This window comes from Phacochoerus africanus, chromosome 3, assembly GCF_016906955.1.
Source record: "Phacochoerus africanus isolate WHEZ1 chromosome 3, ROS_Pafr_v1, whole genome shotgun sequence".
Taxonomy (NCBI): Eukaryota; Metazoa; Chordata; class Mammalia; order Artiodactyla; family Suidae; genus Phacochoerus; species Phacochoerus africanus.
In genome coordinates this window covers 172,638,120-172,710,208 of record NC_062546.1, presented here as the reverse complement: position 1 = coordinate 172,710,208, position 72,089 = coordinate 172,638,120, and the positions used below count along the sequence as shown (strand labels likewise).

Sequence of the window (72,089 nt, the reverse complement as noted above, 5' to 3'; positions counted from 1 at the left end):
TTCCCACTAATACTTAAACATCCTTTCCCTTGCTTCTCTTTGGGTTCCAATTTGTGGTTCCAGAGGTGCTTACAAATTAGCACACTGCTTGCAACCATCCCATGTAATATTTTGGAACATTTTGCAACATAATTTAAATAGCTTCAAAATGTGTATATTTCTAAACTAGACAACATGCATGAAGATTGATGCTGATTTTCTGCTATCATATGTTAGGTTACCTGGGACCAAACTCTGCCCCTCTGAAATTTATTAGAGTTTTTACAGGGAAAAAACACTCAGGGGGGAGGAGCCGCAGGGAAGCAGGATTGGCCATAAGGAGAAATTGAGTTGCAATGCAGTTGCTGTTAAAACAAAGCCTCAGTCGATACTATTGGAAGTTCCAGAGCAGAGATGCTTGGTCCTTCAGAATTTTTCCAACAGTGGCACCTCCAAAATGACCTGCCACTGAACAAAGATTGTTCCCAGGGAGAAGGCACAACCTCTGGTGAAGTGGATCCCTTCAGTAGAGAGCAATTCCTGGAGAGAGAACCATCAGAAGCAGAAACTGCAGCAGCTTAAGAAATGAGGCCTCCATCCTGCAGGGAATCTGGTTGACATATCTTTGTGTTCACCACATTTCATGGCCAACTAAGTGGACATTACATGATAGGAATGCAAATTTTAATATTTATTTAAATAATCATACTATTTATTTAAATCTTCAAAAACTTAAACCATTTTTGTTTTAGTTTGATTATTTTTTAATTGTCAAAAGAAAGCCTATGAGAGTGGGGAATTCCCAGTGTGGCTCAGCCAAAACAAACCCCACTAATATCCATGAGGATGTGGGTTCGATCCCTGGCCTCATTCAGTGAGCTAAGGATCCAGCATCGCTGCGAGCTGTGGTATAGGTCGCAGATGCAGCTCAGATCCCACCTTGCTGTCCTGTAGCTGTGGCTGGCAGCTGTAGCTCCGATTCTACCCATAGCCTGGGAATCTCCATGTGCTACAGGCACAGCCCTAAAAAGAAAAAAATTTAAAAAGCCTATGAGAATGACATTAACATGGTTTAAAAGAAAATGTATACAAGCCAGAATTTTGGCCAAAAATACAGAAGTCACATATGGCTTATTGTTTGTATTTGGCACTATAAGATGTGACTTCAAATGTGCTGAAAGGGATGACATTCTGTAGGAAAAGCTCAAAGATTATACACAATATTTTATGGATCTGCAAAAAGAAAGAAATCTTGATGAAACACAAAGCAAATCTGACCTTATAACCACTTTGAACCCATGATGAAAATGCCCACAAAATACTATTAAAGCAAAGTCTAAAATAGAGAATATATTAGAACTAAGTGAAACAACAGAAGATCCTCAAATAAAGAGCAGATTGTGATGTTTTTGTTAGAAAATGGAATTATTTCTGTACTTGTTCTGGTGAGTTAATTGGTATGAACTATTACTTATTGTTTATTATAAAATAAATATATCTAAATATGGATGTTTTATTTTTAAGGGAAATGTAAAGTATTTTCATTTTAGAGTAAATTATTTCTTAGATAAAAAGAAACTACATGTGAAAAGGCAACAAAAGCGGCATTTTAATAAAATATAAAGAAATTAGAACAAAACCCCAAAATGTTTACATGGATATGATAGAGAAGATTCACCTACAAATAATCCTGATTCTAATTTATCTAGAGACTATTTTCAAGCCTTTTGAGATCAAGGCACAATCTCAACTGAGATTAAGAACTATTATGAATATAGATAAGTTGTCGCATTTAACATTAAAGTCATCAATACACAAATTATGTTTAAAATCTTGATTATAGCACTTGTGCTGAAATAGAAGCAAGAGAAATATATGTTATGGCATAAGTATATAATAAATTTTGAAAACTTTCTGCTAACTTATAATAATACATCCAAATTGTATGTGTAGAGCTCAGTGAATTTTCAGAATCAAAAGTAACCAATACCCACTGCAAAAAACGGAGCATTATATCCATCTTAATTTTGTTGCTCATTTAATCATCTCAGCCCCTTAAAAGAAGACCCTGACTTGGGTTATAATAACTAAATTCAGCTGTTGTTGATAATTCAGTTGTTGACTTTACCATGAAGGTATATTAGTCAAGGTTGGGGAATAAATCATTTACTTTGTTGTTTTGATTTATCACGTGTAGATATTTAGTGGGTCTCCCTTGATTGTTACTTTAGCCTGAGCTCCACAAAGATTGGGGCTTGGCCTGCCTGTGACTTTAACTTCAAAAGGCCCCCCCACTCAAGGCTCTGCACCCTGAAGGTCTAGTAGAGAAGAGTTGCCTGCCTATATATCCCCCCACCACCCAATTCCCCAGTCTAAATTTGATTTACACTGTTATTCTAGCCCATAAACCTTATTCTTCTTTCATAGCACCTCCCTCAATTCATAATTATATTTATTGTTGTAAGTCTATGTGTCAATGTCTATCTCTTCCACCTGCCTGAAAACTACATGAGGTGAGGAAACTTGTTTCTCTCATCATTTTATACCCAGCATGTAGCTCATAGAAGGCACTCAGTAAATATTTGTGGAAGGAACAAATGAGAAAATGATCAACCTACAAGTTGATGGCTGACTCACAAATCTATGTTCCAGCCCACCTCTCACTCCTGAGGGCCGCAATTCCATGTCCAACTGCTTCCCTAGGCCTCTCTATCGGGGTTCCCACAAGGAAATCAAACTCAGCATGTCCACAGTGAAATTCACCACCTTTCCTCTGCACTAATATCACTGTCTCCTCCTGCATCCATGTCTCAGACAGTGTGAGTACTACCTGCTATAGAGTGCCAGTCACTATCCAAGAGCAACCCTCTACCTCCTAATAAATTCTAGTCAGCCTTCATCTTCATCTTTCTACCAACTAAGTACCAGCCCCAACCCCTCTCTCCACTCCACATTCTTGCTTGACTTACTATAACAGCTTCCAAACTACCCTTTACATGCTACGAAATTACCTTTCGAAAATGCAAATCTAATCATGTCCCTGTCATGCTTAAAACCCTTCCCCCAAAATTGAGAAGGTGGGAGTTAGTGGAATTAAACTAAATTCTTCAGTTTGCATTGTGGAGAGTTCATAAATACCATTAAATATTATAAATCAAGAAGTAGGAATATGGGAGTTCCCATTACGGCTCAGAGGAAATGAATCTGACTAGTATCCATGAGGAGGACGCAGGTTCAACCCCTGGCCTGGCTCAGTCGGTTAAAGATCCAGCCTTGCCATGAGCTGTGGTGTAGGTTGCAGACACGGCTTGGATCTGGCATTGCTGTGGCTGTGGCGTAGGCCAGTGGCTACAGCTCCAATTCAACCCCTAGCCTGGGAATGTCCATATGTCATGCATGTGGCCCTGAAAAGCCAAAAAAAAAAAAAAAAAAAAGAAGTAGGAATATAAACATATTCACTGTTATGGAGGTAAATAGAAACTGTAAAAAATGAGGACTAGAAATGCAGGGGAGGGGACAAGGAAGAGGAAGACATTTGGTTTTCATTTTGTAGCTTTCCATAATGCAATATGATAAATGATAGATTGTAACAATTTTAAATGCAAAATATATATACATGTAAAATGTGTGTGTGTGTGTGTGTGTGTATACGTCCTGCCATCTCCCACATTTCACCTGCTTTCCAGCCACTCTGAATCCCCATGCTGAGCTCCTCAAAGGCAGCAGACTTGTATTTTTGGACAAGCTGATCTCTCTACCTGAAATGTAATTATCTCTTCTATCATCTTGCTAAGTCTTCCTTCTCCTTTAGGATTCAGCTAGTGTCACCTACTCTGTGAATATTTTCCTGAGCATCCCTAATTCCTCCCATGGGTTATGTGATGCCCCACCTTTGAGCCCCTATAACCCCCTACGCCTAGCTTTATCACAAACTCCCAAAACATGGGGAACATACTGTATCTCCCATAGACTGGAAGCTTCCTAAAGACAAGGGTTATGTCTAACTCCTGTGTCAGGTTCAGTTCTTGGTATGAATGGGTACTTTAAAAATCCTGATGAATGAATGAACAGTAAAACAATGTTTACTTCTGCTCATCTCTAAAATGAAGGAGCTATAAGCAAAGGTCTAGTTTTCTTCAAAGAAGTCGTTCTTTAAAAATCGAGCAGTACAACTTAGAAAAAAAAATGGCAGAGAATATATGTTCACAGAAAAAGAGATACAAATGGGTCTTAACATATGAAAAGATAATGAATCTGATTCATAAAAAATTAATTGCAAATTAACTTGGTAATGAGTTATCAAATTTTACATTACCAAATTGGCAAAGATTGAAAGTGTTGATAACACTGTTATGAAGAATAAGTAGAATAACAGGCTCTCTCAGAGGTGACATGTATATCAGTATGACCTCTACACAAAACAAATTGACAACATTTCTAAAAATTAGAAATGCAAATACTCCTCCATGAAGCAGTTCTATTTCGCACATGTTGAAGAGATGTATGTACAAGTCTATTCATTCCAGTTCAGAGCCTTATCTGGAATTTCAGTCTACAATAAGCTTTCACCTCTGAACTTGAAGTATATATCATTTAATTAGAGCTTAGTATGTACTACTCTTATGACCAGTTATTTGCCCAAACAGATTGTAAGTTTATGAAGTCAGAACTATGTCTTAAACCCCTTTCTATTCTTTTTTTAATTTTTTATTATTATTATTATTATTATTATTATTATTATTATTATTATTGCTTTTTAAGGCTGCACCTTTAGCATGTGGAAGTTCCCAGATTAGAGGTCAAATCAGAGCTGCAGCAACCGGCCAGCCTACACCACTGCCACCCAAGCCACGTCTGTGACCTACACCACAGCTCACAGCAACATCGGATCCCTAACCCATGGAGCGAGAACAGGGATTGAACCTGCATCTTCATGGATACTAGTCAAGTTTGTTTCTGCTTAGCCACAATGGGAACTCCCCTTTCTGTCCTTCTAAGTGTCCATCACTATATGGAACACACATAGTGTGCTCTGTGTCCTTTTCACAGCACACAAGTCTTCCTCTGGGAAATCCCAAAGCCACTTTAAGTTAATGTGCCATCCCTGGAAGACCAGTGTTGCCTGAGGGGTCACTCTCAGAAGCCAAGAAAGACTGAAAGGATCAGGGGTCAGGCCCTGAATACCTACTTTGACCTTCTGATAAGATTTCTTTAGAAGGAAAATGGAAAAGTGTTCTGCCACTTAAAAATTTACATCACTGATCTAAATAAACAATATGATGTTTTAAATTTGTTTTTAAAATATATTTTGAATTTAAAATTTAATATACTTTTAAAATATGTATCATTTTATACCTAGTAAAACCCATCTCTCCTACTGGCCCCTGGAGTTTAGGGTAGCATTAAGGAACACAGGGGTAAAAGAGACCACTCAGCTAGAAGAATCTTGAAAGACTTTATTAATGTATGGTATCCTATACATATTGCAAGGATTAGTAATCCTTTGTTCCCATTGTTTCATATACATATTTTAATTCAAAATATGACTATAAATTCCCCCAGGCTCCTTCCAGGAGGTGCTCCTTCTCGTTAATTCATGCAGTAGAAGGAAGAGAAGGATAAAGTCTTAATAATATTTTGCAGGGCCCTTGAATCTTTTGCTATTTTGTGCTCTATATCACCCTCAAGAGGCAATGTGTTCAAAGAACAAATGGCCCAAATTGCATGCATCAATAAATATGGATAAGGTTTGAGTGTAGTAATGGCACTTAGTTACTCAGAGTTATCAGAGACATAATTAAGCATGTCAATAGGACAAGATACAACTGAGTCAAGTTCTTTGTATCTCCAAGTAATACAGCCTATGAGTATTTATACACATCAATAAAGATGAGGAAGGAGTTACCAGTTAGAATGCTTTAAGCTTCATGCAATGGAACATCCAAGTGGAAATGTTTTAAATAATAAAATGATTTATTGTCTCACATAACAAGTGGAAGTTTTAGTGTTAGTTCAATCTGCAGCTCACCAATGTCATCAAGACCCAGATTCCTTCCCTCTTTCTCTCTGCCTCTCTCAGCATGTTCTTCTCAGGCTAATTCCCTTCACGGTCCTAAGATGGTTGTTCCAGATGCTCCTTGCAGACACAGCACTCTGGAGCAGAAAAGAAACTGTTCATTTCCACAGAGGTCATTTTATTTTTTATTTATTTTTTTACTATATTTTATTTTTTCTATTATAGTTGGTTTACAGGGGTTCTGTCAATTTCTACTGTACAGCAAAATGACCCAGTCACACACACATATACATTCTTTTTCTCACATTATCCTCCATCCTGTTTCATCATAAGTGACTAGATATAGTTCCCCGTGCAGTACAGCAGACTCTCATTGCTGATCCACTCCAAAGGCAGCAGCTTGCATCCATTAACGCCAGACCCCCAGTCCATTTCACTCCCTCCCCTTTCTCCATGGCAAGTCTGTTCTCCAAGCCCATGAGTTTCTTTTCTGTGGAGGGGTTCATTTGTACCATATATTAGATTACAGATATAAGTGATACACAGATCTCATTTAAAAAGTAAGGAAACCTTTCTCCAAGGCCCCTCAGAACACACGATCATGGCTATTGGTCAGAATTTTGTAACATGTCCCTGCTTAAGATGATCATTTGTTCACGAGAAGACTGGGACCACTCTTCTGGCTTAAACCAGCCCTTATCCACTTCTTGGGACTCCCTAGAAGCACATGGAGGGTAGAGACACAATTAGAGTTCTGGCTGTTGCCAAGAAAAGAAAAACAGCTTTTGCTTCTGAATGTCTGAATGATGTCTTAAAATGTGTATTAATAGACTCCATCTCAAAAATTTAAGAAACGGCAAATCTTTATCAGGAGTCCTCCATTTTCCCAAGTCTTTTCATAGAACCTAGTTCATCTAATCTGTCAACGACCAAAACACCATGCAGATATATATCAAAAGAAAGATATAACTCACTCATCCATCCATTTATTTATTCAGTTAAGATGTTATGAACACCTATAACATTCCAGAGATAGTTCAATATGGAGGCCTCAATACTACAGTTTTTGTTATCATGAAGTTTATTATTTGTAAAATGCTAAACTTTTAAAATGATGTAATGAGAAATACTAATGGCATATTATACATGAAGGTGCCTTTCAAATTAACTCCATTAAAGTTCCACAAAATTTTCAAGACTTCTAGCCTAAACCTACAAATAAATTTTCTTAAGAGAAAGTGATGGAAATAATTTTGATAAGTTATTGGATTTTAAGGTTTTAGGAAATTGCAGATTTCTTCCAATAATCCTGATTGGCAAATATCAAACATAAGATATTTATATCTGTAAAACCTGGAAATGCGATGAAGAGAGAAAACCCAAAACAATGGCATTTCTTTTTTAATTTTTTTTTTTATTTTCCCACTGTACTACAAGGGGATCAAGTTATCCTTACACGTATATATTACATTTACATTTTTCCCCCCACCCTTTGTTCTGTTGCAACATGAGTATCTAGACAAAGTTCTCAATGCTATTCAGCAGGATCTCCTTGTAAATCTATTCTAAATTGTGTCTGATAAGCCCAAACTCCCAATCCCTCCCACTCCCTCCCCCTCCCATCAGGCAGCCACAAGTCTTTTCTCCAAGTCCATGATTTTCTTTTCTGAGGAGATGTTCATTTGTGCTGGATATTAGATTCCAGTTATAAGTGATATCATATGGTATTTGTCTTTGTCTTTCTGGCTCATTTCACTCAGTATGAGATTCTCTAGTTCCATCCATGTTGCTGCAAATGGCATTATGTCATTCTTTTTTATGGCTGAGTAGTATTCCATTGTGTATATATACCACCTCTTCCGAATCCAATCCTCTGTCGATGGACATTTGGGTTGTTTCCATGTCCTGGCTATTGTGAATAGTGCTGCAATGAACATGCGGGTGCATGTGTCTCTTTTAAGTAGAGTTTTGTCCGGATAGATGACCAAGAGTGGGATTGCGGGGTCATATGGAAGTTCTATGCATAGATTTCTAAGGTGTCTCCAAACTGTTCTCCATAGTGGCTGTACCAGTTTCCATTCCCACCAACAGTGTAGGAGGGTTCCCTTTTCTCCACAGCCCCTCCATCACTTGTTATTTGTGGATTTATTAATGATGGCCATTCTGACTGGTGTGAGGTGGTATCTCATGGTAGTTTTGATTTGCATTTCTCTTCTAATCAGCGATGTTGAGCATTTTTTCATGTGTTTGTTGGCCATCTGTATATCTTCCTTGGAGAAGAGTCTATTCAGGTCTTTTGCCCATTTTTCCATTGATTGATTGGCTTTTTTGCTGTTGGGTTGTATAAGTTGCTTGTATATTCTAGAGATTAAGCCCTTGTCGGTTGCATCATTTGAAACTATTTTCTCCCACTCTTTTTGTTTTCTTTTTGGTTTCCTTTGCTGTGCAAAAGCTTTTCAGTTTGATGAGGTCGCATGGGTTTATTTTTGCTCTAATTTCTATTGCTTTGGGAGACTGACCTGAGAAAATATTCATGATGTTGATGTCAGAGAGTGTTTTGCCTATGTTTTCTTCTAGGAGTTTGATGGTGTCCTGTCGTATATTTAAGTCTTTCAGCCATTTGGAGTTTATTTTTGTGCATGGTGTGAGGGTGTGTTCTAGTTTCATTGCTTTGCATGCAGCTGTCCAGGTTTCCCAGCAATGCTTGCTGAGTAGACTTTCTTTTTCCCATTTGATGTTCTTGCCTCCCTTGTCAAAGATTAATTGACCATAGGTGTCATTTAAGTTATTGGATTTTAAAGTTTTAGGAAATTGCAGATTTCTTCTAATAATCCTGATTGGCAAATATCAAACATAAAATATTTATATCTGTAAAACCTGGAAACGTGATGAAGAGAGAAAACCCAAAACAATGGCATTTCTTTTTTAATTGTTTTTTAATTATAGTTGATTTACAATCTTGTGTCAATTTCTGCTGTACAGACGATAACATTTCTTTGGGGAAGATCATCCTGGAAGTGTTATAAAAACAACTCTTTGGAAATGATTATAGGAATTAGATGAGGTTATTTAGTCTAGCCCCTTCATGCACTGGTAATTATGAAATAAAAGACTCTGCCATTAACTGCAAAGTTCCAAAGACATCCATCTTAAGAACTAACCCCAAATCTGATATTCCCCAGGTCACAAAAACTTATTTCCATTCCTCTGCAATCTGAACCAGGAAGTTTCTTGCATTACTCCTAAAAGATAACCCCACCAAATATATGTCAGGGAAAACCAACCAACTGAATTAAAGTGTGTAGAAATGCAGGGAAGAAAAGACGAAAGATATTTTTTACAATAATAATAATGATTCCTTTTTTTGTTTGTAAAAAAAAATAATTTTAACTCTTGTTCATCCTGAATTATTCCTATTTTGAGAATGGGGATCTAATTTAAAGAGTTTGGTAATGAAGCAGCAGAAAGGCAAGCATTCCTTGAGGACTTCAGTACCCCAGAGGTAGGGGTGTTACAGGAGGCACCCTCTCCGGGTGGACGTAGCTCTTCCAGAAAAGCTGCCTAATTGAGGGGTTCCTGACAGGTTTCTAGCCCCCTCATCTCCTTGGCTAGGGGCTCTTGCACAGTGTACCATAAAGGTACACAGTGGCCCTGCATGTCTGAGGAGAAAAATCTGGAATTCCTGAGGCTATTCACCCAGACCCAGAACTTGAAAGCTGTGTACAAAGTCAGGATCAATCCATTCGATGAGAAATTTTTTCATTACTGGCATCCTAGATTGTTGGCACAGTAATCTTAATCATTTGACCTTTTAGAGGCAATTTCCTCATTTTGGCTGGACAGATCAAGCTAAATGTTATATTTGGTCCTATTTTTAAATTGCCCGGATCGTGTGAATGGGTGTGTGGCTCTGGGTGCCCACATACGCTGGGCTATTTCCAGGGACTATTCGTACTTTGGATGTGACCAACAGCTGTAGAGAGGAGTGGGGAATGGAGGTGGGGGCCAGACAGCAAGGGCCGCCCAGTCAGTGCCATTCTTATCTGAGTAAAAGTGACTTCGCTGCTTACCTTAGTTTGGATTTCAGAGGGGTCACTCTTGGTCACCCATAAAGTGGCAGCCAGGGACAAACTGAAAGAGTGTGATGGATAGAAAGTGGGAGGTCAGTTCTGAGACAGCTGTTTCTGATCTCTGCTACCCCCACCTAAGCTGGATCTGAGGGTGCTGGGTAAGGATGAATGAACAGGTAAAGTGGTTTACTTTTTGTCCTCTGCTTGCTGTGACTCAAAATGTTTCCTTGGAGATTCAAAGGATTTTATGCCTAGAAAAGAAAAAGCAAACAGGACTTGAGAGAAGAGGAACTGCAATTCCCAAGATGTTTTGGCTTTTTGAAATATGTGCTGGGGACCCTATCGTCCTGAAGCTGCCTCTTGCCCTCTTTGCTTATAATCTCCCATTTCTTCTACTAAAATTGACTTTCCCTCAGATCAAGTTTCTTCTCCGTCTTCATTGATCTATGTCCTTGTTTCAAAACAGGTACTTGACATTCACCATTCCAAATGGATGCTTTCCAGCCCCAAAGTGCAGATAGCAGCTAGAACTCAAAGACAAGCTTGTAGTTAAAACTGCAGCTAGGGTCCAAGTCCAGAGTCAGCACACTGTAGCCTGCAGACCAAATCCAGCCCACTGCCTGCCTCTGAGTAGCCCATGAGCTGAGAATGGGTTTTACATTGTGAATGGCTGGGGGGGGGGGGGTAATCAAAAGAATACTGATATTATGTGATGTGGAAAAGTTACAGGAAATTCAAATATCCACAAATAGAGGTTGATTGGAATACAGACACATTCATTTGTTTATTTATTGTCTGTGGCTTCTTTTGCACTCTAATGGCAGAATTCAGTAGCTGCAAAAAATGAGATAAATAGGGAGTTCCAGTCATGGCACAGCGGAAACAAATCCGACTAGGAGCCATCAGGTTACAGGTTCAATCCCTGGCCTCGCTCAGTGGGTTAAGGATCCAGCATTGCCATGAGCTGTGGTGTATGTCGCATACACAGCTCAGATCTGGTGTTGCTGTGGCTCTGGTGCAGGCCAGAAACTACAGCTCTGATTAGACCCCTAGCCTTGGAACCTCCATATGCCAGGGGTGCAGCCCTAAAAGGACAAAAGACAAAAAAAAATAGGTTGATAGATAGGTAGAGAGATAGATAGATAGATAGAGTCACAAAGGGTAAAATACTTATGATATGGCTTTTTTATTTTTTAATGATTTTTATTTTTTCAGTTATTGCTGGTTTATAGTGTTCTGTCAGTTTTCTACCGCACAGCAAGGTGACACAGTCACACATACGTATATACATTCTTTTTAGCACATTATTATTATCCATCATAAGTGACTGGATATAGTTACCAGTGCCATGGAGCAGGATCTCATTGTTTATCCATTCCAAAGGCAATAGTTTGCATCTATTAACCCTAAATTTCCAGTCTCTCCCACTCCCTCCCCCTTGGCAACCACTAGTCTGTTCTCCATGTCCATGCTTTTCTTTTCTGTGGAAAAGTTCATTTGTGCCGTATATTAGATTCCAGATATAAGTGATATCACATGGTATTTGTCTTTCTCTTTCTAACTTACTTCACTCAGTATGAGAGTCACTAGTTTCATCCATGTTGCTGCAAATGGCACTATTCATTCTTTTTTATGGCCAAGTAGTATTCCATCATGTATATATACCACATCTTCCCAATCCAATCATCTGTCGATGGACATTTGGGTTGTTTCCATGTCTTGGCTATTGTGAATAGTGCTGCAATGAACATGCAGGTGAATGTGTCTTTTTCAAGGAAAATCTTGTCCAGATATATGCCCAAGAGTGGGATTGCTGGGTCATATGTTAGTTCTATGTATAGTTTTCTAAGGTACCTCCATACTGTTTTCCATAGTGGTTGTACCAATTTACATTCCCACCAACAGTGCAGGAGGGTTCCCTTTTCTCCACATCCTCTCCAGCATTTGTTGTTTGTGGACTTATTAATGATGGCCATTCTGACTGGTGTGAAGTGGTACCACATAGTAGTTTTGATTTGCATTTCTCTAATAAGCAGTGATGCTGAGTATTTTTTGTTTGTTGACCATCTGTATATCTTCTTTGGAGAAATGTCTATTCAGGTCTTTTGTGCATTTTTTCCATTGGGTTGTTGGCTTTTTTGCTGTTGAGTTGTATAAGTTGTTTGTATATTTTAGATATTAAGCCCTTGTCAGTTGCAGTATGGCTCTTTTTAGAAAAAAGTTTGTTAATCACTGATCTAAGATATGAAATGTTTTAAGGGAGAACATCTCAAAGAATAAATTTCAGGCAAACCAACAAGACAAAGGCTATCAAATAGCCACATTCAGGTCTGAACCCATAATTAAGACTAAGCAGTTACCATGAGTATTAGGATTTTTTTTTTTTAAAGGACATACAGCATCTTCACTCTGTACTTGCTTAGTGTGGAGAGAATAAAGTCAGTTGCTTGCTCCACATCCTAGTCCACTTCTTAGAGCTGGACTGGTGTTCCTTAAATTATTATCAAGTGAATGAAGAGGAAGGAAGGAGGAGGAAACATAAAACAAATGAAAAAAGTGTTGCTTAGAGTTGGGAATGCAAAAGGAACCCAAGGATAACTTCAGATTTGTCTACTGTTGTATAATATGTCACAAGTCTTCAAAAGTTAGCAAAGATGCACATCTTGGAAGCTAACATATCAAATGCTAAGTGTGTGCCCAGGAGAAGAAATGACTAAATAACCATGGTAATTGCCATGACACCCATTCAAGCCCACCTTGTCCCACCCCCTTCCTCAGTCACCAGACACTCGTCTATTTAGTCCAGAGACTAAATTCAGACTTGGAGATTAGCGAGGGGAAGGAAATCAAATCTAAAGCTCATGAAATAAACAGCACCACTTGTCACTGTTGATCTTTGATGAACTGGCTCTTCTTTCCGAACCAGGGCCTCTCTCTCTCTCTCTCTATTCTTGCAGGTGACACCCACACATATCCTTCAGTGTTGGCAGAGATGCTCACTCAGATAACAACTGGAGTTCGTGCTGCACATTTTCACCGTCGTGTGTCATCATCACCAAGCAAAACCACAACTATAGGAAAACAGAGCTGTTTGCTGCTCTTCTGTCTCAACTGACATTTCCACCCAGCTCTCACAACTTGTTCTTTGGAGCCAGAGGAAGGTTTCAATCTGTCATTGAGATAGCTCTGCCAGTTGAAGTGTAAGTAGAATCCAATCCACCCCTACTCTAAGACAAATTCACCTTTCTGTGACTTTTTGTACCCTCGAATTCCCAGCATTCCAAAATTTTTCACCAAGTTGACACAGGCAAATGAGATAAGGAAATGAGCTTGAGAAGCACAGATTCTGGCCTTTAGAGCAGCCTCGGTAATGAGGTCAGCTCAAAACAGAGGAAATATTCTTGGATCATCCATATTTCATCCTTAGCATTTTTCAAGCTTGGAGAATTTTCAGTGTCCACACCCTGAAAAGACCAAAAGGCAAACTGAGAAAATGTGCTCCATTCTGCCCCGGACAGTGGCCTGACTCTCTAAATGCTGAGAGCCTGAGCATCTTCAAAGGGAATGCTCACATTCCTTGGGGATGCCAAATCAGAGAAAGTTGGGAGGTCTACCACTCAGATTCATTCCAGAAGAACCAAACGTCTTCTGAGCACCACTTTTGAAAAGCCAAGAGTTAGTGCCTCAATTAAGGAGGCAAGGATAGTGTAACAAACAGGTTTCTTGTGTGACTCCCAAATCATCCTATCTGCTGTTGCTTGGGTGGGTGGGTGGGGGCAGTCAGGGCCCCCATTATGGTGGATCCAGAAGTTCCTTTGATTTTTCTCACTTATCCACCATCTCTGTCCGGGACAACATGAGAGAGGATAAAATGTACTGCTTTAAAAAAAATCAATCAGTTTCATCAGACTGGAGGGGGAAAAAAGTGAATTCAGGGCTTCGGGGAACTACACTGTTCACATATTACATAATTACGATGTGGTGGGAGGTCTGCTAGGAGAGCTCGTGAAGTTTGTATGTTATTTCTTTTTTTTTAGTTTCATGGTATTGTAACCTTTTCACAGAACTAGGTTACACTATTTTATTAGCATAATAATGGAGTGCTTATTGAGCAGATCCATTTAATGGCTAATTTTTACCAACTTGTCCTTTTCCAATTGATTTGGTATGTCCAATGGAATTCATGAGTTGACTAGCTAAATTCAGTCTCTCTTGGAGTAGGAGATTTTGTTATTTTTATTAAGTTTAATGAGCTCCATTTCAACCAAGAATATAGTCCCTCTGGAGATGAACTCATTGCACACCTATGTGGCTTCAGGCCACCCTCAAAGCATAATTTGCAATGAAGTAATAGTTGCTGCTCTGCGAAGTATCAAACTAGCTCTTGTGTCTCTTGTTCACAGGCCTTTCCCCACCCACAAGAGGGTAGCCGTGTGTGTGTGTGTGTGTGTGTGTGTGTGTGTTGCTTAATTTGCCTGATTTGAATTTTCAACTTTCTCCAAGTTCCACAATTGTGTGTCGTTGTTCTTTTATTTTTAAACTATTGCAAGCCATTATCATTTTCAGTTATGGCAAGAGCACAACAGGTGAAGAAGCTGAAATTGTCTGTCCCCAGTATTCTCATCCTTGAGCTCTTTTTGAATCACAGCCAGACAAGGCATTTATAAAATTTGCTGGGGCAAAAGAAAAGAAAAGATCAGCAGTTTAGGATGGGATCTTAACTGTGAAGGTAACATTTTCCCCTAGACTAAAGGCATGTTTAAAATATAGTCAATACTCCATTAAGAGGGAATTTGGGAACTTCAAGGAGAAATTAATTTAATTTCAACCATGACTTATTTAGTATGATGTTTTGAAATGACTCTAACAATACTGGTTTACGTCACTGCACAAACATTTCTAAAATATAAATGAACTGATAGCCATCGGGTTTTCTCTCCCCAGGTTTGGCTGTGTATGTTTTACCTCTGGTCTCACTAATAAAATGGGTTTTTGAGGTTATTAGTAGGAAAGTGGAAAACAGAACTGGCTCTCTTCAGAATGTGATTAGTACATTAGACTGACCATTAATTCATAAAGGCATGTGAAATTCATCCATTCAGTCCATAAACATTTGTTACATGCCAGGCACTGTTCCAGACACTGGAGATAATGGCAATAAACAAAACAAAGTCCCATCCCTTCTAGACCTTATATTCTATTTGGGGGAAACAGACAATAAACAAATAAGTTTAAAAATCGAGTGTAAGATATGGTGAAATGCTATGGAAAAAAAGCCAAGCAAGAAAAGTAGATGGGGCTGGTGAGGCAGGTGAGGGATATCTACTAGGGTATAAGAGGACACTTGGGCAGGGACTTGAAGGAAATGAGGTAGATTTCCTCATTTAGGTATCTGGGGAAAAACATTCCAGACAGAGGAAAGAGCATGTGTAAAGGCCCTGAGGTTGGTACATGCCTGTGATATATCAGAAAGTATGCATACACTTCTAAGAAGGAGATTTCCTGAACCTCAAATGCCCTTGCAGATACCAAGGCCTGGGTAGTAACAGGGCCATATCCGTGATGACCTTCGCTCTAGGTTCATCACTGCCACCATCTCCAACATCCAGCAGGTAGTTAAATCTAACACTTTGGGAGTTCCTGTCATGGCGCAGTGGTTAACGAATCCGACTAGGAACCATGAGGTTGCGGGTTCGGTCCCTGCCCTTGCTCAGTGGGTTAACGATCCGGCGTTGCCGTGAGCTGTGGTGTAGGTTGCAGACGCGGCTCGGATCCTGCGTTGCTGTGGCTCTGGCGTAGGCCGGTGGCTACAGCTCCGATTAGACCCCTAGCCTGGGAACCCCCATATGCCGCGGAAGCGGCCCAAAGAAATAGCAAAAAAAGACAAAAAAAATTAAAAATAAAAATTAAAAAAAATTTAAAAAAAAAATCTAACACTTTGGGATCAGTTTCCAGGCCTACTGTGGTTCCTATACAGCAGTACAAAAGGCTGGGATGAGGGATATGATATCCATTTAACCACCAACATCCCCATTAAATTAGCCATGAGAACTAGTAGCCCTGTTAGTTAACCCAAGGGATGATGAAGTCAGGGTTGAAGTTTGATCTCTCTCATAGAGCATTTATATTACATGGAATGCACAGGTAAGTCTAGCCTGACCTCTCAGAGATATAAGCCACTGATCTGATGAGAAATTATAACTAAAGCCAAGCAAACAAACCTGAAGTGTACTCTGCTTTGAAGTGAAACTAATATTTGAAAGCCTGGATTTTGTTTAAGGTCAAATCGGAGATTTATAAAAAGGATTTATCCCACACCTTTTTTAAATTGCAAATTTTCTCCAGATTCATCACCAAAAGTGAAGCATACCTGCGCTGAAAGACAACATTAAAGCACAAATTTTAAAACAGGCATATGGTAGTTCAGTAATTTTGTCAATGAATACACAGAACATAGTGTACACTTGATCTCTTTAAATTGGTATGCTCAGCCCCAAATAGGTGAGGTCACAATCAAAAATTATAGAAACATTGGTAATGATGACTCTTACAATAATAGCAGCAAATGACATTGTTTTCTTCATAACTGCCATGTCTGAAACTGTAAAAGCATTGCTCCAACCACTGTTTTTAAACCATTTCTTTGTTCACACTAATAGTGAAAAAGGACTTCCCTATTAACATTTCTACTTTGGTTTTTTTCAGAGTGAGTAAGAAAAATCTAAAGTATGATTCATCTTCAGTAAACCTATTTTTCCCATCAGAAAATAAAAGCATTTACTGCCAAAGAGCAGATCTTTCCATTTTAAATTTATTTATTTTTTTGTCATTGCCCTTTCTAAAAATCCTCCAGCTCTGTCCTTTTCAAATTCAATCTGATAACTTAGATTAAGGAGGTCTATGTGCCAAGAGGCTGGCAATGTGGCACGTGTGCAGTATAAATTCAACAGTTCTTCATCATCCAAATACTCCTAAATTTGACTTAATTCAAACTAATTAAATTCATGGAATGGTAGCCCATATAAAAATCAACCAAAGTACAATATCCTCTGTCTGGAATTATAAGATTTCTATCCCTCCCATGTCACAAAAAAATAAAAATAACGTAAAGAAGACCTCTTTATATACATAAAAGAGGGAGGAAGAATGCTGTACATTTTATTACAAGTTAAACTATTTTGAGGAGTTCCCATTGTAGCTCAGCAAGTTAAGCACCCGACTAGTATCCATGAGACTGCGGGTTTGATCCCTGGCCATGCTCAATGGACTAAGGATCCATCCGGTGTTGCAACAAGCTGCAGTGTAGGCTTCAGACGCAGCTGAAATCAGGCATTGCTGTGACTGTGTGTGTAGGCTGGGAGCTGCAGCTCTGATTCGACCCTTAGCCCAGGAACATCCATATGCTGTAGGTACAGCCATAAAAAGAAAAAAAAATTATATGTATATTTTGAAACATGGAAATAGGGGGAGTTAAGTGGCTTTCAAATTTTGTAGCACCTCATCCCTGGATAGTGGGTTTTAAAGTTGTGTTACAATAGTCTCTCCCTCCACAGGTCATTGCCCAGTTTAATTTTTATACATAGTTTATTTATATGACAATAATGATAATACCTAACATATGTCAGGTATAGTACCATGTGCCAGAGATAAGCAGGAAAAAAAAAAAGGCAAACTTGAGACATGCCCTCGTGGAAATGATAGTATAAGGAAAGACATCTGTAATCATTATCTTCACTTTATAGTTGAAGAATCAGAGTCTTACAAAGGCAGTGACTCGCCTGAAGCCAGCTAGCCTGGGACTTGAATCAGGCCTCTCTGCCTCTAAAGCCTCGACTCCTCCAACATCTGAATGAATCGAAGCACTGAACAAATTATAAGGCAGCAGTATAGCAATCCTTCAAGGTCCCAGGACATACTCCACTTGAGCCGTACTGGATCCATAAAAATATCCATGGTGTTTCCAGGGTCTGGCCTTGCAGGATATCTTGAGAACTTTGACTCTATCTCAAAAACATCAAACACTTTTCCATGTTGATGGACTTCCAGGGGAAACAGGCAGCTGAACCACAGAGTTTTGGAGCTCTGAGCCCTAAAGCTTAAAATGTCCCATACAGGAGCTCTCAACACAGCTCCTTTTGCCTGCCTTCTGAGAAACTTCCACCAGATGCAGGGCATCCCTCGGCGCAGGGCATCCCTCGGCACATGGCAAGAATGACATCACTCCCTTCTATTCTCCCTCCTTTGGAAGTTTTTCGGGACTCATCTCCATACTCAAGTGGATGCTAACATCCCCTTTTCACAGTATCATCACTTCTCCTAGTGATGAGCTCTCAGCATCCTACTCTAGATCTCCAAGCAGACAATAAAGAAACCAACTGTGCAAACCTGAAATACATGGATCAGAAAAGGCCCCTATATGATGGGACAGGAATGAGCTGCAAAACAAATAGTCCTTTAAAATATTCAAATAATCTTGACATCAAGAGGTGTTATTTCCTGACACATTCTTCCTCAGTGTGGGAGGGCTAGTTTATTCTTTTAAAATCATATTGTAAAGACTATATTGAATTCCTGTCACAGGGAGTAAGGAAAGCAAGTTGGTTCACCTCCCACTACTTTGAAAGAATTCTATTGGTCAAAATGACCAAATAAGACCAGAATTCATCAAAAATAATCTCCACATCCTTCCAAACTAAATGTAAAACAGCATTAAATAGGAACTAATGGGCTCATTTCCTGAGTGAGAGACAGTGTTTTAATGGTTTTTTAAATGTTTTCATCTCATCACTCCTTCCCCCGTCCTAACCTATCCCCACCCCAAACCCCCATTTAACAAAAGGGAATGATTTTTCTGACCTTTCTTCTCCACCTAGAAAGTCAATATCACACATCACTTGACCACCATGTGCAGGTGAGTTAGAAAGGAGTGGAAGTGGAAGCAAATTTCCAGGCTAAAAGAACCTGCCCCACTTTTTGTTTTCTACCCTAACTTCTCCATCAAGTCAATAAATACATGGTGCGTTTGCATCTGGGCCATGGCACTACAAGATAGAGCCTGCCACAGTAACGTTCTTTAATGTCACTTCAGAGTCTCAAAATGATGTTATTCAGTCTAGTTGTTTAAGAAATATTGGCACTGGTGGCTTAACAGGAGCCCACGGTGGCTGGCTGAAGATGAGGCAGTCCTTTCCTATCCAGAGCAGTGGTGTTGAGCAGGTGAAGAGGTGCCAGCCGGCCTGCATCTGGATAGGCGTCCGTGTCAGGAGCGGTAGGCTGCAAAGTCACGTGCTGGTGCATAGGGCTGGTAGTGCTTCCGGGTGGGCCCCAGCCTACGGGGGGTCATGTTCATGTAGTCACTCTGAAGCATCCTGGTTCTCTTACTCTTCATCTGCAGAAAAGAGAAGTGTCACTAAAGGGGGCTGAGGACACAGAGGGAGACGTCTGGAGAGGAGTTCTAAGATTTGAGAGCAACTCTTCAGAACATGGAGAGTCAAACGAAGCTGAGCAAACTGGAATTCATTGAGTACCTTGGACTTGGATAATGACTAATCCAACCCAACTACTTTGGACCCTTCCAAATTAACTTAAAAAGTTTGAATCAAAGTATTTTTATTTGTTACTCTCAATGCAGCTATTAGAACTGAATTCCAAAAGCATGTCTAATTAAGATCTCAACTGTTGATATGGGAATACTCTTGAAGGCTCTACCTCCTCTGAAAAGGTTAAGCATCTCTATTGCAATCTTCTTGCTTTAGTTATATGCTTAAGAAGCCATTTTTCCATAATTAACCAAAGAGGATCTTCAGCCCTCCTGAGTCTGGAATAGTCACAAATTTATAGCAGTTGAGTCCAAATTAATTGGGTGTTACAGTTCTAGGCAACATGTTACATTCCCATTTCTTTATAAATATGTACATTTCCATAAAGACATTAGGTCATTAATCTCCATTCCTCGGAGATTTCTGTCTTGGCTCAGTGGAAACCAATCTGACTAGCACCCATGAGGACCCAGGTTCAATCCCTGGCCTTCCTCAGTGAAATAAGGATCCAGCACTGAGATGTAGTGCAGGTCACAGACACGGCTCAGATCCCGTGTTGCTGTGGCTGTGGTGTAGGCCAGCAGTTACAGCGCCGATTTAACTCTTAGCTGGGACCCTCCATATGCGTCGGGTGCAGCCCTATGAATGAATGAATGAATGAATAAAGAAATAAATAAATAAATAAATAAATAAATAAATCTCCATTTTCCTCTGACTCGGCTTCCCCTGGATGAATTTCTATCAGGGGGATGGGACATAGGGGGAAGACTAACCCCAGAGCAAGAGTTATATTCACCATGAATCTTAGCAAAGTTTTGACTAGGGGCAAGAAGCATTTTTTTCTGGATCAATGTGATGGTAAAATTTACATGTTTGATAAAATACCCATGAAAATTCTAGAAATAGAAAGCTTTCCAGATTTCTGGATTCAGAATTCTCTATAATCAACAACAACAACAAAAAAATGTCTACTTCTTGGGCATGTAGGTAGGCCTGATGTGTAAGTAAATACATGGGACATGAATGACAGAATAAAACAGTGAAAGACTGGCCTTATTTCCATGCACTCCTACCTGAGCCTGCCTCACCTTCCTGGGCCAGAGAACATAGTCAGCGTTAAAGGTTAGGAAACACAGATCTCCAATCACTAAATACAACCAATATGTTTTCAGGCCTCATCTTTTGAGCTCTCAGCAGCATCCTAAATTATCACTGAAACACATCTGCTTTGCCTTCTGTGGGATGGTACCACCCAGTTTTCATCCCACCTCTCAGGCCACTCCCTCCAGGCTTCCTCTGCCAACTCATCCTTCTCTAAGTAGCCATCCAGGGTTAGAGTTCCTCACAGTTCGGTCCCAAACCTTCTCTTCTGCTCAGCCGTCCTCTTTCCGTAGGCAACCTCATCCACATTCACAGCTTCGACTGCTAGCTGCCAAAGCATTTATATCTCTGGACTAGACCTCAATGGTCCTTTAAACTCAAAATGTCTAAAAGGAACTGAAGATCTTCCCCTAAAGTCTGGCTTCTCCAGGGTTTTTCATCTCAGTGAGTGACTGATACACTGTTGCCCATGCCAAACCTCCTAAACCTCATCTTTAACACCTCCAGCTCCCTCGTCCTCTCTCCTAAAGGATATTTGACAATGTCTGAACACATTTATGGTTGTCATAACTTGGGGGAATGCTACTGGCAACTAGTGGGTAGAGGCTAGAGAGGCTGGTAAACATCCCATAAAGCACAGGGTAGCCCTCAACAACAAAGTATTATCCAGCCCAAAGTGTCAATGTTGCCAAGACAGAAATCCTAATCTGAAGAGCCTGATCATGAAAAAGCAGGGAATGGAAATGAAGCAGTGGGTACAAAATATGTCACCAAGTTAGAATGGATATTGTTAAACTGTTTGACTCCTCCTTCTTCCTTATACCCAAAGATGATGGATGAGTTGTGCCTGGGTGGCTAGGAGGATGGTGTTCCATCCATAGATGCAAGGCAAGATGATAGGAGAAGGGGATTGAAAAGAGGCTATGGATCCAGCTTTGATCATTTGGGTTTTGAGATGATGGATGAGTAAGCTAGCTGCAAGTAAGAAGAGGACCATACTAAATAGACATAAGTGGGGGATTCATTCAGAGAGAGGTAGCTATGGAAACTGAGCGGGTGAGGGAAGTTGCCCTTCAAACATCTTGGTTCTACATTCTTTCTATAAATAAAAGACTAGAGTTCTCTTGGGCACAGGGTTATGGCAGGGCAGGAGTAAGGCAAGGAGGTGTCTGCTCCAACATAAATGTAGAAGGTTGCTGCTGATACCCTGGGAGGCATTATGGTAATTTAACTCTGAGGACTCCCTTTACCAGACTCTCAAGAGTCTTTGCTTCTGTACACTCAAATAAAACTATAACTAGTAAAGGAGCACCCATAAGGAAGATGTCTTGACTCTGAGGTTCTCTGGGTTGCAGCAAAATTATAAAAGATCTGTTGCAATCAGCTCCCATGCTTACCCTCATGCTGTTATCAGATAGAAGATTTAGTCATTATCACCTTAACTGTAAACACAAAAGTGGGATGGAAATGACAAATGCATGACTGGGAACAGTAGACAGAACCCACAGTGTCCATGTGCCTCTAGCATGTGCATATATGGGTACAGAGTTCTCTCCTTCATGTCTATGTGACTAAGTCATTCAGCCCTTCACCATTCACTGTCTGCTAAAGATGTGTGATTTCAGGACTACTTCTCCCTTCCTCTCCCTTCTAACCCTCATTAGTGCCCACTTGTTTCTTGGAAGCAGCAGCCAAGACACAGGCATACACAAGGCAATTCACTTAAAGACATTGTCTTTAAGTACCCATTGGATTTAAAGGCAGATACTACCTGTACACAAACTATCCACATTCCACAGTGTGATTTATAATGGAAAAAAAAAAAACTGTGTTCTTTAAAAGGGTCTTTAGATTAAGAAGAACAGGTTTACCAGCTCAGCAGAGCAAGTGGAAGATTGAGTGAGAGTAACAGGTGCTGGTCTGTGGATGCCTGGCAGAGAGGGAGCTCTTTATTTATTCAAATGTCAGCAACAGGTCAAGAACTGAGATAGAATCAGCAGCTGCTCCCAGAAACCCACTCAGCCTAGAACTGCCTATGGTTGCACATCACAGGCCCTCAGGAAGTTCCAGAAAATAGCAAAATAGTACACAAAGGCACAGGGCAGACCAGCCAAAAACAGGATCCCAGGAAAGTACCCTGAAGTTGGCTAAACTGTAGGGTTCCCTGATGATCTGCCAGCCTATCCCAGCAAGGGTGGTTGTTTAAACAGTAACAGCATTGGAAAAAGATGAGCCCAGGGTAAAAATGCTGTGTTCTACAAAATATACATATATATTTATTTCACACCCTTTTGGTCAGAGAATAGAAAGGCCTGTGTTTGAGATGCAAATAAAGGGTACTTCTTATTGGGGAACCTAATTAACCACAAGAGGCCACAGAAGGTATAGTTAGCCAAACCCTGGGATGTCCCAATTTTCAGGGAGCCTGTGAGACACAACAGGACCAAAATAAGTTTTTTCAAGACAAAGATGAACCTCAATAGGAATTAGTAGTGCTGCTAAGGAAAAACTCATAGCATTTATGTTATCTCCAAGTTGAAAGTAAAGCTTTTAAACTCATTCAAAACAAGAAGCTACTTTTGCCCCTTTGGGTAATTCAAGTCACTTAGCAAATTAGTGCCTGATTACAGTAACTGATATTCTGGTGTATATTTACGCTGAGCTTTAAATGGTGAGCAATACCCTTCTGGCCACTGAAAGGAAAAACGTTTCCCAAAATGTCTTCTCATAAAGCTACTAAGGCACATTGATCTTGGTCAGCATATTAGAGGAGAACACCCATCCTGGAAATGACCCCAAAGGTACTGCCTCTGGCTTTTAAACTAAGAAGTTATGATTCCTGCCCAGGATCGAGATAAAAACAAGAACTGAGATTCTAAATTCTAATATGATTGGCAAACTCCACAGGAGTACAAAGATGGAAGGTAACTTGAACAAAGACACCAAGATCCAGAAAGATAAAGGGACTCCACAAACATCAGAGGAAGAACTTAGGCAATATTTCACTACATAAAAGGCCCCCCTCAGGGTTGGGCAACTTGCAGAAGGCAAGCCCAGCAAATTGTCAAGATGATATCTGGTATGAAGGACTTCTAGGAACAAGCTGCCACTTTGGTGGTTACAGATTTTGTGGGAGGTACAGATTAGGCTACAGGCAGCCTGATAAATGTCCATCTGCCCCCTATTATCTTCTGAAATCAGAGAAGCATGTGGGGAACAAAGGAGAGGCAAATTTTGGCAACAGGCCAACAAGAGTTCACAAGGATCCCAGGTTGAATCCATTCTTGGCATGACTGTGACCCCAGGTCTGCCCTCCTACTCTACCCCACCCTGCCCAGCACCAAGGGTAAGATGGCTTCAACATGGCAGGGCTTCCCAAAATCACTGATCCATGTATGAATTAGTTAGATGTATGGCATATGCCTTAAAATGAGTATTACACCTCAGGCATGTTCATGTAAGTCCTTACTTTGGCTGCTTCAGGGGTTACCAATTCATTAATTCATAAGCATTCTTTAAGCTCTAAACTAAACCTGCTTAATACCAGACTGGTGGTGACTATCAAGAGAAATAGTCCTTAATCCTTGAGGAGCATATATTTCTGGTTGAAGAAATGATGCATATACACATTTAACTTGTAGAAAAAAATTCAAAGACTATATGGAATCAATGCATGAAGTATTCTGCGCCACACTGTATAGAACAGGAAATTTGTGAGTAAGAGAAAGGCCCTTGATAAGGAAGTCCCTTCCTCACAGTGGATATGGTTTTCAATATGCCTTCAAACATAGGCCAAAACTTCAGTGCTGAAGAAGGTGGAGAAAAATACACCAAGCTTATTACTTGAACACTTGCAAAAGTTCAAAAACTCCAAGTCAATGGTGAGAGCTCAGAAAAGTCTAACTCCCATTATAGTTTCGTAATGACAGCACCATACTTGGCCTCACAAAATTCAACTGCTTCAGAAGAGATAAAAATATGACTCAGATAAACAGACCTAGTTTCTTTGCTAGGTTTGAATGCATAATTTCAGTAGTCAAATTTCTCATGATTTTTGACCCTGAACCAAAGTTGTTCCTTGGCTTCAGTTGCTTAGATTTTTATACATATGTATATATTAGAACTATTTTACATGTCATAATGACATTGCAAAATACAGAGGAGAAAGGTAACTGTCTACCGTAATTTATCCCCCTGTTTATTTACCTGTTTAGCTTATTATAGCTGTTTAGTTTATTTACCTGCTTACCCTAATTTATTTATCTGTTTAGCTTCTTGCTCTGCCTGGCCACCTAATCGGTACCTTCTTTTTTTTTTTTTTTTTCCTCCTTTTCTAGGGCCACTCCTGCAGCATATGGAGTTTCCCAGGCTAGGGGTCTAATTGGAGCTGTTGCTTCAGGCCTACGCCACAGCCACAGCAATGCGGGATATGAGCCTCGTCTGCAAGCTACACCACAGCTCACGGCAACGCCAGATCCTTAACCCACTGAGCAAGGCCAGGGACAGAACCCTAAACCTCATGGTTCCTAGTCAGATTCTTTAACCACTGAGCCACGACAGGAACTCCAATCACGTTCTTGATCAAAGACCTCACATCCATTTTTATCTCAGATAAAGTTGGATAGACCAAAAGAGAATCTACTCAAACCCAGCAAGGAAAAAAGAAAATAGTCACATATTCAACAGAAAATAAGCCATATAGGCAAAATTCTTGAATATGTTCCCATTTCATATGCGGTAGAAAAGTTACATGAAAGCAGTGTTGTTTCTCTTACCCAGTAGAAAAAAAGAGCCAATGTTACTACCAAGCTATAGAAAGCTACGACTCCATTTACCACCACCAGCACCCAAAATATCTTAGAAGACTCAGGAGGCCGAGGAGCTGGACAATGTTTCTCTGAAAAATAGAACAGAGTAGATTAAATGATATGGGAATGGCACTTGAGTACATTTCCTTCCTTCTTCCTAGGGGACAATGGGCGAGGGATGGAAACATGCAAAGTATCACTAGCTGACTGATGTACAGACTTCCTCATTGGTCTTCCCTCTTTGGGAGTTAGCCAGCCCCACCACTGATCATGACCTAGTCTTCAAGACTGCAGTCAGAAACCATTACTTGAGAATGGACACTGCTCAAGCTGTACATTACCTTTCACATGGATAATAGTCCCGTTACTCTTCTCATTGTCTATATAAGGAGGAGGATACAGGACCTCGATTTTGCAGAAGTAAATATCCGTTTGGTTAACGTGCAAATTCCGGAGGTAGAATGTCACTGTTTCGTTGCCATACTTCACTTCGCAGTTGAATCCTGTATTTGGTTTAAACTGAAGCAGACGGGAGTAATTTACATTCACAACACAGACCTCCACAGCACTATCTGCTCCCTTATAAAGGGATGCCCGGAACTCCTTTGAGAAGAGGTTGTAGGTGTACTTGCAGCTAAGGTTGACCTCATTGTCGTTCACCACAAGTATGGGCGACTGCTTCACCAAAATCTTGTTTCCTGGAGGGGGAAAAATCATTTTCTTAGAACAAGAGTATAAGGGCTTTTTTTTCCTGAAATCAAGATATATTAATTAACAAAATCGATTTAGCAAAGGCTTTCTCTTGGCAGATGAAGATGCAGGAGCTCTTTGGCTGATCGTTATACTGAGAGCTTACATTTTGATATTTTCATCCTCTTTTGAATGGAACAATGGAGCATGTTTTTTCTTGGCAGGCAGAATGTCACCTTCTGTTGGTGTTGAGCACCACAGCTATGAACTTTTGAATCTGTGCTAAGATTCCTAAGATGTTAATCATGCTTAATTGCATTAATTTCCTAATTGAGTGGTTTACTTGGAAATGGCTTCTAACACCTGACATAGATAAAAAAAAAAAAAAAGAGTTGTAGTTTAAGTGGTGATTCAGCATTTTGTGAAGGAATTAAAATGTTTTTAAACATTTAGACTGTTTGTTGGCCATTCCAAGAGGAGGTTAAAGAGGTAAGAAAAATGTAACCCAAAGAATTCAATCTATCCTCCAGAGCAAATTCTGAGAACAGCCTTTTCAAGATATGTGCATATTTGTTTCTTTAAATCACAGAAGATGGAAGAGGCCTAAGAGAACCACAGACTTCCTGCTCTAGTCCATTTTCTACCTTTATGCTGTTCCAGTGAAGGAGCAAAGAATTTGGAGACCCCCTAGATCAGCCCCTCTGTTTATAAAGTGAAGAACCTAAAGCAAGGTCATAAACTACATGAGGGAAGAAAACACATCTCTGCTGTCTTGTTGTTTTTTCCCATGCTACCCCCCATTCCCTAACACATATTCCCTGACAACATATTCCCTTTTTTAATGACTGTGTACACAGCCTAGAAACATCAGGTACTTTGTCTGATATGGCTGAGCGGATGGTGACCAAAGCTAGGACAAAAACGCAAGTAAAGTAGAACCACCTGGAAATAAGTCACTCAAGCACTTGAGAATCAACTTTACAACCAAGTCTCTCCAAAATTTCTCTAAAACCGTAAAGCACTTTGTGTCTTTGATTCAAAATTCAATACAAATGAAAAACATTTTTGCTATTGTTTGGGGAGCATACTAACAATTGTCTAACAATTTGCATTTTTTAAAAAGGGTATTTGAATCAATATCCCCATACCCATGTGGAAAGATCAAACGAAATAATCTACCAAAATGAAATTTATAATTTAGCCTGGATTTGAAGACATGTATCAGGCGTTTTGGTTTTGCTTTGGGGCACAGAGAGCTGCAAAGAACTAAATCAAGAGTAGCCTTTCACCTTGTACATAGCTCTCAATGCTGGCTCTACATCAAGAACCTATGCCCATGATGGGACATGATGGGGGATAATGTGAGAAAAAGAATGTATATGTGTGTGTGTGTGTGTGTGTGTGTGTGGATCACTTTGCTGTGCAGTAGAAAAGAGACATAACACTGTAAACCAATTATAATGGAAAAAATAAAAATCATTCTTAAAAATTTTTTTAAAAAGAACCTATACCCAGATCCCTTCCCAGAAATTCCGATTTAATTGGCCTATGGTAGTGAGGAGAGGGATTGATCCTTTTCATTTTTTAATTACAACTTATTGAGATAGAATTCACATACCATAAAGCTCACCCTTTTTGTTAAAGTCCACCCTTTTAAAGTATACAGTTCAATGGCTTTTTATTATATTCACAAAGTCATGACTGGATCCCCACTGCCTGGTTCCAAAATACTTCATTACCCCTCAAAGGAAATCCTGTGCCCATTAGCAGTCCCTCCCCATTTCTTCTTCTCTAACCCCTGGTAATCACTACTATATTTTCTAACTCCATGGATTTGCCTATTCTGGACATTTCATATAAATGGGATCATACAATATGTGGCCTTTTGTGTCTGGCTTCTTTCATCTAGCATAATGTTTTCAAGATTCATCTATGTTGTAACATGTACCAGAACTTCATTCCTTTCCATGATAATACCCCATGGCGTGGATATACCGTATTTTGTTTTTCCAGTCATCAGTTGCTTCCACACTTTGGCTGTTATGAGTAATATTCCTGTGAACATTTATGTACAAGTTTTTGTGTGGATGAATGTTTTTTAGTCTCTTGGGTCTATGTCAGGAGTGGACTTCCTGGGTCATCATGGTAACTCTATATTTAACTTTTTGAGGAATTGCCACACTGTTTCCTAAAACAACTGCACCATTTTACATTCCTGCCAGCAATGTGTAAAGGTTCCAGTTTCTCCGCTTCTCTGCTAATACTTGTTATTGTCCATTTTATTATTATAGCCATTCTAGAGTTGGTATCTTATTGTGGTTTGATTTGCATTTCCCTGATGACTAATGACACTGAGCATTTTTTAATGTGCTTATTAGCCATTTGTATATCCCTTTTAGAGAAATGTCTGTTCAGATCATTTGCCCACTAAACTTCGGTTGTCTTTATGTTGCATTATTAGAGTTCTTTACGTATTTTTGATACAATTTCCTTATCAAGATATGTAATTTGCAAATTTTTTCTCCTTTTCTGTAGGAGACCTTTGGTATTGGTTTAACAATTCCCCCAGTTGACTCTAATATTCACTCAGGGTTGAAAACTGCTATAGCCTAACAGATTTCTCAAGTTCTCAGCATATTAAAGTCACCTGGGAACTTTAAAAACCTTTGATTCCCAGGCCAATTAAATAAGAATCTCTGGGTGTAGGACCCAGATATCAATATTTTTAAAGTTTCTCAGGAGATTCTAATTTGCATTCAAGTTTGTGAACCAGTGGTTTAACAGTTGAAAATCATTTCCTATCCTCAATTCAGAGGCCTCCACAGGCTTTTCCAACCTCATTTTCTCAAACTAAGACCCGCCCAGTTTGCCAGATTATTTAAGGGCAACTGCCCAGGCACAAGCTGTGGGCATTTGTCTCTCTGTGCTTTGTTCACTGACTCTGCAGCCTACCATGTCTCTTCCTTTTTCAGGGCTTCGATTTCTTTAGCTTTTGATATGTGTGCATTTCCTTTCCACCCCTACTTTCCAAGTCTCTTTTGAGCAGGGAAAATATGTTAGGCTTCTTGGAAAAATACTATGTGACTAATAGGATCTCGTTAAAGATGGGATCTGACTGTATCATTCTTAGCAGTAGCTAGCACTGACTACCGTCTCACTAAATTCTTTTTCGAAATCTGTCCTGATAATAACTTTAGCTTCACTTATTATTTAACAAATACTCTCTAAAAGCACTGAAAAGTAAACATGTAAAAATCAAAGTTCAGCCTGTCTTGATAGGAAAATCCAACTTATTTTTTGTTTTATTTCACATGGACTTTTTCTTTTGCTTACTTAGAATCAATGAGCCAGTTCTCATTGGAAGAACCAACCCCAGCAAGAAAAACATCTCTTTTCAAGTTAGGCATCTATATTTCTGCCTGTTAACTCCAGGAAGGGTGTTTGTTACTAATCATGGGAATTCTCTTCTTGTGGACATTTAAATTCTTCCTGATCTTCCTTTGAGAACTGATAAAAGAAAAAGATGAAAACAGAACTTTGTGGTAGGGATTAAAAAAGAAAAAAGTGGGGGGAAGAGGAGGAGGAGCATGGGCTGGGAAACTTACTAAAGCTGGAGAGCAATCCCAAATGGTCACTCAGTTGGCTTCCTTCTCCCAGCACCCACAGCGAGGTGGAAGAGGGAAGCCAAGAAGCTCAAGTATCTACACTCCAGTATTTTGCTTAGTACATCTTGTATAACTTGGGGTGTGATGCCTTCCCCAGATGCACTGCAAGAGAGAAATTGATTTCCCAAAGAAAAGCAGGGCTCAGTTTCTATCCTTGGGCAGTTCACCATCTGCTTCATAAACAGACAGCTACTTTTAAAAGAATGTTATAGTGATCTGCAAGTGTTTGTGGTGGCAACTGGGGAACCAGCTAAGGATTTCAGGAGGAGGTCGCTGCTGACTTGAGACGTAAAAGGATTATGCAAACATACATAACATTTTATTAAGTAAAAGTTTATCCTAAAAAAAAAAAGTTATCCTAGCTAAGATGAGTCTTTGTATTGGGGAGTGGGGGTGTGAGGTTGGAGAATGTGTGTTGGGATCAGGGTAAGGTAAGGAGCTGTGGAGAAGACAAGACAAAGAGGAAAAAGAATAAGCAGAGCAGGTATGGAGGGGAGAAAGGAGCTCAGGTGTAGGGGATGGCAACTGCCTCAATTTGCTAGACCTGAGTTGTAAAAGACAGATTGGCAAAGAAAGCAGTGTTCACAGATCGGGGTCTCTCCTGCAGGTAATGAGGACCTATTGAAGGATTAATCATGTGTATAACTTTTCATTTTATACAGACCCCTTTAGGTAAATTCAAAGGGTGCAAGCGTAAAAACAAGGAGACCAGTTAGGATGCAATTACAGTAATCTAGGCAAGGGTGGTAAGGGCCTGAACTATGATTAAAAAGAACAAACTCAAATATTTACAGCTGAAATTGGCAGAGCTTGGCATTGATTTAAATGTGGTGAGGAGTTCCCGTGGTGGCGCTGGCATAGGCCAGCGGCTATGGCTCCAATTCGACCCCTAGCCTGGGAATCTCCATATGCCGCAGGAGTGGCCCAAGAAATAGCAAAAAGACCAAAAAAATTTTAAAAATTAAGAAAATTAATGTGAGTGAGGGAGCTAACAAATGCCTTGGGCCACCAACCAGTACATTTTTGGTTTTCCTTTTCCCTATGTCTTTTCTTTACTCATTACATGACCAGAAGAGACAGCTCAGAAACTGAGGTGAATGTTGGACATTTTGGGTTGTGAAGAAGACATTCCTCCAGCCTAGGGGATCACGGCAAAGAGGAAGCAAATTACCTCGAAGTTCCTGGGCATGCAGTCAGCTCCCCAGAGCTTAGTCAGTGTTTGCCCTTTTTCAGAAGGGAGAAGCTGTGGTCTTCCTCTGCCTTCCTTTATAAAGCATGGTGTATTGAGCTAAGTGGAAGATTTTACTTCTGCTCATCACCGGGGCCTCCAAATTCAGACCTCCGTGTTGTTAAAACTGATCAGATTCCTCCTGAGCCCCGTCCACCTCAGCTCTACAAATTGAGAAACTTTCTAGGGCCGAGCAATCCAAGATCCCAGTATCTAGGTTGCTGTTACATATTCAATATTCTCCTGGTTGATGGCATACCCAACAATTGGGCCAGGGACAGAAAATCCCCTTCTTGTGTGACTCTTTGTTCTAATATTTTGTTGAGAAAGCGCTTGAAAAATATCAATTGCAAGGCCATTTGTGGAAAAGGAGACATCCGATTTAATTTGTTGATGTTTACTTCCTTCCCTCTTCCATGTCAACACAGATCATTTTTAAATTAGGTATTAGGCTTGAAATAGTTTGCTTAATAAGTGCTAGTGTGGGGCAATAGCCTCCTAGCTTAAGGGTCAACATGAGTTCAGTATTGGCTGATAGAACCTCTTGCTTTGCAACATGTGTAAGCTTATAGGACTTGGTCCCGCCTTGGTTCATGGCAGTCATTTGGAAAAGTCGAAGTGAGAAACCATCTCATAGGCCTTCAAAATCTACATCTGCTTTAGAGACACTAAATGAAGAAAATTCACTTTTGGTGGTATAAAAAATAACCACTTGCTCTAAGTGATATTGAATATATGTGATCATTACAACTCCCAGTAGACACAATAGTCCTGCTTCCTTTCTTTTTTCTTAAAATGGAGCATATGTGAAAATGCACATCTCTTACTCTAATGGAAGAAATAACATGGATAACTCAAAGCAAATAATAACCAGAATATCAAATGACATTTGGCTTTGATATGTGTTGTGGTTCTCTGAGTTTCAGGGAATCCACGGTACTTCACATAATTTAAGGACATATTATAAAATTTAAGGACTTAATTAGACTCAGAAGAAGAAACTAGAGAAATATTTAGCTTCCCCATACTAACATCTGTTTGATTCCTTTTTGCTTTCTGCTTAGTGCCAGGAGTGGAAAACGTCCTCCTCAGGTTAATTTTTTCTTACCAGACCTTCTCTTTTCCCTGTAAATATTCAGTTTTCTGACTTGTGAGTAGTTAGGCAAAGTCTACCCAGGTGCATTGTCAGTCTCCCAGTTGTATTCACTTCTGGTTATCAAAAGAATGGCTTGACTGACATTTCTCTAATTGAATTAAGTTGTTTTGATGATGAATTGAGTGCTTTGCTTTTCAAACCCTTTCCTAGCAGCTAAACCAGCTAAAGGTGTGGAGACAGGAAGCAGTAACCTCAAACCTCTTTCCCTCACAACTCCTCCTTGACAACAGGCAACATGAAGAGTGAGATTGGAGGGGAGACGGTACTTATCTGCTGCTGATGAGCAGGGCAGTGAGAGCTGAAAGATTTCCCACAGATAATCTGTGAATTTTGTGACATCGTTGACTTCTGGAAAATTGAAAGTTGCTTATGCTTCCATGAGAAAGGAGGAAAGGAAGCTTAGTTACCAAAAACGAAACAAAGCTTTCCCATTTCACTTGTTGTAAATAGGTCAATTACTATAATAATAAGCAAGTCAACTCTCTGTACAGGTGGAGTGGATAACCATCTCTAAGGTGTGGCTCCAAACACCAGAGAAGAAACCCTGACCCTAAAAGGACACTCCCCACCAGCTCATTTAATGCTTTGATTTCAAAATAAGGTGAAGCCTAAAATGCAGTGTGGGGAATACAGCGACAAATTAGTAGCTATGGTCTGCATTCACAGGGTTGCAAAGTGCTTTCTCCTATTTTATCTCATTTGAACTCCCCATTGACCTGGGAAGTAAATAAGCAGGATGACCATCTTTATGCCCATTTTACAGATGAGGTCAAAGAGGTCCAATAACTTTTCCAAGGTTACAGTACAAGTTCATGACCCTTAGGACTTGGTTCATGCCTCATGTCTTCCAATATATTGTTCTTTTCCCTATGCCAGTTTGCAATAAAATTTCAATGCAATTTCAGTGATTATTTCTAGACCCTCTCAAAGCTGGGACTTGATAGTTGGATAATATTAAGTGAGAGATAGAATACCAGTGAGTAGGGGAGTAAATGGAGTGGGAAGTGGACAGGGCCAAGATACATTTCATTTTCTACCCCATGTTGCTAGAATACCAGCCTGCAAAAAGCACTCAGCTAGAAGGAAAATTGGGGATAATTTCAGCTAATTCCTTATTTTACAGAAGAAGCAACTGAAAACCAAAGTAAATGGCTTGCTAAACAAGGTTGCACAAAGAAGGGAAGAGCTAAGACCTCATGTATTTATCTGTGATTCTTAGGGTAATGTTTCAAATCATGAATGAATGAATAGAAAACCAAGTTTGTACATTCAGCAAATGGACTTGATTTCATGGTCCTATTTAGAAAAAGTCTGGGACCAAACTTAACTCTGTCTCTACACAAAAGATTTTGTTTACAACTTCAGAGACTTCCTGAAGGTCATAGATGGATCGCAGATAAGGCCTACAGACAATGTGGTCCTATGAAATGCCTCTCTTGTAAATTATTTCAGATTTGAAAGTAGTAATTATACCACTGCAACTCTTCCATCTCAGGTTGCCCATGTGTCCCCAAGGGTTTGAACGTAAACATTAGTCCGTACATAAAGTCACTTTCAGTCTAAACCTCACGGGCAAATCCTTAACCTCAGGGCTTTTGTGAATTACGTTTATTTTTTCATGTTTCATTTACAATCTTCCATCTTTCCTTTTCTTTATCACAGTACCATAGAGCACTCACATGGCACATAGAGACAGGTGAACCAGAGAGCAGCACTCGAGACTGAAGTCTGCAATTTAAGGAAGCACCCAAAAAGATAGAATACATGTTTCTTTAGCAATGTGATTTTTGCTTCAGAACCTCTTAAGAACTTTATTGGGTTCCATCTCTGCACATCACAATCAGAGTTTACTCTGCAGTTTAACCATCAGGTTGTAAAGATCCTAATCACGTTGTTTCCTTTTTTAAATTCTGACTGAACAGAATTTAACATGTCAGGCAGGAACCAAAGAAAACGAAAGCTTTCTATTTTCAACCATCTTGCCCCGTGATGTTTGTGAACATATTGTGAAGGTGACGCTGATTTCCCTGGCACAGAACACCCCCCTCCCGACCACAACACTGGTGAAGTTACCGTAACTTTCCTCTGAGCACATTTCCTGCCCAGGTCCAGGATACCCTTCCACACGTGGCCATCTGACCACTTACCCCTTTCTCAGGCTCCACAAGTGGCAGGCTCCCTGTGGGCCAACCAGCATTCACTCAGGGACTTGGAAGGCAAGCTGTGCTTTCTGGGAGGACAGGGACGCTCAACCACTGTGGCTCTGGTGACTCTAGCTGGCGGTTTGGCCTCATTCAGATGTGAGAAAGAGGAACACAAAACACTCATCTGACTATAGCATCTTTCACCATCCTCTTTGTTGCAAAGACAAAACCAAACCTACCAAATTTTGAATGGCTCCAGACTCTCTGAAATCCATGTTAAAGGGAGGGAAAGAAAAGGTAATGCAGACTATATTTTCAAAATAACTTGGTAGTCATTCTGTCTCATTTTCTGCTGACTGTCATCTTGAAACTCTCCTCATTTTCACAAGGAATAGAACTCTTAAGGAAAAGCCTCTACAAAAAAAAATAAGGCTTTTTCAAAGCCTTATTATATGGTCCATATATATAGACATGGTCTCATTCAGGATCTTGGCAGAAAACAGATGGCACACTCCAAACCAGGCAATAGGAGGAGGGTTTATTTAAAAAAAAAAAAAAAAGACTGACTGTCAGCAAAGGTTGGGAACCACAAGGGGTGGTACTAGAACCTGTAGCTCAGAGCAGCAGAATTATATCCACTCTCAGATCTAAAGGGACAGGGGGAGAGCAGGGTTCCCAGAAGCAGACGGAAAAGAGTGTTGTGCAGAGGGGGCCACCGTGACAGAAGCAATGACCTCTGCAGGGAAAAACAGCCAAGCAACCAGCCCTGCCCAAGGTTGTGTCTGCAGAACTCCCAACTTACATCAAGCCCATTAACTCCTATCAAGAACAAGTGTGATTTTTAAACAGAATCTGAAGAGACTATAGTTCAAACAATTACCAGTGATTATAGACAATAATAGAGAAAGAAGCTGCTCTTGGCCAGCACCACTCTAAGGGCCACCTTTAAGCTTGAACTGCGTTTCTTCACAGGCAGACCCAGTAGTGCAGAGAACAACTATCCCTGGCCTTTGAAAAAATTGTGCTTCAGGCAACTGTCAGAAAGTAACGCAGAGGTCAGATCACAGCAAAAAGTCCCATCCAAGCACCTAGACCTAAGGCACTAATTCTTGAGAGAGAAAAATCATCAATATGATCAAGGAATACTTTCTGAAAAGAAATTTTGATGTATCAGAAAATTGCTCTTTGACTTTGTTAAGGCAGAAGACTAATCATTCATTCAGCGAATAAATAATGAGACCTGAAGTACTAGGTTTTTGGGAGATGGGAAGATGGAAAAGATACGGCCAGCTTCTTCCTTCTAGGAGAAACCCTAAGGCAGATTCTCAGTTAGCTACTCCAAAGCCATGCATGGTGACTGAGGCTTCTAGAGGGTAATGGACAGTCACACGGAAGAGCCCTTGTTTCCAGGCAAGAGGATTCTGGAGCCTTTGTGCAGACTGGCCTTTAACTGGGCCATGAACTTTGGGGCAAATTTAGACTAACGTAAAGGAAATGACTTAAGAGTTTTAAGAGTTTATTAGGGACAAACTGAGCATTTACATGGGGCGGGGGTGGGGGGGGGCGGGGAGTAAGTGAAGATAGCTGATACCAATCAGGGAGAACCTTTAATGCCAAGAGAAGATACCTGGATTTTACTAGAAAGGCAATGGGAGCTGTTGAAAACATCCGATCGAGAATGGGGTGGTAAGTACCATTTGGGGAAGGTTAGCACAACAGTGCAAGTGCATTGACTGGGAGCAAGGGTAGGGCTGAGGCAGAGACCAGTCAGGAGGCTAAACAATAGCATCAGTGTGAGCTGCTAGGGCCTGAGCTGTGGAGGGAGCAGCTGAGATAGAAAGGATGGGGCAAGATGTTGGTGCTAGGTTACACTTGGTGATGGTAAATAGGAACCCAAAATGACTCGCATGGAGTTCATGGACTGGGTGAGGGATCATTGACAAAATTAGCCAAGCAAAAAAAAGGCAATTTGTTTGAAAAAAGATATTGGGTTTTAGATACACTGGGTTTGAGGGGCAGGTCAGCCATCCTGGAGGAAAGGTCCAGGAGTTTGATGAGTCCGCCTGGATCTCCAGAAAGTCAGATAGACATGTATCTTGGAGAGGAAAGTCATCTGTATTAGGGTGACAATTATTAAATCTGCCAAAAGCCTTGCCTGCACTAGAACCCATCCCTGCCACTCAGACATACTACCCAGCACTCAGGCCCTGCCATTCAAAGGTCTGCATTGTCCCTCCAGCTCCTAATGTGGGATGGGTCATCTAAGAGGACAATGTGATTGAGCACCTTAATTTATATGAGAGAGCTACCAATACCCAAAGCCACCAAATCCTGCCAAAAATCAAATGTTAGTACCCTAAAAGATTCCCATAGTTCAGACAGTAGGTGACCAGGGCTTTTTAACTTTCTGCATAAACATTCTGACATAATTCTGTTAATAAATAGAAAGAAATCCCACACGTATCAGGGGCCTCCTGTATTAACATACTACAGTCTAAATATATATTTGAATCTAGTAACCAAACTTGGCAATCCTATTCCTCCTGAGCCATCATCATTCTGAGCCCTCATTCAAAGCAACTCTGTAAAGAAGATGACAGTGTATTGTTTCTATTTGTTTCATCCTCCCTAAAGCTTACACCTCTAAGAAGTCAGCTTAAGTCCACCTTGGCACATTCAGAATCTTCTAGGCAACTGCCATGGCCTGGAACTTTGAAAATGATTCCTGCGTTGAACCTGAACATCAGTTAGGAAGATGGAGGAGAGCAAAGGCAATAGTGTCTCCCCAAGTCCTGCTGTCATTTCAAAGCACATTAGCTTCTAAGATTCTTGTTTTCAATCTCTCCAAGCAATTTCCAAGATGGCTAGTTGCAGTTCTTGTATTTTCTCTATTGGATCATAAGCACATCCACAAAGGGGTGGTGTGGTTGAGTTGCCTTGCTCGAGCTGATAAAAGCTAAAGTTTTTCTTCAACTTGAGAAGCATTTTTAAGCCCAAACTAGACCTGAGATCTCTTCTAGTCCAACCCCCTGGTGTATCAGATGAGAAAATGCAGGCCTAGAAAAGTCACAATGTAACAGACCAAAACTCTTCATTGCATCCACCTACCTTGATAAATCAGGGGGTTTCGCCTTTGAGTTTGACAAAAGGAAGGGAAAAAGACGTGGCCTCCCCAAAGCCAAAGGCAAGCCACCATGTCCTTTCTCCAAAAAACAGATGTTAAAGTTAACTTCCATGACTGGAAACTGGAGCCCTGCCCATGGTGTTGGACAGGCTTGGTCCCATCCTTGTGACCCTGTTATCGCAGCTGTGAGCTGAAGCCAAGCCCATCCCTAGTGTGCATTTTCGAAGACTCCAGCAAATTTGCAGTACAAAGAGGCAAACTCTTCAAAGTCAAGGTATATAATATCCCAATGGCCCTTGTTTATATAGATTTAGCACTATGGCCTGTCTTGAGAGAATCAAATATATTATGTGTGTTATATACATAAACACTTCACAGAAGTTTTTAATTTTTTTATTATAGTTGATTTACAATGTTCTGTCAATTTCTTCTGTACCGCAAAGTGACCTAGTTATACATACACACACACACACACATATATATATATATATATATATATACACATTCTTCTTCTCATGTTATCTTCCATCATGTTTTAACATCAGGTTTGCCAGCATGGAATCATGCATCTACTCTAGCTTCATCCTATGCCCCTATAAATCTCTTCCCTTCCTCCCATTCTCCTTGGACCTTTGTCCTCTTCTCTCCAATACTCCAATTCTCCACATCTCCCTCCCAATCTCCTCAAGAAAACTGCATCCATTCCCTTTTTTCTCTCTCCCTCTTCCTCTTTTCTTTCCTAATAGCCCTCTCTCTCCTCCACCCATGCAACGAATACACACACACACACACACACACACACACACACACACACCCCTTCAAGATCAACACTTGGCTCCTTCCACAAGTCACATATAATTAAGTCACTCAGTTTTCAAACATTTATTACATACCTACTGTGTACATGATACCATGGTAAACACAATAGGTAATAAAAGTTCCTGATTGTCTTCACTTTAGCAATTTCTTTCCTTTTCACTATCTCAATTTTGTCCCCTTCCACCTTTTCTTAACCCTTTTAAGTGTTATCTTCCTTCCCCATCATTCAGTCTAAACTCAAAAGCCCCAGATGGCCTCCTCTAGCCAATACAATGGTCTTCCCAAGCCATTATCCACTTCCCCTTCCCTTATACAACCAGCGCTATTAACCACGGTCTCTTTTTGAAACTTTCCTCTTTTACCTCTAGTGACATTCCATGAGCCCCATTCTCCTCTTACCCCTCCAAACACACTCTCTGTCTCCTTCAATAGCAACCCTCTTCAGCTGACTCCTAACCAGGCCTATTTTCTAGACTCATTTCAACTCTTTGCTTTTCTAGAGATATGCCCTCTCCCTTCTACCAGCCATCCATCTCCATGACTTCCACTTAATTTCAAAGTTGGGGATTCCTAAATATTCTCTTCTCACCCAGTTCCCACATCTTCAGCTTTACTCTGGAAATCTTTCTGACATCTCAAGCCTTTAATTCAAATTCATTGTGTCTAAAACTAAACATTGCTTTCCTTCAAGACTCAATTGCACAACAACATTTTGATTTCAGGTGGTGACACCACCATTCCTCTGAAGCCAAAAATCTTGACATTATTCTTTGTCCCTCCCTCTCTTTCACAAACCAGGTACTAAGTCCTGGAATTTCTACTTTCAAAACATCTCTCAGAATAGTCACTTCTTTCCATCTCCCCTTGGTCACCCAAATCCTATCACCCTCTTCCTGACAAGGTAACAGAGTGCTCTACCATGACCTCCTGGTCACTAGTCCCTATTACATTCTAGGCCATCCCGTTTCCACAAACTTTCAGCTGCTTCCCAAAGTCCTGAAGATGAAATTCAAACTTTTTTATATACTTTTTTAAAATTCATTGGAGTACATTTGATTTACAATGTTGTATTAGGATCACGTTTACAGCAAAGCGGATCAGTTATAAATATGCATATATCCATTCTTTCCCCCCATATGTTATTATAGATCATGGAGTAAACCTCCCTGTGCTGTACAGTAGGTCCTTGTTATCTTATTTTATGTATAATATGATATAACTTTCATGTGGAATCTAATAAAAATGATACAAAAGAACTTATTCATAAGACAGAAACTCAAAGATTTCAAAATTAAATTTAGGATGACCAAAGAGGAAACCATGGAAGTGGGGAGGAATAAACTGGGAGGATGGGATTAACATAGACATACCACTATATATAAAATAGAAGTGTGAATTTTGCTATTTATAGTATTCAATCCTTTGTTTGACCTGACTCTACCCTACCTTTGCAAGCCTCTATACATTCAGACTGGCTACCTGTTCTGAGAACATGGAATAACATTCCTGGTTTAATTTCTTTATTGGTATTTCTTCTCCTTCCTGAGGCAACATGGCTTTGGTAAGAACATGAACCCTGGAACCTTGGATTTACTCACTTACTAGCCGTATGACCACAGGCAAGTTAACTGCTCTGTGCTTCAGTTTTCCCATCTTATAGACGAGATAATCATAATAACTACTTCAGAGGATTTAGAGAAAGAATAAATGATTTAATACAGGGAAAGACAAATAGTACAGTGTCTGGCACATCATAAGTGCAAAATAATTGTTAGCTAGTAATTATTGTTAATAACAGCATGCATTCAAATCCTAGCTAGCTTTAAAGTCCATTCTTAATTCCAAGCTCTCTGTAAAAGTTTATTATTCTATGTTAATCTTACTAGAGTATTTACTTTATGCCTCCTCATTTTAGTGCTAATTCATTCATTTCCTTCAACAAATATTTGTCCAACACCTACAATGCTTCTTGCACTATACATAGTACTGCGGTTATAAGGATGGGTATGACATGATCCTGCCTGCAAGAAGCACACTCTAAAAACAGATGCATCAACACACAATAACAAATTGTATGAACCCTGATGAGGAGAGAAGTCCCTTGCTTTGCCATTTAGTCTCAGAGAAGCCTTCTTCAGAGGAGAGGAGTAGGAAACATTCCAAATCACAAGAATGGTTTATGCAAAGCCATTAAGGCATCAAATAGCATGATGAGGTATAGGACTGTCAAGTGTCATTTTTCTCTTTCCAGCTGTTATATCCTGTCCTATATAGTCTTCTCAAGTAGATCTGAAGTCCCTAAAAGTACAGAGAACTTGATTAATTGCACAAGCAGCTCTCATGCGATAATTAAGTTTTCATAATTCTTTTCCTCTTATTATTTTTTTCAGCTCTCAATAAAGACTAAAGTATAACAGAGGTTTAATAAATTTGTTGAACTGTGTTACTCTTCCATTAGGACTTCTTTTATGTGACCATAACAGAGGTGAATACCCAGAGAAAGCTTCCTCAGAGAGATGGATCTTGCACCAAAGACATAAAATGAAAGTTGAGTAGGATTTGGATGCGTGGAAAGGGGTGGGGAGGTGTGGAATTCCAACAGGGAAAGAGCATCAGAAAGTCATAAAGCAGAGTGCAGGTGTGTGAGACAGTAAAGAAAGCTGCAGTATTGGGGTTAAGAATCTAATATTAGGGTATGAAAGGTGATGACCTGAATAGGTAAAATGGGTCCAGCCTAAAAGCATCCAAAAATGCCAGGAAACATGGCAATGTTGTCTTTCTCTTAGCATCTTCCAGGAACTATCAACACAACTTCCTTTTCTATAAATTAAGAGATATCTAAGTCCCCTCCCGCCTCGAAATATCTGTGGTTTGAATTCAACAGTTCCATGGAAGTTTCAGCTTATTACCATTTTCCATAAAACAAATTAAGGTGAATAGGGAATCAACCATTCCCAGTGGTTCTAAACTGAAAGAAAACAAAATTCTGGAAAGATTTCACAAGTCTCATTTTTACTTCACTGACGCTCAATTGGGTTTTTGTATTGGTCACAGAACCTAAAATAACGCACTGAAGATGTTAATAAATACCTATTGAATAAACACAAGAATGATGACCTGGTTTACCAAAGTGTAAGAAGAAGCAGGCACTTTAGAGAACAGTAACTAATTACCACCCTGTTTCAGTCCCCCCAGGTAGGAGGAAACAGTCTCCTCATCTGTGCCCACTCTCACCCACCTACTATGGGAGAGAGTCTGTGAATCAGCAATGGAAACCTCCTGGATTCAACATCCTTGAAGCTGATCTTAAATGATGTACCTTTATTACTAGCAGTGTTGAATTTCAAAGAAAGCCACTGGGTCACATGGAAGCCACGGGGATGTTCTGACACTTCATCATGTGTCCAAGTACCCCTAAGCAACAAAAAGCACACCCCCTCTACCTTCTAAAGTCAAAAAAAAAAAAATCACCCACCTAAGTTCTTAACAGGAGAATCTAGGTCATTGTTAAAAATGTGAGACATGTCAATAACTCAGGTTCTTAGGAGAGTGAGGGGGTAATGACTAGGAATTACTGTTACAATCAACACATTACGTGATAGATTGTGAGCCAATGAGGTGACTCAGAATACTGCAGAAAGGGGCTCACGATGGATGAGATTAGAGGTCAGAGTGAACGGTGAGTGGGTGACTCTTATGACACCATCAGGAACCATTAACCGAGGCAGCCAGAGTCCTCAAGATAATGAAGATGATGACAAATGAAAAAGATGACGGTGATGGTGATGCAGAGATAAAAATGCAGCTCAAAATTAAGTAAGAAATTCACCATCACCATATGGTTCTCTTCCAGCAATGAAAACATAAACTCACATAACTTGCAAGGTCACACACAGACTAAATTAAGAGGCCTATGAAATTAGCATTGAAATCTTAAGGCTCAAGAAGTCTAAACTCCCTTTTTCACATCCTCTAAGGAGTGGCTGTGTAGCCCTTGAACCCATCCAGCACGCCTCTCTTCTAGAGTTAAGAGTCATCAAAATGAGAGTAACAAGAAAGAAATTAGACACCTACTTTCCATGGGGCCTAGGTTACCTTTCCTCCAGCTTCAGGGACCAATTCTCATGCAACAATTCTCAGACCGAAAGCTCTGGGTACATTTTTTTGATGACAACAACATGTCATTGACAAAAAGAGTCAAAGAAATTACCATAAAAGAGACATAGATTCTTTAAAACATCTTAGAAAATCAGAGACCCCTTCGGTCTATAACAATGTCGCCCAGATGTCATTTTTTTCCCTAAAACTCAGCTAAACTATCTACTGAGAAGAAAAATTCCAGCCTCCATGAAGTTCCATAAATAATTTCTTGAAGAAAAAGGCACACACAAATTTAACCAAGATGAAAAGGGAAAAAAGATTGCCTCCTTGTCAATGACCTGCTGTGAAACAACAGTGCTTTGAAAGAGGGCCTGCCCTCTGATAGTTAGACAAGAAAGTTTGCAATTAACTATGTGTCTTTATCAACGCCTGTATGTGTTAATAAAGAGCTATTGTTCTAAAGATGATAAACCACAAACGGAATTTTCTTCTGGGATGTTGGTGGCATAAAAATTTTCACTTTGTAAATGTCAGCACACTGCATGCAGGAAATATACTGGAGAAAGATATCCACACATGATAAAAACTGAATGGTAGTCATGGCATTTTGACACTCATGAAAATAGAATAAGGATATTAAAAAGGAGGACGTTCTATGTTTAAAGAAGGGAGAGAGATCCCCCTCCCAGCCCCCCCTACCCCCGGTAAAGGTTTGAATGGGAGAGCTTCAGAGCTACAATTGCAGATTCATTTCAATTTCCAACCTATCTGTGCAAATGACTCATTCTATTTCTTGGTATTGTTATATTGGTATTCATTGTACATTCCTTGCTGAAAAAGTCCTTTCTGAATGGTTGCCTTTTTAAAAAAAAAATTAATATCTTTAGGGCACCATCGTAGAGTAAAATACATTCTTAAGCATTGTCTACACTTTCGAAATGTCCATCAAATTTACCTGAAATGACAAAACATCCAGTCAATTTTTTTTTAACAGAAGACCTGGCTACCGGGTACTGGGTCTCATGTAGACACAGTAATCCGCTGATTTTATTGCATTTTCTAGGGCCATCTCTCTATTTCCCCAAGCCCAGCCTCAGAGCAGCACTTTCTGTGAGAGGTACATGACTCTTTTTGTGTACAACTACCTCAGGAGTCATTTGCTGAACTGAAAATAAAGTCTTTAACTACCTTGCTTTGCTGATGATTTTTTTTAATTAAATACCAATCATTTTCCTGCCTCCTGTGCCTCTCAAGGACCAAAAAAAAAAGTCCTGAGGGAAATGCAGCAACATTGGCGAAATCAATCGCATTTGAATTGGCCACTTTGGACAGTTTATTTGCTAAGGTTGGGGAACAAATGAAAAGAAATGCTCTTGTGGAAAAACTGTGTTGTCCTGATTTTTGTCTTCATACTGGATGATTAGCTTGCTGAAAAATAACCAAGATCAGCTGGGAAAAAAAATCTATGAACAATGCCCTGTGTTATAGGCACACTCCTGTCATCAATAACAAATTGTTTCCCATTCAAGAGCCTGCAGTTCTAAGCTGGACCCATATTCCAAAGACCAACAAAATCCTCTGTTGTGGATCTCAGGTGCACAATAATCTGGTAGAAAGCATGGAATGTTAGTAAAGGAATGGTGTAAGTTACGGTTTTTTCATGGTCCCTAAATCATACTTCTTTAATTTAGTCACGACAAGCTTTCTACAAGTGTCATTAAAATCATGAAGAATCAGGTTACTTTTAACCTTCATAGAATAAGCATTTTAGGCTATGCTGTGAGGCAATGAGTTAGAATTATTAAATTCGTGGGGGGAAAAACTTTACAAACACACACACACCCACACACACACACACACACACACACACCCCTCAGCACAGAAAATAGCAGTAGTCTCTCTAGGGAGGACAATCACATTTTGACCAGAGAATTTCCTTGTCTGTAACCTCTTCACAGAGGGTAAATACAGGAAAACAAAGAGCCCACAGATTTTGCACTACTAACTAGAACAAATCAGACATTTCTGTATGTTGTAATCACCATTTCTCATAAGTTTTCTTACTCGAAGAAGCATTTGGAAAGCACCTTCTCCAATCCTAACCTTTCCTACTTCACTAGCTGGCCACTCAGTGTCAAACCTTACGTTTTCACGAGGGTAAGTTGGTGTTTGAAAAGTAGATGCATCTCAAAAGTAAAAACACAGTCTCCATGTGCGTGAACTCTTCACTGCTTTTCTAGGTACCCCCCTTTTCATAAATGTTCTACAGGAAAAATGCAAAGCTTTGAGTCTTACCAAAAGTATCCTCAAAGGAGAATGAATGAATTGGTGATGGATGGCTGTCCACAAAGTGCATCCTCAAAGTATCGTGTGTACAATTACCAATTTTAAGTAGTTTTCTGTCGGAGTGAGGCTTCGCTCTCCTTACTGTTATTCTTTACTGCCTAATACATTTTCAATATGCTCTAAAAATAAATTTTAGAGATCCCTTAAAAATAAAGACATTTTAAAAAATTAGTGTTGAAGGTTCTTTTAAAATATATCTGGTAGCTGTAAATGTTGGGTTTATAGCCTGTCTCACCACCAGTTAAGGTCTTTTATTCTATCAACCCCTCTTATAAATACACAATTTGTAAATGTGCTCAGTAACGCCTCAGACAACAAAATGGATGGGTATGTATGTAACTGTTGCACCTGTGCAGGTTGGGTAATTACACCCTTTGGAGCTCATGCACATGATTTTTAAGAACAACAGTCAATCATGCCGTCCACACACTACCAAAATAAGGGAGAAAGAAAATTGAAGATGCTAGCTTTTTGATGTATCTCTAAGGGAAAAATAACTCTCCTAATTTAAATATGCCAATGACCCCCACACACACCCCCGAGCATTGGTCCAAGTTTTGAACCAAGTGGGACCCTTTGTTAACTCTGAGAGCAAGTTGAACAAATACCTGACTCCAGCCCATCTAAGCAATAAACTCGTTCCATTCGGAATTGTGATTTTCCAAAGATGACTTAGCCCTGGACATAGGTGGAGCTAAAAAATTATGAGGCACATCATGTTAGGTGGAATAGCATAGGAGCACAGGCTCTAGAGTCCGATGAAGGTGGTTCAGACCTTAGTTCCAAAAACTCATAAGTGTATATATCCTTAGCCAAATTAACCTTCCTACCCCCGTCTCTTCATCTGAAATGGGGTTAACTGTGACACTGTGAGGTTTTTCATCTTTGTCTTCATCATTGGAAACTTAAAGAATTTCAACCTAAGATTTTAGCCAACAGTTTAACTTATTAGCATCTATATTGTACCAGCTTCAATGACAATGCTAGACTTCACTTTGACACTCACTCCATTCAGGTAGACAGGGTTATTACAACCAACGCTTACCTCGTTAGCCATGTACTGACTCTGCTAAATATTTCACATGGATTATTGCATTTTATCCTCACAATGACCTTGAAATGAGATTATTATCATCCCCATCTCACAGATAAGGAAACCAAGGCCTTGGAAATTTTAAATACTAGCCTAAGCTCGGCTAGCAAGAAACAGATCTGTGATATGAATCCAGGCTGTCTAAATCCAGAGCTTTCAGAACCAACCTGCTCACAGCAGTCTTCTTAAACGTAAAAATCCATATGTATATACATAAACTAAAACTTTTTGAAACACCATCAACTCATTGCTAAATAAGTCTGATTTAATTCCAAGGGCCGTGCCTTAAAATATTTTGCTGGCTGTAGTGTGAGAATCGGTGAGTCTCTAGATAACAGGTGGCCGTTTTAGAACAAAAACTATCCTTCGAAATGTCCAAATTTCCCAAGTTCTTTAAAATGTAAAATGAACCAATAAAAAAGAAAAAGTTGGAGGAGGAAAGAAATCAAGATTATTTACCTGTTACTTGAATTGAGGGGAAGAAGTTGAGAGCCAGGAGTAACCCGAGGATCATTGTGCGAATGGTGGGCCAGGGCTCCGGCCCCTCCTCCCTGAGAAGCCCAAGTGTGAGATGAGCTGGAGATGAACCCCAGCAACTTGTCACCCACGGCTACCACCAGCGACTTACTTCCCTTGGGCACATGATCAAGGGACTCAAACCACAGAGCATTGTGACTGCAACACTTCGCACAGGATATTACATTGTTTTGATGACTTTTAACTTTTCCCCTTCTTTTAAAGGCAAGCCTTTTCTTGTCACCGAAAGAGAATGTCAGTCACTCTATGATGGGCTCATGGAAATCCTTCTCCGTGGACAGGTGTCAGAGCTCTGAAAAATGACTGCTTGAAATCCAGCAGGAATGTAAAGGTACACAAACAAGGTATTCTAAAAAAGGAGAGATTTTCATAGGATGGGGATAGGTTGTCCAAAAGACACCCATAAGACTTATATTGAGGATCTGGGAAGTATTTGTTACCGAAGTTGAAAGGAGTTACAAATATAAGGAATTGAACTTTTGTGTTGGACATAGGTAGCCCCATGGAGCATTTAGCACCCACTGCTTAGTCTCTTCCATACCTCCTCCAACTCATTTCTAGGAACTTTGAGAAACACACTGCATTTGCAAGCACCCTACCTATTGAATATCTGGAGAACGTTCCCTAAGCAAAGGGAGAGTCAAAAATATCACCTGTCCTTAGAGGAACAATGAGGGAACCAGAAGCCCTTTGGCATCTGATGGTCTCTATGTCCCTGAAGGAATCATTCAAGACTAAGTGACAGGCATGAAAGGAAGGTCCATGGCATCCTCCCCAAGGCTGGTGACCATGCTTCTGCAGCCCTTACCACTAGCCAAGCCTTCTCCATCTAGGGTCCTCCCCCTGGTGTGGCCAGCTCTGCTCTCCTCTTCTAGCACCTGGGTCAGGAGCTTGCACTGGATGGCTTTCCCAAAAACTTTCCAGTAACTTTTTCTGCATTTCTGAAAATCTAAGCTTTATGTGATTATCCTACTCTGAGGTCTCTTATGTGCTTTAAACAAACAAACACACCACATACACACACACACACACACACACTTTGTATTGCTTTTTAGTCCTTTTTTCTTTTTTTATTTTTTTCCTTTTTTTTTTTTTTTTTTTTTTTTTCCTTTCTAGGGCTGCACCTGCAGCATATGGAAGTTCCCAGGCTAGGGGTTGAATTAGAACTGCAACTGCTGGCCTACACCACAGCCATAGCAACACCAGATCTGAACCACATCTGTGACCTATGCCACAGCTTGTGGCAAGGCCAGATTCTTAACTCAGTGAGCAGGGCCAGGGATTGAACCCGCACCCTCATGAATACTAGTCAGGTTCTTAATCCACTGAGCCACAATGGGAACTCCTGCTCTTTTGAAATGCTACACTGAACATCTTTCGTGATTTAGCTGTAAGTAAAAGAAGATTTCGTGTCCCTCCCTCCTTATCTGATAAATGAAAGATCAAAAGTATTTCCCCTCCTAGTGGATCCCCTTTGTCCATATTTCAATTTTCTCACCAACATAGTCTGTGACCTCCCATACCAATATATCTTTCTTCCCTTTAGAACAATTTGTCCTTAGAAATGATTCACTTACACGTCTGAACTAAAGGTAAAGGATGAAGTTCCTGTCCACAGTCCTAGAGAAGATTTATTTCTAGAATTGTACCCAGAATCCCTAGCTCTGACCCTCTAAGATATAGGGGATCTTATGTCTTACCCGGAGCCTGATGTCTTCCTAGGGACAATTTATAGGAGGCAGGGTGCCCTTCTCTAAAAGGTTACCTCTATTCTGGAGCCACCAGACCACCCAGACCTAGAAAAAGAGGCTCTGAAATTCATCACAGATTAACAATATGTACAGTAGAAACTAAGACTCCCCCGAATTTCCTGTGATTGATAACAAAAGGCTAAGGAGCAAATTAATAACTGTCTTGAGACATATAAAAGAAACTTCAAGCATACAGCATCTAATTAATATCATGTATATGGTAGTGCGTAATTGAATCAATCTTAGCTGGAAACAGTAGTTATCTGGTCCAGTTCCTTTATTTTGCAAAGGAGGATGTTGAAGCCCAGAGAGGTTTGTTGGCTTATACAAACTCACAAAACAATAAATAAGTATACTTGGTTTTATTACTTGACTAATTTTAGTCAAGTACCTTTCTTTTTAGAATAAAAAGAAACCAAAACTTAGTTATTTTCTTTCTTTTAACATGTGTCGCACTAAAGAAGCAAACCATTTCATCAGAATCCTTTCACATTTGCTCTTGAAATTCAGTGGCATTCACACATACTAAGAAGTAGAAACAATAGAGAGGAAATAATGGACCTTAAATCCATCAGTGCATGGAGTACTGAGACCCTCCTGCTTTTCCCATAATAATAATAGCCTTTTATGAACCAAGCACCTTACATTCCTGATCTCACTGAATACTCACACAACCTCTAAGGAACATGCTGTTATTATCCCCATTTTACAGATAAGAAGACTGACCCTGAGAGAGGGTTAAGACATCTCAGGAAACCGTGGAGCCAGAATTAGAACCTAGACCTTTCTAACTTTAATTACTACGCCATAATCACAGCGCCAGACTGCCTCCTTCCAGGACAGCAAATTTCTTCAGGACGAAAGGATAGGGGACTGTGCATTGCCTTTCGGGTACAAAGCATCTTACACAATGTCACTGTGTGACTAGAGGGTGGAGAGGAAGAGGGTAGTGGCCCAAGAGGGCACTGGCAAGACTGATCAAATTGTGTTTCATAAAAACACACCTGTAGTTTTCTGGAAAATTTCCAGATTCCTTAAATTCACACATGCTCTTGAAATTCAAGGACACAAGCTCTGGGATGAAACAAATGACCTTAATAAATCAAGATTATACTGAAGTCCCAACTACAAGACTTGTCAGAGAAAAATATAATCCAAGTGACCAAATTCTAGAGGCTGTTTGAAACATAATAGGAGCTAAGCCTAGGGATAAATTCCTGGGTTTAAAAAAAAAAAAAAAAAGACTCTCAGGACATGTGATGGTGATGTAATAAGAAATATGTGTTTTGGTCTTCATCCTTGGCTCCTAGCAAGAGCTCCTAAAATCTTTGTAATTCCCTAAACAATAAAGATGCTAGGAGTATCGTTTGCTTTTATATTTGGTCTTTGACCCCAGTTCCTGGCATAGAGATCCTAAATCTCTTGGAACTTCCTGGGTGATAGGAACATTTTTTGTTCTGTTGAGGTGATTCTTGGTGGGCTCCTGATGGCTTCAGGATGGGAGCTGACCATCAGAAAGATGAAGCCATGATTAGAAGTTTGGAAATTTTAGCCTTGCCCTTTCTCTGGGGAGGAAAGAAGGGCTGGAGAATGAGTTAAAAATAAATCATGCCTAAGTGATGAAAGCATCCTAAAAATCCCTTAAATACCAGTCTGGGGGAGCCTCTGGGTTGGTGAACACACCATAAGCTGGGAAGGTGGTGCACCCCAATTTCACAGGAGCAAAAGTTCTTGCACTTGGAATCCAGAACTTAACCTATGTATCTTTTCATTTGGCTGTTCCTTTATCATACCCTTTATTGTGTAAGAAACGGCCAACGAAAGTGTTTTCCTGAGTTCTGCGAGCTGTTGTAGCAAATTACTGAAACTGAGGAAGGCGTTGTGGGAACTCAATGTATAGCTAGTTGGTCAGAGGTACAAGTGACAACCGGGGGCTTGCAGTTGGCATCTGGAGTGGGGTGGTCTGAGGGACTGAGCTCTTAACTTGTGGGATCTGACGCTTAATGCCAGGTAAACAGTGTCAAAACTGAATTGAGTTGTAGGACACCCAGCTGCTGTGGGGAAAAAGAACCACACATTTGGGGATTTCATGGGCTAAAAGCACAGGACTTGAAGTCTCACAGGCTTAGGGGTCAAATCTCAGTTGGGTTACCTTGTAGCTTTATGATCTTAGAAAGTTGTAGCCTCAATTCCTCATGTGTAAAAATGGGGATCAAAAATGCTTCACTCATTAAGTTGTTCACATGTCACACAATGTGTGACTCTCCCCACATTTAAGACAGGAATAAGACGTAATGAATCTTTATGTCATGCTGATAATAAGGGGCTGAATAAATGCTTGTTGGATCTACCAAAATAGATTGCTAAATACGTACTCAGCATATTTTTTTTTGGGGGGGGGGTTACTTCACAGCAAGAGTGCCACTTTAGAAATTAACATATTCCTGGAGTTCCCATTATGGCTCAGCGGGTTAAGAACCCAAGTAGTATCCATGAGGATGTGGGTACAATCCCTGGCCTCACTCAGTTGGGTTAAAGGATCTGGCATTGTCGCAAGCTGCAGCATAGGTCATGGATGCAGATCAGATCCCACATTGCTATGGCTATGGTATAGGCCAGCAGCTACAGCTCCAATTCAACCCCTAGCCTGGGAACCTCCATATGCTGTGGGTGCAGCCCTAAAAAAAAAAAAAGAAAGAAAGAAAGAAAGAAATTAGCATGTTCCCACTCTTGGGCATATATACACCTGGAGAAAACCATAATTCTAAAAGATACATGCACCCCAATATTCACATGCACCCCAATATTCACTATTTACAATAGCCAAGACATGGAAGCAACCTAAATGTCCATTCACATGCACCCCAATATTCACTATTTACAATAGCCAAGACATGGAAGCAACCTAAATGTCCATCAACAAAGGAATGGATAAAGAAGATGAGGTACAACAAAGGAATGGATAAAGAAGATGAGGTACATATATACAATGGAGTATTATTCGGCCATTAAAAAAAAAAACAAAATAATGCTGTTTGCCACAAGATGGATGGACCTACAGATTATCATACTAAATCAGACCCAGAAAGACAAATATCATGAGATTACTAACGTGGAATCTAATTTTTTAAATTATACCAAAAAAACAAATTCATAAAACGGAAATAGACTCAAAGATTTCAAAACCAAACTTGTGGTTACCAAAGGGGAGACGTTGAGGGAAGGGATAAATTGGGAGGTTGGGATTGGCATAGACACACTACTATATACAAAACCAGAAAGTAACACGGACCCACTGTATAGCTTGGGAAAATCTACTCAGTACTCTGTAATAGCCTATGTGGGAAAAGAATCTGAAAAAGAATGGAGATATGTATAACTGATTCACTTTGCTGTACACCTGAAACTAGCACAACATTGTAAGTCATCTATATGCCAAGAAAATTTTAAAAAAAGAAATTAGTAGAGTATTTCTCCTGGATGCCCAATCTTTTAATAATAACATAAACTGGTATAAACTACAAAGTATCATTGAAGAATCTTCAAGAATCAGAGCTGTCATGTCAGTCCCTAAGAAGCCCCGTGGCGATCTCTAACTCATACAGAACAAGACTATATATATCTTATACAAGGATAATATCTTCTTTGATCTAAATTCCAGCTAGATGCTTGCCTTTCACTGTAGTTTCTAATTTTCCCAAAGCTCTGCTCACAGAAGTTCAAATGCTCACGGGGTGATGGTGGAAAAATAATGAGGCCTGAGATTCTCCCTTTGAGCTGTGTGGTATTACCCCAGCTGTTAGTATGAAAATCTTATTCAAAATATAGACAAGAATGAAGTTTTAAAAGTTGTGCATATAATCCCCAGTCAGCAAGACCAAAGCCTGGGGAAAATATTGCACTACCACTAAAAGAAACAAAAAACAAGAAATAACTGCCCTAGTGATTGACTGAGCCCATTGAGTAAATGTATTATAAAGAGATACAAATATTAAAAAATGTTTTGTATCAATATATATTATGAAAGATATGTTTTCAGGAATAATCCGGAAGGCTTTATCCAGGATTATGTGAAAAACATGGTGAAAAGTAGCTTAAAACAATTACTTAAAAACCTTTTGACCACTGACATAGGTAGGCCTAGATCTCCACATAAAAGCGGTAGCTAACATTTCCCAGGGGTTCCTGCTAGCAGGTATGTGCTAAACATGACGCAGGCATTATCTCATTCAATCTCCACAACAACCGTTAAGAGTTGGTACTATTAATGTCTTCGTTTTATAGGTAAGGAAACAGAAGCTCAGAAATGTTAGGTAATCTACCCACAATCACACAATAAGTAACGAAGCATGGATTTGAACTTGATTTGGTCCCACTCGGAAAAAGCAAACTCTAGATGCGTGTGTCATGAGCAAAGTAGAGACAATTCTAAAGACATCAACCAACAGCTTGAATCTGTGATTGATTGTGTAGTGGTTAGGAGCCAGGTTTTTTAAGAGGCATGAATCTTCTTGATAGACATATCTAAGCTGCAGCACCAGCTTCATAACGATTCAGTAAGAATTCTTTATGACTTGAAAAGTCATCCTTCAGTCAGGAGTAGGAGATTCGCATTACCTCTCTCCTGACCCTATATGCATACAGACCCAGTCAAGAGGATAAAAATGAATTTTGTGTAGTTCTGACCTCATCCTCGAGGAATTAATCCTGGCAAGACTAGGAATTTATGTGCTGTCAGCCAGGATACATCGTGAGCCCAGGCAATGCTGATCTAAGCTTTAGGACTTGTCCATGACAACAGGTTCACCCACTTGGTAACCTGAAAAAAAAAAGCACAGGGAAGTGGCAGATGCAGAAAACCTCAACCACTGCCCTTAAAGATGGAGAGAGATTATTACAAATCAGGTCCAAGCTAAAGCATTATGACATTGTGACAAGTGATAGTCTCAGGACCCGAAGATATTGTTGAAAGGAAAGTCTATGGTGCTGTTCTCAACTCCTACTATTGTGAAAAATCTCATGGTCTCATGGAGCCATGTTCTTTCAGTCTCACGGACGACCAGTGCCTGCCTTACTGCTGGCATTACGCAAAGGTACCGAGGGCCCTGAGTTGGCTGAATTTTTTTTTTTTTTTTTGAAGTCCCTCGGACATTTGAATATTTTCTGAAAAGAGGAATGTTAATTAAACATGGCTGGGGTGGGAGGGCAAGGTAAGGAATGTATTTCACTCCACATCTTGTCCTGAACCTGACTTGACCCTCTTCTGTTCCCTACTGTGCAGTCAGTGGAATGGTAAGGAGGCAACCTCTGACCTCTTCAGGAAGTGCAGTCTTGTCCAGACCTTGGGAAAACCGTCATGCCTGGTTTTCCTCATTTTTGGGAAAAAAAAAAAAAAAAATCAGGGGCCTTCATCCCTTCCCATGTGTTTTAGCACAGAACCTCCAGGAAATAAAACTGTTAACTTCAACATTGCTTTCAATGGTCTCTGTTCTGGGCCCCCATGGGAACCTTCCCATCCTCCCCCTTGCTGTATCTCCCTTCCCCCCTACACTTCACAACCGTTCCCACACTCGCTGAGTAAGGAAGGTCAATCCGAATACATCTGTCCGCATCCCCGGAATGCCACAGAGGAGTAACAGCTGTTGACCTCTCTTCGGAACACATGATCCTGTTTGTCCCCAAAGTAGCTTGGGTGCACTCCAGCTAACATATACAGTATCCACGTCTTTTGGAGAATGGAAGGCCAGGAGGGAATATTCTCCACACTCGCTTTAGTATTAAAAACAACCTGCTTTCAAGTATGGGGTCCCATTACTATTAATATTAATAATTACAAGTAGAATTGTAGCTAAAATATATTAAGCAGTTGCTACATGCCAGATAGCCCAAAGCCAGAAACATCCCAAGGTTTTCAGCTTTAATTTTTCTTTTAAGCGAAAAAAGCGCTACTTTTCTTTCTAGGTCACTATACTTCCACACCTTCATATATACACACATCTTAATATACACACAGACTAAAAATTTTTCCTAACCTCCTGTGTGTACAGGAAATAAAATTGAAGATTTTATGTTTTTTTTCTAGAAATACTGGAGGGAAAAAATTGGAGTTGGGGGGGTGGGGGAGAAGCAGTAACTGAAATGTTACAAGAAGCCCAGGTGTGAGAGTAAGGAGCAAGAATACAGAGGCTATGGCCCAAGGCAAGTTTCCATCCAGAAATGTCAATTAACACCACAGTTCATATGATGTCATTTATACATAACCATAAGGAAAACTCCAGATTGAATTTGTTCTCCCAGCATTTAGCTTCTGTTATGTTATAGGCTGCTCAGAATTGGAGTGACCAAAACCCAACCTGTCATTCTCTCCATTGAGGAACCAGAATCGACATTAGGAACACAGGGAAATCTCTTCCACCTCAGGAATCTAATCCACTCTGATTTTTCATACCACTGCTTACTGAATGAAATTTTCCAGCTTTGCCAAATCATTATAAAGGACTCTACTAGAAAATTAGAATTGTTTAGTGGGCTTCAAAGCAGAACAGAGTAGGCAAAGGTAAGAGTAGGAAAGTCTACAGCGACCCGGAAAAATGCACTCATTCATCCAAGAAACCTGGATTCTGGGGTCCCTCATAGAGAAGGACTTGTTCTACACCCTGAGGAGTCGGGGGAGATGAAAGTGGTACCCTTGTCCCCAGGGAACTCAAGTCTGGAAGAACACTGAGGAAAGACAAAGGGGGCGACAGGCTGTGTGTGGGGGGGCTGTGTGGGGGGAACTGTAGGGGTGGGGGGGTCGGGCCGTGGTAAGAAGTTTGCTCTCTGTACTGGGACCAGTGAGGGACCCTCACGACATGAGTCAGATGCAGGTCAGGGGTGCTCGATTGAGGAGGCCTCAGCACATTGGATCCAGGCTTTCAAATAGGTTTCATCTCTCACATTAACTCCAACTGACTGATCCCAACTGCCTGAACCACAGTTGAAAGGGATTTCTGAGACCCCATGCCAGATGGATGGGAGCAGGGGAAGGGCACAGGAAGGGACAGGAAAGGCGCTCTGACTTCCTGACCAGGCTTATAATAAAGCCATGGCCACAGATCAGATGGCAGGTGGCTCTTCCCCACCTGTCCCTTAAATCTGGGCACTTGTCCATTGTTGGGGTTTGAGGAGGCTAACCAATGACATCCTTCTACTTGCTACTTCAGTTCCTCTTCAAACAAGAGAGACTCGGAAAGACAAAGGGGTCACGATGCTGGCAATGTGAGTGTCACTGATATAGTACTACCGGAGAATGTGGCTAAGCGTGCAGCCACAGCTAGCACCCTGCACTCAGGCAGACTTACCACCACTCATGGGCATCACTAGGAAACCACAGACCCCACCCACAGGGGCAGAGTCTTTACCACCATTCAGCCACCACAGGGCCCCAGAGCAGGATACTCGCTCCCTGCAGGAAGGCGGGTCTGAAAGGTGGGAGAGAGAGGCAGCCGGAGCCAGAGGGAGATGAGAGGTCAGGAAGGGTCTACTTGAGGGGAGAGACAGAAGTAAGGGTGTTTTCACACGCAGGCACTGAAGACATCACCGAAGGACTGAAGACAGAGGCGTTGGGGGGTGGGGGGGAGATGGAGGAGATGATAGGACATAGGTCCAGGATGTAAGTTAATACCTTAGGATTAACAAAAAAGGGGGAAGCTACTTTGAGACACTTACACTTGTCCAGGAAAATGGAAGCTACAGGAGTTAGAGATTCACATGGACTGGGCATATTTCAATAGATGCACATTATTATCTCACAAAAACCCTGCCTAGGACCCATTATTGTTGGTCCACTTTATGGATGAGAAGACCTGGTAAGTAACAGAAAAGGACTGATACACACTTTTTCCAGCTCTGAGATTGTGATCTTGAGAAAGGTAACAAATTCCTTGAGTCTGACTCCTTGCTCTTCACCATTAAACCACCACTGTAGAACCAGCTTCCACTAGACCAGATGAACCGGCAGGAGAGGCAACTTGAGAAATTACCGTTCAGTTTGTGTGGTGGAGGGTCAGAGTGACTGAATACCCTCTTAAGCTTTCAATTCAATTTCTAAAATCTCTGAAGAAGTGAACAAACCTCTCTTCGTCCCTCTCGCCCCTCCCTCCCTTCAAGATGCCTAAGTTGAAGCCTGTCATTTCAGCAGGAGAATTTTAATCTCTCTAGATGCCACCTCAGATGTGTGGCAAACCAGGCTGACTTCTCAGGGCTTTGCTGCTGGTGCTATGTCTCTGCTGAGAAATTAGACTTCCTAAAAATAGCCTCCATCAGGTGGCAGAGCAGTGGGAGGTGGCTGCTGGCTCCCAATTTGCAATGGGCTGGCCCAGAGCATCTCTGAGGACCTGAGCCCAGGGGAATGAGGGAGGCTCGGGCTGACTGGGAGGTCAGAGTTTCATGCAAATGATGTCTTTTCTTTTCCCAGATCTCTATTTAGGAAAGTTTTGTGGAAACACACCCTTGGTGGCCAGGTTGGTGGACATGTTCCCTCAGATCTATCTCTAGCCTCCCTGGATCTATCACTCTCTTTGTTTCTTGGAAATTCCATCTCTGAATTGGTCTACCAGCTGCATAAAAACATGTGTGTGTTTCTGCATAGACATGGAGTTAGCAAGTACTTATTATCTTTTTCCCTTTTCCACTCAGTCCAAATGCAAAAAATGCCTCATATGAGAGTGGGCATATGGCTATTTTGTCCCCAACATTCCTATCACATCGTCCAACTGGCAAGACTCTGTCTGATAAGTCCGGGAGTTCTTAATCTTTTTTTGTGTCAGGGACCCCTTGAGCAGTCTGAGAGCCTAAAAACCCTGTCTCACAATCCTATTTAGAAATGCAAACATACACACACGCAGAGGATTGCAAAGAAAACCAGAAGTATTTAAATGGAGTTTTTATATCTTTTAAAAAACATGATATAGTAAAAATGTCTCATTAATACATTAAATGACAAGATCTAGCTATTGTGTGATAACTATTGTAATTTTGAAGTAGCAATAAGCATAAATGATGTTTTGAGCTGCCTGGACAACCATGTGATATAAAAATATCTGTGACTTCTACCAATGGCAAACTCACAAGTACTGCTAAAATTACTATAGTTTGTTGCCTAAATATGGTATTGAAATGCTAAATTTCAATTAGAGAGGTTAGTGAAAATAAAGATGTAATTTTTTTATGGCCACAGCCACAGCATATGGAAGTTCCCTGGCCAAGGAGTGATTCTAAGCCTCAGCTGCAACCAACCTGGCCGCTGGATTTTTGGATCCTTGGAGGACTTCTGCCAGTTAGGGCACACTCCCCTGTCACTCATTCCGCTGCAAACCCAAGCATTATTATTTTATCCTCTGAAACGCCTATTTCTTTGTCACGTCCTTAATATGAGCTCTTTCCTCTGCCTGGAAACTCCTTTCTCTTCATTCTTCCCAGGGTTCGCTCCTCCTCCTGACAGTTATTTCCAACCACTTTATGTAAATTGGGTACTTCTTTTATTCCTTACCTCAACATCCAGTTTATTTTTCTTAGATTGCCAATGTTTGTAATTTTTTGTGTGGGTGTGTTTATCTCTTCTACTAGAGGCTAAACTTCTTAAGGGCAGGGACCACATCTGGCTTGTTCACCTCTAAACCCCAGCATTAATACAATGCCTAACACAAAGCAAGCACTCAATGAAAATATCGGTGAGTGGATTAATCAGTAACAAACACTGCCTTTTATAATATGCAGCTCTGTAATCTGTAATGTACATGTTAAGCTCCTAAATCAGAGCAGCATTGGAAGGTGCAGATCCCTCGCTGGAAGTCACTTCTTTTTTTCTTTTTTTTTTTTTGTCATTTCTTAGGCCACTCCCGTGGCATATGGAGGTTCCCTGGCTAGGGGTCTAATAGGAGCTGTAACTGCCAACCTACGCCAGAGACACAGCAATGTGGGATCCGAGCCACGTCTGTGACCTACACCACAGCTCATGGCAACACCAGATCCTTAACCCACTGAGCAAGGGCAGGGATCGAACCAGCAATCTCATGGTCCCTAGTCAGATTCGTTAACCACTGCACCACGACGGGAACTCCTGGAAGTCACTTCTTTTGCAAGCTATCCACAGATGGTTAATGAGCATTGTGTTCAGTGATGGGCCATTAGTATGGACCGGCAAGACAAAGTCAAATGAAGCATGTTCTCAGGTGGCTCAAGACAGACAAGTGTACAAAGAAAGTTTCTGCCTTTGAGTTGATAGCGGCAGAGAGCATTATCTTGATTCATACAGGCATTCTCCTTCTGACACACATATAAAACCATTTAGATGAATCAACACAGGAGTTCCCATTGTGGCTCAGCAGGTTAAGAACCCAACATAGCGTCCATGAGGATGTGGGTTCAAAACTTGGTCTCACTGAGTGGGTTAAGGATCCAGCATTGCTGCAAGCTTCGGCATAGGTCACAGATGTGTCTCTGATCCAGTGTTGCTGTGGCTGTGGTGTAGGCCTCAGCTGCAGTCCCAATTTGACCCCTAAGCCCAGGAACTTCCATATGATCTGCTGCAGGAACAGCCATAAAAAGAAAAAAAGATAAAAAAATAAATGAATCAACACAATAAGGGAACCCACAGACATGTTAATGTGTACAGTCATATTTGCCATCTCTCATAAGAGCCTGAAAGTATCATGTAGAAAATGAATCTCACTCCAAGCGTATGAATCAGACTTTCATTCAGCACAATGACTGTTCCTTTAAGGGAATGTCTAGAGCTGCTGCACTGTCCAGCCCAGTAAGCACAATGGAACATTTTCCTTGGGATTACCTCACTCCCAGTGACCCACACAGGAAATAATTATTTTGGTAGTCGCCAGTAAACAGTGAAACATACTTACTTGAAAAATAAGCTCTTTTTTGACCCTGCAAGACAGTGGCTTCATGAGCATAGCTGGACCTAGTTTCCACCCAAATTCAACAATTTTATATGTAAAGGGTACCTTATTCTTGGATTGTGGGTTCTCAGATCCAGGCCACACTTCAGAGTTCTGCCAAAAAGCCACAGCCAACAGTAGCTTTCTTGTATTTCTGGCTAAAAAGATTGTGGCATCAATGAAAAATTGAATTGCTTTTCCTGGGATAGAATATGGAAATTTCATAAATGTCCTAGCAACAAGCTCAAACACTCTAGTCATGTCTGAGAAGGTACTTCTGCCCTTACTGACGTCAGCCATGGGGTGTGTCAGAGAAATATGGCCACATTAGGAATAAGTGACAGTTCATTCTAGGCAGGATTTGGGGGTCTGAGTGAAAAGGCTAGATCTCTACTCCATATTATCTGTGGCCTAATTCACAGCCTTTTCTCTCTCTGTGTATTCCCCCAAAAGGTAGCACCCTAATTGGAAGATACAGAGCTCAGGAGAGTAATGCTGCCTGTTGAAACACATGAGTTGAATTAACAAGGCTATAATCTCAACTAAAATTGACTCTATTCCACTGAAATCCAAAGTCATCAACTTAGGAGAGTCCTGAAACCAAAAATAGTACTTTAAACACCACAGATGCTTTTTCCTTTCTCATCTAACAGTCTGGGGGTACGTGGTTCAGGGCTGGTATGGCAGCTAGAGGTGCAGAGACGAGGTGCCTCTGTCATGTAGCTTCACCATCCTTGGACCCACGTGATCCAGGATGAATCACTCTCACATCCCAGCCAACCAGAAGGTAAGATGGAGAAAGGGAGGGGCTGCCTCTTACCTTTAAGGATACAGCTCAGAAATGACATCATTTCTGCTTATATTCCATTGGCCAAAACTAAGTCATATGACCAACGAATGTCAAAGTTGGTTCCAGCTACATATGGGCAATTCTATTACTAGAGAAAAAAAACGGAGACTCAGTATTGTGATTTAGCCAGTGGTTTGCTACAACTGTCAATTTTCAGATTACTCCTTTGATGATGGAAAGTTATCAGAAGACAGTCTCTTTCCCTGCAAAGCTATTGCACTTGCCCCCCTCCAAAATTATCCTGCTTATCAGCCTACTAAATGCCTGTATGATATACTGGGGTGCTTAAGGAAGAAAAAGCCATGAGAGAAGAACTACAGTGTCCATGAACCTTTGTGTGCTGACATCTGGCAGGATCAGTAAGCTGGGCTGTGCCCTTTCCTGGGAAATTTCCCTGATGATGGCTCTGGGTGGGTCTGAGCAGTGTCACCATTTCTCCTCTAGACTAACAACCCTGCTTTGTTCACCTCAAGATCCAGAGGTTATCCCATTTTGGTGAGGATTAGCTTGTCTCATTTTGCTTTCTCTCTAGTCCTATAAAGAGAATAAAATAGTAATGAGTCAGAGGTGCAAAACTCCCAGGAAATCTCAACTATGGAAAGGAGGGAGGATTTCTCCAACCCCGAACTCCTGAAATCCTATGTAGCCTAGTACAAAGAGGGGGATACATGTTACCTTGGAACTTTCCTATGACTTTGTGCAGTCACTCCAAGAACTATGCGGTAAATGCAGCTTGGGTGTCAGTGATCCAGCCCTCTTCTTGGGTCCTTTTAGAGTGAGATTCACTGACTTGAAAAGTTTTAGAGAATTTCTGAGTAGGGACTTCCCAGAGATTTTCATTCATTAAGGAGGAAAGAGTAAGGGACTCTGCTCTGAATGGATTAAAATCCCACCTGGTGTTTATGCCGAACTGCAGGATGTGCTTAATATCCTGGCATGAATGGGCCATCACTTGGCAGCAGCAGACAGCACCTGTTTACAGTATCCAGTGCACTTATACAAAGCTAATGGTACCTCCTCTAGGATAAAGTGATATAAAGACCAAAGGTAGGGATGTTCACTGTCTCAAAGATGAGCTGTGAGGTGACTCATTAAAGAAGGCCAAGTGGAAAGAGTCTCTACCCAGAGATAAGAAACAGAAAAGTGAAGTTGTCTCATGTCATTAGCAGAAGTTGTGATATATTACTTCTAAATGATAATAAATTCATAACAAAATAGAATTTTGTGAGGTGAGAAAATTCCACTTTATAAAGAGAAAATCATCTTCATTTGACCTAAGACCTCTATAGAGAGAAGTAAGAAATTTAACCAATCTCAGAGCTGATTTTAGAGATTTTTGGTAGGACTATATATCACAGCTGTTACATAAAATAGTTGACACACACATGCATATACATTTTATGGGACAATAGAATCTTCACAATGCTTTTAATCACAAAACTATTCCAAATTTCAACTTGGGTCTCTGGTCAGGGAACATTAGGACATCCTCTTCCTGTTTCTGCCTTGTCCAAAAGCTGGAACAGAACTCTTGGAAGGGGTCCAAGATGTCAGGAAGAAATTATTTTAAGTGCTGTTATGCTTGGGAGGGGAGGCAGGGCAACATGAATTGAGCTCTGTATCTGCCTCCATGTATAGTAATAATAAAATTGCCACTATGTTCATCTCTGGCAATGGACAAGGGAAATTGCACAAATGTCACACACATAGACCTGTTCAGTCACTCCCTCCTCTGCTCCCTTAACATGCTGTACATCCCACCATTAGTATTTATCTCATTCATTGAACTGTAGTTATTTGTCTGCAAGCCTGTTCCCAGCACTGGCCTGTGACATGGGAAGGAGTAAAGAATACTAGCTCTGGAGCCAAACTGCAGGATTTGAACCCTAGCCCTGCCACTAATTTGTGACTTCAGCAAGTCCCTCAACTTACAAAGTTAAGGTACCTTCACTGCTAAGCCTCCATTCCTTCGACTGTAAAATAAAGTTAGTAATAGTATCTGTCTAACATGGTAGCTGCGAATATTTCATGACAAAGGAATGAAAAACCCATTCTGCCTTAAGGAACATCCTCAGTAACTGTTAGCTGTTCTTATTACCATCTAGGGATAAATCGTAGCCTATTCATCTTGGAATTCCCAACACCTATAGGACGCCTAACTCCTGAAAGCATCTAAGTTGAATGAGCCAATGAGTGAGAAACTGGTGGAGAAAAGGCCGTCCCTTCCAATGCCCTTCCTTCATGCGTCTCCAAGGCAGTGGAGAGACTTCCCTGACTGAAGTTTTTGGGAAGAGTAACTAGACATGTGAGGTCCAGACTCCCCATCTTCCTCCTGGACATGAACTGCCCTCAAAGGACATATGCCAGGCTTTACATTTCCAGCTTTGCCCTGGTGGGTGGGCCTGGTCCTTTCCTCCTCATCTTTCTTTGGGAAAGGGAGGCAAATTGCCCACAGAAAGCACATGTTTTCTACTTTCTCTCCCACATGGTTTGGTGCCATCTGAGACTGGTGGTGAAGACTGATGACTTCTGGGCGCAGTTGGTGGATTGTGAGGTCCTCCTGCCAGGCTGTTTCCTTCAGCCTAGCTTGGCCAATCACAAACATGGTAGTTTGACTTCTACCTGCCATTCATTTGAATGATTCCCCAGGATGCTTTTTGTTTGGAGCCCACTTCTAAACCCCATCAGTGGGTTAAGAACAAAAAAATGTTTTCATATTTAATTGAAGAGTTGAAAAAGTAAGGGGCTGGTTGCTCTGCTTTCCCCTTCCAGATCTATCCTTGGCTTTTCTCTTTCCTGCTGTACCCCTAAAGGTTGACCCCTTTGACTGCATCATCTGAATTCTGGCTTCCAGTTGGGTTCTACCAACTGGATGAGGCTGGAGGGTGATAGGAGAGACAAAGACGAGGGTAGTTGTTCTGCTTGCTCCTCCCCTGACTGGTGAGGCTTTGGCAGTGGTGCGTTCCTCTGCTCAGGGCCACAGCACCTGTTGGGTGCTCCTCTCCCTTGGCAACAGCTTGTGCTGGGCTTTCTAACACCACTCGTTCTCCTTGACCCTTCAGGCCGAGGCTCAACAGACCCAACACTGCTGGTCCCCTAGGGGCTTAGGCATCTTTGTTAGTTCGCTGAACCCTCCCCACACCACTGTAAAGGGTCCCTTTGGTAAAGTCTTTTCTATGAAACATTTTAGTGTTCCATCTCTTTTCTCCCAAGACGCTAGTTGAAATAGGTGACGATGAGTAACAAGAAGACCCTTTTGGAGATGGACACATTAGGTACACATAGCCTGATGTCATTAAACATTTGTCTTATCCCCCCCAAATTACCCTTATTCTGATTGCATCTCAACGAGGAGCTTTCTGGTTACTTGGCTCTCCATATCATTCTAGCTAAAGAAGCAGAAGACCCTGATCAGATCGTCCCTCTATGTGAGTTCTCATGAAAGCTCAATATCTCTTCTCTAATCAGTAAATTGTTATTGTGTTTTGTAAAAACAGTGAATGGAAAGCCAAAGGGAAGTGGAAATGGCATAATTGGTTTACTTTTAGTTCTATGGAAAAAAAATACCAATGTGAAGGGGTGGCATTCTAGGGGAAAGAGCTCTAAGATCAGGGCTCAAAGATAAAGACTGAGGTTTACCAGACACAAGCTTCTGAAAATGTAGCCTCTTGGGTGCACACTAAATTTTTGTTTTCTAATCTATTTCCACCTGTCATTTTATATTTTAATGTGTTTGACTATTTACCTTTGTTTATGAATGTAGGCAATTTCTCACAGCCTCCACACTTCAATGCGAGAATGAGTCTGACTCACAGGATAACATCAGTAAAGATTAGCGCTTTGAGAGAATTTGAAAAGGCAGCCACCAAACAATAATTACTTTCCTACAGGAGAAGTGAAAAGCACAAAAACAAAAATCCTCAGTCCAGTATTCCAAGCCTTTCACTCTCTGAAGCTGCCACACTGGGTAAACTCACTGACCTCAAAAATAGGCTGTGCTAGAGAATAGACTTGTGGTTGCCAAGAGGGGAGTGGGCGGGAGTGGGATGGACTTGGAGTTTGGGTTTATAGATGCAAACTATTGCATTTGGAGTGGATAAGCAATGAGATCCTGCTGTATAGCACAGGGAACTATATTCAGTCTCTTGTGATGGAGCATGATGGAGGTTAATGTGAGAAAAAGAATGAATATGTGTTTATGTATATAAATAACTGGGTCACTTTTCTGTACAGCAGAAATTGACAGTACATGGTAAATCAACTATTATAAAAAAAAATTTTAAGGTAGTTCCCATTGTGGGTCAGCAGGTTATAAACCTGACTAGTATCCATGAGGATTCAGGTTCGATCCCTGGCCTCACTCAGTGGGTTAAGGATCCAACATTGCTGTGAGCTGTGGTGTAAGCTGCAGATGAGGCTTGGATCCCATGTTGCTGTGTCTGTGGTGTAGGCTGGCAGCTCCAGCTCCAATTCAGCCCCTAGCCTGGGAACTTCCCTATGCCTATGCCACAGGTGCAGCTCTAAAAACAACATTTTTTTAAAAATACCTGCCATTTGGCCTTTGCTTATTCCATGACCCACAACCTGAAACACCTTTCCCTCTCCCCTCTGTCCCTCCAAATTTGACCCTTCAACACCCAGAAGTTTTACCTTTTTTGTACCTGAACTTCAACACAGCGGGGGACAAGCATATAACCACTTGGTTCTCAGTTTACATTCATGATCTTTTTATTGATCCTTCCTAAAGTATTCAACTTGGTGTTTGTAGAAAGAATACATCCTCTTTCTTTTTATTTCTTAGGCTCATCTGCCATTTTATTGAGTAATAATTAAGTATAGTAACACAGGCAAATGTGTTTGGGACAGGTTTGGGAACAAACCAAGCTGAGTCTTGAGCATATAACTCAAGCAGGAGAAGAGAAGCATGGGCTGCAATAGAGAGTACCCTACCTGCCTGGAGTTTTCCAAGTGCCATGGACCTCGGCCAGGATGTAGTACAGAGCATACAGAGAACATCCAAAAAGTCTGGCAAGTTAGTTAGGTCAGGGTTGTTAAGAGAATGGCTTACTGTACATGCACACATGAAAACTATAGATTCTGTAGATAAGCAAAAAAGGATTTACCTCCTACCACTTTTTATTGCCAGCAAAGTCTGTTTGGGACCTGGTTTGTTATATTTAGTGTAAGGCTATCAGAAGCCTATCAATTTGCTTCAAGCTCGTCAGTCATTTATTAGCTATGCGACTATTTTGACTTTACCCCATTATGGCCATTCTTAGTTGATGCTTGAACATAAATATCTAATTCTTTAAGATTTGAGTAATTTCACCAGAAGCAAATTATCTCCTTAACACAGCACAAAGATACCACTCAGGGCAGTGTTTCTCAACCATTTGTTTTCCTTATTGCCTTTCCCCAAAGGACATTTTTGGCTATTTTTTAAAAATCCCCCTCCTCCATGAAATGTTAATATGACAGATATACTGTATATAAACCAATTGTCACCCCCTTGGGGATGATATCACCCTGCTGAGAATGCAAGATTTAGAGCATATGACAGGCATCTTGTACATGATTTTTAAATAAAAAGTTATATTTCTATCTGAGGCACGCAACATGATTTGATACACATAGACATAGTGGAATGATTACTATTATCAGGCTAATGAACATATCTTTGCATGGTGTTACCCTTTGTGCTCAGGTGGTAAGAGCACCTAAATCTGTTCTCTTAGCAAATGTTCAGTATTCAATACAATACGGTCAGCTACAACCCTCATGCTGTGCATGGGATATGTAGAATTATTCATCTTACATACTGGCAGCTTTGAATACTTTGACCAACATCTCCCCACTTCCTCCGCCCCCCCCCACCACCCCATATAACAACTGTTCTCCTATCTGCTTTTTTTTTTTTTTTTTCGGTTTTATCTTTTTTTGAGGGCCACACCCGAGGCATATGGAGGTTCCCAGGCTAGGGGTCTAATCAGAGCTGTAGCCACTGGCCTATGCCTCAGCCTCAGCAATGCCAGATCCAAACCATGTCTGCGACCTACACCACAGCTCACAGCAATGCCAGATCCTTAACCCACTGAGCGAGGCCAGGGATCAAACTCACAACCTCATGGTTCCTAGTTGAATTTGTTTCCTCTGTGCCACGACAGGAACTCCCTCTCTGCTTCTTGATACAGTTCTTAATCTAGCTGGTATCTGTGCTGGGAAGGTAAACAGAAGTGGAACATTGATTTGGGGAAGCATCTATTTTCATGGTGAAGATGTCAGTGGTATTTCACACTTTTATTTTTTCATTAATTTTATTCCACCTTTCTTACTTGTATGCTTACTCTTACCAACTCAGCTCCAATAGTTTTCTTAAAATCGTACACAATTCCACCATAGACTGGGACTAAAGATCATATTTTCATCAAGAAGAGCATGACATTAAACAACGGTAGTAAATAAGCCTTTCTTTTTCAGATTATTAGTGGTTTCCTTGACCTGAGGAATAAAATATCTGTGAAAAGTATTCTCCAGTATCCTCACAACATTCGACGTGCCCTCTCACCCGCATACTTGCTTATTTACTGTCAACAGCATATGTATCATGAATATTAGCAACACAGTTCAGAAGCCCATATGACACCATTCAGGAGAAAAGAAAAGAGAAAGGAAAAACAAGAAAAATAGAAAGAAAACGAAAAGAAAAGAAAAGCAAGAGGCGTTCCTGCTGTGGCACAAGGGATTAAGGACTTGACATTGTCTGCGGTGGCTCAGGTTTGATCTCTGGCCCAGGAACTTTCGTATGCCACAGGTGTGGCCCCCCAAAAAATTTTAATTAAAAAAAAAAAGAAAAAAGAAAAGAAAGGCAAATAAAAAATAGAAGAGAGTTCTGAGATTTTTTTTCTAATTTCTATCCACAAATTTCAATGGGATTATAAAATATCAACTGAAGAGTACTGTGTGGTCTTGCTATCTTAAAGAAATCAGTTTGGCCCTCCAATGTCCACCCTCTAATACTAAAAAGTTATTGTTAGTTTCTTCTCTGGATCCAGAAAAAAAAAAAAAGCATGTTGTGCTATGTATGATTATTTTATAAGCTTCTAAGAGTAGTCTTCCTGATATTTGGATAGCAGTACAGATAACCATTATTTGTATTTTCTACCTCTGTATCCATTTATCCTCTCATATTCTCTTGTTAAATTTTTTTATTAAAGTACAAGTGGTTTATAATGTATCAATTTCTATTATATTATTAATGTGCAAGAATATACACATCTGATTATGGATGTTGATGTTTTTTTGAGCTCTAAAACTTCTGTGCAAAAATGGACTTCTGACTCACTAAACATCAGGACCATTAGGAAACAACTTTGGGGAAAATCAGACTGGTGTTTACCCTAAAATGGGTTTTGTCATTAGCCATTGAGCCAAGCCAAGCAATAAAAAACTAAAATAAATGACAATTTATTCTATTTTTGCTATAGAAATCTCATGCCTAAATACTTAATTATTGCAGGAGGAGGGGGGAAAGAGAGGAAGAAAACATGAGTTGCATCCAAAAATTGAATAACACTTTAAATTTTCCTGCTATATTCTGCTAAAAACTTTTATTTTGGTGCTTTTACCTACACTGTCTCTTTTGATGGACTTAGAAATTAGATACCCAAGTGACTATTTATATGAAGTTTGTCTTCCTCCATCTAACTATACATTCCACAAGAACAAGTACAATGTCTATTTTCTCATCATTGTATCTCCATGACAAACAGAGGCACTGCAGGTGGTAGATTGTCATTAAATTTGTTAAAGATTGAGTAAACTGGATAGGAAAATGGCTATTTTGATATACTTTTCTCAATGCAAGATGATGCTGTGAAAACAGCTATTTTTTCTTCATCCATCTTGACGTCTTTATTTACTCATCTAGAGCTTTGTTGTGCCTGAACAGAGGCTATTAAGACCATCCCTGGAGGTGCTCTGTGATCAGCAGGTTGAGGATCCAGTGTTGTCACTGTGGTGGCTCCGGTGCTATGGTGTGGGTTCAATCCCTGGTCCAGAAACTTCCACATGCTGTGGGCACAGTTCAAAAAAAAAAAAAAAAAAAGGCATCATCCTTTCATCCTGACCTTAAAGGACTCATGGTCTAGAGGGGGAAATAGATATGTAAACCAAGTAATCATAACAGAGTGAGATACAAAAAAATAATAGATATCTACGCAAAAGATAGAGAGTAATTCAGTTGTCTCCCATTGAAATCAGAATTGCATCTCTGGCAGGCAACCCTCAAAGAGGAGGAAAAATAAAAGATTTAGAGCTGAGTTTTTATTTTGTTTTCTAAAAGGATCATTGAAAATAAAGCCAAACTAAATTGAGGACTTTGTCCATTTAACCTCATTCAAGTTTGTCTTAAACATCACTTCTGTAGAGAAAATCACCTCTGACCCCTCTACACAGAGAGAGAGACAGAGAGAGACTGGGTTAGATCTGCCATTCCTTCCAGCAGAATGGGAAGCCCATGAGACCAGAGACCATGTCTGCTAGTCCATTGACTATTATATATCCAGAGCTTAGAACTATCTCTGGCATCTAGCAGGTGTTCCACAAATGTTTGATGAATAAAGTCTTCCTTACAATATACTTATTTTTCTCTTTTCAAACCAATTTATCTCATTTTTCCATCCTATAAACAGAAAAAGTAATTCCCCTCCCTAAATAATGCTCTTGGTCTGTTCCTTCAAGATGGTTGTTTTTCTCATCTTCAAGACATTATCACATGATAACTGGAAGTAAATTGCACTTTAAGCATCTATACACAGTGTGGAATTGGTCCTGAAGAATATAGCTGAGACTGCTTCCTCTACTCCTGTCAGGTACCTTAAGGCCTGGGCCTATTTGTAGACTCTCAGAATAGGTTCCCCATGGGGCTTCTCCACACCTCTTATTCACCCAATTTCCAAAAGATTTAGACTGAAGAAGGGAGACTTTCTTCTGGCAAGTAGTTAAAGACTAATGTTCTCAGGAGAATGGTGAAAGGCCAGCATTCACTTTCTGTCCCCCAGAAAGTGAATTTTCTCCCTCTGCTTTTACCAAAGGTAGGAGGAGAAGAGGAGCGAGATCCTAATTTAAGACTTGATGTGCTCCAGATATTTAAAAACAGAAACTTAGGAAGTACCCTGAAAGAGCTTTCAGTCCTAAGACACCTAGTTCTAGTTCTGAGGTCAATGAATCTTGTGTTTGGTGCTTCCCCAGGCCATCTGGCAACCAGAGAGAGATATTTTAAGTCATGGCAAAGCCATGTGGCAACCTCAAAAACCACACCCTTTGGATGTCAGCCTCCTCCATTAACGTGGGGCAAGCCTGACATACGGCCAGAAATAAAGACTGTGTTCTAGGGATTTAGGCCCATTGAAATGCTGTTGCCTTGAAAAAAAACGATGAGTGCAAGTTCCTTGTTCTTTTCTTTTCTAAATGTTCTGCTGAAAACTGGAAAACTCAGTCAAATTTGGATGTTTCCAAATGTCCAGATGTGTCCTAGATACAAACTAGATGTCAGGAAGAGATTTGAATTGATTTAAATATGAGGTGCTTTTTTTTCTCAGCGGAGAAATGTCTCTTCTGAATTATAGACAGCCTTTCACATGACCCTTGGAGGAAATAGGGAAATACAGTTACCAAAAAGGGATAATGTTGGCTCCCATAAATACTGGCTAAAAGTAGATATATATTAAAGTTTCAAAGTTTCTCATTTTTATTAAATTTTATTGGAAGAGAGTTGACATACAATGTTGTATTAGTTTCAGGTGTACAGCCCATGTAGGTTATTATAGAATATTGAGTAGATTTCCCTGTGCTACACAGTAGGTCCTTCTCAGTTATCTGTTTTATGCAAAGTATTGTATAAATATTAATCCCATTCCCCCCCAATTTATCCCCCCAAAAGAGTTTCTCTTAACTGTAAGTTTAATTTCAAAATCTCTGAGGTTTTTTTTCTGTTGATAAATAAGTTCTTTTGTATCATTTTTATTAGATACCACAAATAAGTAATATCATGTGATATTTGTCTTTCTCTGTCTGACTTATTTTACTTACTATGATAATTTCTAGGTCTACCCTTGTTGCTGCCATGGCATTATTTCATTCTGAAAGTTTCTCTTAATAGTGTCTTTTTCACACACACACACACACACACACACAATTAAAACAATTACTAAAAGAAAGTATGATGATTTTTAAAGTGTGTGTGTATATATATATATTAAAATGTTGCAACAAATGAGATGTTGTATTATTATACACCAGTTGTAACAACTAATATAACTGAAATCTCCTGGGGTCATCTATTAGTTATTATTCCACCTGGAAACAGGTATTTCTCTTGCTTTCCTTAAGTTAAACTAACTCAGATTTAGAAGAGGAGTAGCACTTTATTAGGTCCTGAGATGGCAGCAGGTAAAGCATCTCTGGATGGTGGGCTCTAGTACTAGTTCTGCTACTTATTCTTCGGTCAGTTTTACAAGTGAATAATATCTCTAAGATTCCTCCTCATTCCAGTACCCCACAATTATTTTGGAGATAAATAAGGGGAACACTGATTCAAGTGTCCAAGCCCTGTCTGCGCAGATACACTATGCAGTTATTTCCTCACTGGAGTCTTGTCACTTCCTCCCAAGACTTGTGAGTCTAGAAAACTCTGATACTTGGAGTAGGGCTGATAATGGGAAAGAAGTGAGCATAAGAAATCCTAGAAGGGAGTTCCCATCATGGCTCAGCAGTTAACAAACCCAACTACGATCCATGAGAACGCAGGTTAGATCCCTGGCCTCACTCAGTGGGTTAAGGATCCATCGTTGCCATGAGCTGTGGTGTAGGTCACAGATGCAGCTTGGATCCCACGTTGCTGTGCGTTGCTGTGGCATGGGCCAGCGGCTACAGTTCCGATTCAACCCCGGGCCTGGGAACCTCCATATGCCCATGGGTGTGGCCCTAAAAAGACAAAAAGACAAAAAAGAAAAAGAAAAGAAATCCTAGAAGACTGAAAAGGAGAATCAATATAGGTAGTAAGGAAACCATGGTGCCACGGGGAGAGACTGCATTAAGGAATCAGTGGTCAACAAAGTCAAAGCTTTCTACAAGTCACATAGGATAGGATTAAGTCAGTAAATTCAATACTATGAGGCTGCTATTAGCAACAGAATTTTCCATAGGGTGGTGGTAGCAGATAAATAGCAAGTGGCCATTGGAAGAGCTGGAGCTGCACTTTAAGCTAACATTTATTCTCTCTCCATTATGAACATCCCCATGAATTTACTGCAAAAATATGCAATACATAGCTGAGCTTTATCAGAGAAGGAAAGTAGGGCCAACTCCAATTGGTGCTATGGTGATCCAAGGGTTCAGAGCCCAGACGCTGGGACTGGGGTCAGGAAGGGAGGACCAGAGACACGGCCTAGGGTCTGCATAAAGAGAAGAATTGGAACTGAGACCCCTGCATAGATCCCAGATCCTTAACGGGCTGCTTAGCCTTAATGAAAATTGATTTAGAATCACACTATTCAATAGGGTAGCTATCAACTGTATGATATTTAAATGTAATTAATTAAAATTAAATAAAATTCAAAATTAAATTCCCCAGTCACACATTTCAAGTACCCAATAACTACCTATGGCCAGTGTCTACCATGTTGGAAGACACAGATATAAAACTCTTCCATCTTCACCAGAGGTTTTGTTGGACAGTGCTAATCTAGAAAACCTCTGACTACCATCCCAAAGAAGCAGCAAGGCAATAGGCTGTCTGCCTCAATCTTTGGATAAAGGCAGAAGAACTCTCTTTATGAGAAACTGATACAACCAAGTATATGCCCCTTCCAGGTGAGAGGTCCAAATTTGTACTATACACACATGCTGGAATCCCAAGCCAAAAACCTAACACATGGAATCCTAGCAAGTGCAGAATATCTGAATAACATACATCTACAAATCACTTCATAGATCATATTCAACAACCAAAGATACATAGGATGCTGCAGGAAAAAGCAGTTTGATCTAAAAATGAGCTTGTAATCAGCAAGTATAAACCACAAAAATAATTTAAAAGGTTTCACAAAAACAGATATCCAAATCACCAATAAACTTAAA

General features: G+C 40.4%; 1 protein-coding gene across 2 annotated transcripts; it reads right to left on the bottom strand.

The window, feature by feature from the left end:
* Window positions 1-16,524: 16,524 nt before the first annotated feature.
* CD28 (CD28 molecule) lies at window positions 16,525-46,563 on the bottom strand. Of its 2 annotated transcripts, XM_047773298.1 has the most exons (5): window positions 46,339-46,399; window positions 44,736-44,928; window positions 25,855-26,211; window positions 25,481-25,602; window positions 16,525-19,453 (listed from the first exon to the last, which is right to left on the bottom strand). In XM_047773298.1, the coding sequence occupies exons 2-5, from the start codon at window positions 44,794-44,796 to the stop codon at window positions 19,325-19,327; spliced, it is 669 nt and encodes a 222-aa protein (XP_047629254.1). In that variant the 5' UTR covers window positions 44,797-44,928; window positions 46,339-46,399; the 3' UTR covers window positions 16,525-19,324. The 2 variants fall into 2 exon arrangements, with proteins under 2 accessions (XP_047629254.1, XP_047629255.1); XM_047773299.1 differs by lacking the exon at window positions 44,736-44,928 and having other exon boundaries at window positions 46,339-46,563.
* Window positions 46,564-72,089: the final 25,526 nt, after the last annotated feature.

What these genes read in the sequence shown, in the direction of transcription:
- CD28 (XM_047773298.1), bottom strand. Translation starts at nt 44,796, where the DNA reads ATGCACTTTGTGGACAGCCATCCATCACCAATTCATTCATTCTCCTTT. An exon ending in CTCCTTTGAGGATACTTTTG is followed by an intron (nt 26,212 to 44,735) that starts GTAAGACTCAAA and finishes TTCCCCCTCCAG; the next exon opens with GAAACAAGATTTTGGTGAAG. An exon ending in TGGCTCTTTTTTTCTACTGG is followed by an intron (nt 19,454 to 25,480) that starts GTAAGAGAAACA and finishes TCTTTTCTGCAG; the next exon opens with ATGAAGAGTAAGAGAACCAG.